Source organism: Salvia splendens, chromosome 19, assembly GCF_004379255.2.
Source record: "Salvia splendens isolate huo1 chromosome 19, SspV2, whole genome shotgun sequence".
Classification (NCBI taxonomy): domain Eukaryota; kingdom Viridiplantae; phylum Streptophyta; class Magnoliopsida; order Lamiales; family Lamiaceae; genus Salvia; species Salvia splendens.
The window spans coordinates 15,038,087-15,110,175 of NC_056050.1; the positions used below are offsets into that span (position 1 = coordinate 15,038,087).

Sequence of the window (72,089 nt, forward strand, 5' to 3'; positions counted from 1 at the left end):
TTTCTACTATTGGATTTCATTTGATTTTTCCTAAGTATATATATGTAGATTTCATTTATAACTAATGTATCTCACTCTCTCTAACTTTCTTCTTATGTAGGAAAGAAAATCTCTATGTAGGGAACATGGGTGATACATCGGGCTTCCTTGGAAAATACTACAACCATCGAACTGGTTATTCGACACTCGCACATTTCTCCCCAATTGATTTAGATTAGGATTCGATAAATTGGTATCAGTAGACTTTTTCGAACTTCCGATGGATATGTCGGACATTAACAACTTTTATTTTGGATTTATTCTGTAAATATTCATCGAAAATAATTGCTAAATAACGCACAAAAGTTATAAGTTGCCTTGAAAAAAAAATCTCAATATTAGCTGCACCGTGCTTTTATTTGATCTCGATAAAACTCCTTATAAAATTTTGGGTTGTTACAACAACAATTACAAATTTACAATTCACTAAAGATGTAGAAGATATGAATTAGGAACACAAACAAAAAAATGAAAAACTCAATATTATGAAATTATGAATGCTTAAAATAAGAACTTACTTGCAAACGTTCTGCCTCCCGTCGGGAAACCTCATCCAAAACTTCTCGACGACTAGGTCGTCGGGATCTTTGAGAACGAGTACTTTGATCTTGGGCAATTCCTTTGCCCCGATCACCACCACGAGAAGAAGACATATTGCAAAGTGAAAGTAATATAGAATATGGATTATGGAAATTATGGATGGTAACTTGGTAAGCAAATAATAGAAGGGAGCACAATCACAACAATAAAGTAGTAAGTAACTTGAGAAATTAGAGAATTAGGATAGAGAATAGAGAAATTGAGATTGAGAAGAGAAATTCTCGTAAACACAAGAATGAGGCAAGTAAAAATGATGAGAGAAATGGAGTATTTATAGGTGAAAAATTGAAAGAAATAAAAAAAATCAAAATTTGAAATCGGTCGGTTTACCTCCTGAACCGGCGGTTCAATCCACGGTTTCTGCCGAAAATCGTCGGTTTCTGGTAGAAAACCGGCGGTTTCTGCCCGGTTTTCAGGCCTATACACTGCAACCTAGCTCCTGCCAACTGAAAAAGTACCTGAACCGTCGGAAACTGGCGGTTTCTGACGCAAACCGCTGAACCGTCTGCACCCCTAGCCTGAAAACCTATGACCCTAGCCGGAATTTTACCGTTTGAACCGCTGAACCGGCGGTTTCTGGTTTGTGATTTTCTTGAACCTGAACCAGCCCGCTGGAACAGCCGAACCGTTTGCCGGTTCGAACCACCGCCGCCAGTTCCGGTTCATGAACCGGCGGTTCCTAACTGCCGGTGTGTGCATGCCTAGCTAGAACTATGCTTGATCACCTAACCTCTAGCAAAAGAATCCTTTGTTTGGCTGCATACTAATATGGCCTTATAAACTGTGCTCAGCTCCCTCGTTCAAGGTGATCTTGTGATCATGTAGTCTGTGGGGTGGCATAGATTGAGGCTCATGAAAAGGATCAACAAAGTTTTCCAATAAATGTTCTAGTTCTTGCCATAATTGCCATGTTGCAAATTGTGATATGAAAAAAGAAAACTCATTCTCTAGCAGTCACCTTAATCTTATCTCTCTTGAGAATATAGAGAGGCGGTTAATTAATGTATTTAAAGTTGAAAATGCGTCCTTAAGAATTACTTTGACTCGTTAATAAGTGAGACCTTTTTTATCCTTTCTCAATCTTGACATCTTGGTAATACTCCCTCCCTCCGTCCCCCGAAGTAAGTTTGTCCCAATTTACCATTTTTGTCCGTCCCACAAAGTTAAAAAACACTCCTCAATATCCTCAATATGAGACCCTTATTCTACTGCACACTTCCATTTAATATAAAGTCAAACAATTTCTTAAAATACATGTCAGATTAAATTGGGAGAAACTTTCGAGGACGGGGGAGTAAACTGACTAGCGGCGTTAGAATTTTTAAGAATAAGATTTAGTAATCATTGACTAGAGGCATTATGATTATTAAGTAAACTTTGGTCAATTAGAACTAGTTCCAATAGATACTTATCCAGAACTAGAAAATTATTTATAAAATAAATTAGTTAAATTAAACTAGCAACAAGTTTAATTAATTACCGGATAGTGTATCAGTGGCGGAGGGAGGTGGGGTCAACCGACTCCACCGCCGCACTCAGAATACTGCCGGAAAACTTATCCCAACTGCCCCCGACCCAACGGCGTCCGAAACTCTGCCCTGTGATTCATCTTTATTCCTCAAGCAGTTTCTTTTTATTCTTTTATTACTACTACTCCACTATTTTGTATTTGGGCTTTCGGTTTTGGCCTTTTAGTTTATTAGTTAAAAAGATATATACTCCTACGTCCGCTATTAGAAGTCTCATTTCTTAGCAACACGAGTCTTAAGAAAAGTGAGTAAAAAGAAGTTAATGGATAAGGATCACAGTTGTGTATATTAGTTTTAAATGAAATGTGAGCGGAATGAGTTGGTTGAAGGTCGGATCATATTACTCCATCCGTCCCAAGATATTAGCCTCGTACACCACTAAACAACATCTCATATCTTGTGCCAAAAGAAGTGAGTCTAATATCTTGGGACGGAGGGAGTACCATTTATGGTAAAGTGATCTGGGGCTTCTATTCGCAGACAGACTAAAATGGAAAAACGTGACTCTTATACGCGGACGGAGGGAGTACTATCCTATTTAAATAGTTTTACATTTATCATTTATCAATACATTTTTATAAATAAGAGTTCTCAGTTTATACCTTATCATAATTTTAATTAGAAAAAATTTATAGTTAGAGACTAAAATTAAGAGTTTTGAGGAGCAGAGGCAGAGGCAGAGGCTTTGCAAGACAAATTTTGGTACCAACATTACAGTTTTTAATCATCTATTAATCATGTTTTATCATTTTATTTTTTAACATTTATTTTGTAGTAATAATAAATTTCTTCCCTAATTTTAATAGATATAACAATTATCTTTACTTTTGATTATCGATTCTAATTACCTTTTGTTTTAGATTAAATGAATAGATATTTTTTGAAATAACTCCGAATTTTCATCAGTTCTTCTAGTGTTAATATTGACCAAGAACCAAAATGACTAAATTGGTCTTACTTTCGAAGAAGATGGTTAAAACGATGAAAGATATGGTTTTTTCATTAATTTTTTTATTAAATCGATCTTACTATTACCAGTAACGACAAAATCTATTAAAAGAGTGTTTTTTATAATGAAATTTGTCAAGTCCGAACTGCAATTAAGATGGGAGATGGTTGGTTGAACGACAACTTGATAGTATACAGTAAAAGGGATATGTTCGCAACTATTTCTAATGAAATAATTTGAGTCTAGTTTAAAATATGGAATTATTGATACTCGTAGAAGCTAACTATTATGCGATAGACATATCTCATTTGTAATGTATTTTTATTAATATAACTATCTATATGTATATGTATATATAATATTCAAATATTATTATATTTATTTGATCTACGATTTTAATTCTTCGATCCGCCATTGATATTAAATATGGGGAAATATAAATAGAAAGGTTGTCCAAATTATTTGTAATTTGAGATTCAGTTGGGAGATCAATATGGAATACAATAGATGATACAATTCATCTGAGCTCAGATTAAATTGAGACTTAATTTAATCAATATTAGCTCAACGAGTAAGCACAATTTCAAGCAGAGATGCCCAAGATTCGTAAACCAGCCGTTACGGTTTTAGAAAATCGTGAACTAAAATCGGCTCGTGAGCATATTTGGCGATTCTCGTTCGTAAACCACTAGTTCTGGTTCGGAACCACCGGTTTTTTGATGGTTATAATTGTTACTTTATTATTTTATTTTACTTCTTGTTATAAAATCTCATAATATAACAAATGCAAAATAAATTCTTTAGAAAAATGCATTCTTATTTCTTTGTAACTTACATACTGAAGGGGTTTGCTGCGGAAGCGTGCGTTCTAACGGATCACATAAAAACTGATCTATTTAGCATATTATTTAGATAAACTCTATTCGCATAATTCTCACATGTATCATCCTCACAACTTGAATTTAAACATGCTTTAGCACAAATAATCCCTAAAACATGCTTGCTACGGAGTTAGTTAATTTACCTCGTTGATTCACTTAAGAATCGAAGATGGCTTGCGTCTTCTCCACGTGAAGATCTTGAGTACTCGACCTCGGATCTTCTGACTGGTATCCCGGACTGTAATCTGATATTTGTGTGGGCAAATCTCACCAGAATACTAGGACTTAAATAAAGAAGACAGAATCCTGCTTACGGAATGAGAGCAAAAATCGTTCTTCTCCTTGGAATAGGGGGGGACGAAAATTGTAAAATAAAACAAGTGTTTTTCTGTCTCCTTTATTCTCCTACTTATATTAAGTCACATATTGGGCCCAGTCAGGGATCTAAGGAAGAATTTGGGTATGACCTCCCCCAATTAGCTTTTTACTAATTAAATTGAACACACAATTTAATATGAGCTTATATTGGAATATTACAATCAGCCACTAAAGAAGTAATATTGCACTGCCCATCCAAATCCGAAATTACAAGTATTCTGAGTTTCCATTTGATTGTCATTTATTTCCCGCGCTTAAGATAGAAACATCCATTAATTAATCAATGTCTGCTATGGACTTAATTAATTAACATATTATAAACTCCAAGAGTGGACTTAGGAAGAAACGCTTATTTATTATTCGTAGAGTAATCAAACTCCAACTAGCTAGGTTCTGAATAATAAAACCTTGTTTCGAGCTCCTCTTGTGAATGTTATCAAACGAGACTCACCTCGCTCACGATTCAATATAATAGCAATCCTAGCACCGCTAGATATTAATCGCCACTACCCAAGATACCAGGATCGTTGGGTTACGAAAAACCCACACCTATTGGTAAGTCAAAGTAGTAGATAATCAATATCGTATGCTCAATGCTAACGTACATTGATTAAGAAATTAATTATCAAGACCTCGTCTTTCAGTAGATAGTATAAAGACTTGTCTTGCCGTTTAGATCCAATTCAGTGCTATACCACACCAACGTCATCTTATTTTAATAAGGCTTAGAAATAATCGGACTGACATTGCAACCTTTCACGATAGGTAGTCTAGGCCTATCTAGGTTGTGAAATTCTTATTTTTCTTTGTTCAGAACTGACCGTGTTACCTTAAAGTGGACGACGCCCACAACCGGTCTACTAAAACAAAGACTTAGACTTTGTTACGTTCGCTTTTACATTTAAATATGCAATAAACATCCATTAAATGTAAAACATAATAACATTATGACAAAATTAATCTGTTGCATTCATTGGAAAAGAATATATAGAGTTTTACAGTATTCAATCACTCGAAAGGTGATTTCTAGTATACAAAACCCTAACACATACTCCATCTGTCCCATAAAAATATGGGCAATGGATATGGCACGAGAAATGAGATAAAATTGATAAAGTAGGAGAGATGATGAGAATGTTATGGTAAAATAAGAGAGAGGAGGAGAATGTCAGTTAAAGTAGTGTTAGTGGATAGTGAGACCTACATTATTAAATTAATATAACTTTCCAAAAATGAAATTCACATATTTTATTGGGAGGGACGAAAATAGAAAGTGCACATATTTTTATGAGACGGGGAGAGTATTAATTTTGAGTTTAAATAATTCATTAAAATGTGTATTCATTTATTAATTGCATAAAATTATTTATTTCAAAAATTACACTTCTACTCAGTCTTTTTGAATCAACCTAATGGATAATCCAACAAACAATATATGGTTAGAGTTAAAAATTTATAATTGATAAATATAAGAATAATTTGTAAATTTAGAGCATTCACAGTGGATGACTGATCACCCGGGGCCATCACAGGCCTGGAGATCGGCCACCATTGCAGAGAATGGGCCTAAGATCCGCCATTTCTCGCCTCCTCCAAAGGGTCGTTGGATCTTGCATGACCGACGGAAAGGGGCCGATGGTCGGCCTATCATTGTGGTGATAGGGTTGATCATCAAGCATTACCTTTTTTAAAAAAAAATTATTTATTCCATATTTTCTACTCTCTCCGTCTCATGTTACTCGCACTTTTCATTTTATGCCGTAAATTTGGGATTGATTTTTAGTGTGATTAAATTGAATTTTAAGTGTAATGAGACATTATTTAATAAAAGAGCTCTTTAACTTAAACTAACATATTAATTAAATGCATTAATTCTAACTTAAACTATAAATAATTTAAGACGTTTGTGACGAGCCGAAAAGCAACAGTGCAAGTAACATGGGACGGAGGGAGTACTATAAATACCTCATCTCATTATTTCCATTTCCCACACCAACATCTTTTATCTTCTCTCATATACTCTGATTTTTCTACCTTTTCAAAAATATCAATTTTGCTTCTTGTTGTATTTTTTTTTCTAATATTGTAATATAATGAAGATTTGCGTGTTATATTATTTTGGTATTTTAATTTAATTTATTTGATAACATATTAAATATAATGTGCATAAAAATTAATACTATAAAATAGTAATAATGTAGAAATGAGATTCAGTTGGGGAATAGGCCCATAGAATAGGCCATTCTATTGCAGGAAAATAGACTCTATAGGCCCTACCACGGGGAATGTAGTCCTAAGTAAAACCTAAAATCATACTGCATCACAAACTTACTTCCGAAGTTAAAACGAAAAAAGTAAAATCTTTGGAAAGTCAGTTTCTCAGTTTCAACTTCAATCTTCATCAACTACGCAATGGCCGCAACGCGTCTCGCAGGTGTCCTTTATCTCGTCCCTCCGAGACGAGACGGGTGCGGGACGCGTTGCAGCGTCCCGTCTCGTCCCCAGCCCGCCGAGACGCCCGTCCCTCCTAGACGGCGCGCAAGCTGTCTCGCCACGCGCTTGCGGGACGTGGCGCGCTCCGGCGCCATGCGTGACGCCCACTCGCCGACCCGTGAGTGGGCTTCGTTACGAAGACGCAATAAATTATTTTTTTAAAATCGAATTTAATAAAAAAATTAAAAATTAAAAATTAAAAACGGTCATATGACCGTTTTTTTTACTCTATAAATACTCTTATTTCATCCTCATTACACATAAACACACATCTATTCTTCTCAAATTACCTCCATTTCCTCTCCAATTTTCATCTCAAATCATCTCTTTTATTCTTCTACCAAAGTTAATACATTCATGGATCCATTTGAGCAAATGCGTCGAATAATGGAAGAATCACTTGAAGAAGATCGACGTAGGGAGGCGGAGGAAGTTGCGCTGCCCCAAAGACGATCCCGGACTTACATCCATCGTAACCGGGAGGAAGCCACCGCAAGGTTAGTACGCGACTACTTCTGTGATAACCCGGTATGGGGAGATACCTACTTTCGTTGCCGTTTCCGCAAGCAGCGACCGCTATTTCTCCACATCGCAAATACATTAGCAGCCCGGGAAGAGTTTTCCAAGAAGAGTTCGACGCCGTTGGCCGTCCCAGGCACACGACGCTGCAGAAATGTACTGCAGCAATCCGTCAGCTTGCGACTGGACAAACGGTGATTTATTCGACAAATACCTCCACATTGGAGAAAGCACTAGGAGAATGTGCTTGATGAACTTCTGCAAAGGCGTCCGGGCAGCCTTCAGCCCTTCACCGACGAATTTCTCCGGAAGGCAAGGACGGCAGATTGTCAGTTTCTGCTCCACCTTCACGAAGAAGTGCACCGATTCCCCGGAATGCTTGGCAGCGTCGATTGCATGCATTGGCAATGGAAGAATTTCCCTATGGCGTGGAGGGGGTCATACACGAGCGGCCATAAAGGCACCCACCCACCGTTATACTCGAGGTCGTTGCCGACTACCGGCTATAGATTTGGCATGCGTACTTCGGGGTCCCCAGATCGAACAACGACGTCAACGTGCTCAACCAATCCGACCTCTTCGCTGAAGTTTTTGATGGTAAAGCACCGGCCATCAATTTCATCGCTAACAACCGGCGTTATAAAATGAGGGGTACTATCTTGCCGACGGCATCTACCCGAAGTGGCCAACCTTCGTGAAGACGTTCAACAGGCCGGTGAACGAAAAACAGGTTCTTTTTGCGCAGAAGCAGGAGGCTGCTCGCAAGGATGTGGAGAGGGCGTTCGGGTTTCTCCAAGCGCGCTTCAACATTATCAAACCCCCGTCTCGTACGTGGTTCATGGAGAGTATGGTCGACATCATGTATACGTGCATAATCTTGCACAACATGATTGTCGCCGACAAAGGATCTGAGGCGAGAAATTGGTTCGACCCTAAAACCCCCGGAAGCTCTATCGCAAGTAGTCCGCCTCGCAGTGGATTGCATCCGTCCTTGCAAGATCGGTTGTCTATTCGGGCAAGGACACGTGATTCTACCGCCCACGCCCAACTCCAAGTTGATCTAATGAAGCACATTTGGGCAAAATTTGGCGGAAGAAATTAAATTATGTATTTTTCATTTTATTAGGATTTTTAATTATGTTTTTTTTAATTTTTTAAGAATTTTAAGTTGTAATTTTATTTTATTTAATGAAATGTGTTTTTATTAATTGAACTTGTTGGAAATAAAAATAAAAAATGAAATTGAATGAATAGTAAGTTAAGAGATGGTTAAGAAACGGATAAGAGATGGAGGGTTGCAGGTTCTGTCTCTTAGTTAAGAGATAGATTGAAAAGTACAGTGAGGCCCATAAATAGTTTAGGGATGAGACGGTTGAGAGACGGATAAGAGACAGCGTTACAGATGGCCTGAAATCCTCCAAATCAGAGACGACGACGACGACGAAATCACCATCATTTACTCGACGCCGCCGTCATTAATCAAGTCCGGCGCCACGAAATCCGACGCTATCTCCGTCGAAACCTAACGCCTCACCCCCAAAATCCCCATCGACCTCGACGACGTCGTCGAAGTCTCCGCCTCCTCCTTCACTAATCGCAAGAGCCGCTTCTACAGAGGCGAATCGTCCAATTCCAAGCCCCGCGTCTCCTTCACCTGCGAGAAGCCGATCAGCGACTCGTTCTAGATCCACGGATGCAACCACCGCTACGGCACGCAATGCGTTTCCAATTACGTCGCGGCGCGGCTGCAGGAGAGCATCACGGCGGTCGGCTGCCCCGTCCCCGGCTGCGCCGGCTTCCTGGAGCCGCAGCACTGACGCACGATTCTTCCTGGGGAGACGCGCTGATTTTGGGGGCGGAGAGGTTTTACTATCCTTACAAGGAGTGTTCGGCTCTGTTGATTGCCGATGGGAGTGAGAATGTGGTGCAATCGGAATGCCGGCGGCTGTTCTGTGTGCAGTGCAAGGTGGCGTGGCACGCCGGGATTAAATGCGATGAGTTTCAGAGGCTGAAGAAGGATGAGAGAAGCAATGAGGATTTGAAGCTTATGAAACTTGCAAAGGATAGTAAGTGGATTCGGTGCCCTAGCTGTCGAATTTTTGTCTCCAGGTCTGTAGGTTGCCGTGATATGCGCTGCAGGTTTGCTTTTTTTAGCTTCTCTCTTGAGCTTGCATACATACATTAAGTAAGGGTGTCCACTATAAGGCGGACACCCAAATAGCTCCGCCCCAGTTTTTATCCATAGCCCCAGTTTTTTTGTCCACAGTCCCAAATTTTTGTTTACGCCACTATGGTGGACACCAATAGCCGTAAAATTTTATAATCAATTTTTATTTCAATGTTTCAAGCAATTATGAATAAATTTATCGAACTATACGTAATTAGAAGAAAACGACTATACGTGAAGAAATTAAAATTAAACACTAAATTTTCGTCGTATTAAATTACAGGAAAAATTATACAACGAAAATTTTATCTAGTGTAAATCACAAAGGTGTTCACACTGCGCCGCTAGTGCGCACCGACGTGGTCTCGTTGGATGGTCCGCCGATGAGTAATCGCACGAGGGATCGCAGCCTCCGCCTCCTCCGCCAAGCGCGCCGCATCCTCCTGGGCGGTCTGGTGTTGCACCTGTTGAATCAGAGCATTCCACGTGTCTTTCCACAAATTGTCCATTTCTGACCACAAATTCTAGTCAGAGAAATTTTGAGTGATGAAGAGTTGGAATGGTGTGAAAATAATGAATGGAATGGAGTGTATTTATAGGTGAATTAAATTGAATTAAAAAAAATCGCCGACTACCGCCGCGTCGGGCACCGCTCCACTATAGCAGCCCGCCTATTCGTCGTGTCTGCCCCGGAGTAGGCGCGTCATCGCCCCAAACTCGCCGCATGCCCGTCCGCCGCCTACCGCCCCCATTTTCCTCGTCCGGCCCGGGGGCGGACGTCACCTCCACTATAGACAGCCCCGGGACCGCCCCGCCGGGGCTATAGGCGCGGCGGTCCCATAGTGGACACTCTAATACTCCATCCGGTTACAACCGGCTTCTTTTCTATTTTGGCAGACATATAACGGTGTTTAGTGAATTTAATTATTAATTTAATGTATTAGTATTGCTCTCCAACCCGAATACAATTTTTGTTTTAGTATAGTTATAATTCTATATTGGTTTATGTAAGTCTTGGTTTCTCTTATTACAAAGTTAAGGTAATGTTGTTATGTTTTTATTTTTAGGTGTGGAATTAGTTTTTGCTACGATTGTGGAGCTCAGAAGGGTGTAGCTTATCACAGCTGTAGAATGCGGTATTAATTGTGCTTTCCGCTATGTTGATAGACTATGTCATCCATTATTGCTCCAAATATGTAATTAAACTGTTTGATTGGAGATATCGCATTCAATTACTTTTCATTCAAAGTTTTTGTTATGGTATGAACGATGAAACTATATTTGAAGCTACATCTTCGTTGATAATTGTGTAGTCTTTCCTAAAGGCTCTTTATTACTCCTCCTATCATTGAAAAAATGTCTCATTTTTCTATTTCAAGGTATATGCGATTTAAAATTTTATTTACTTTTTTTTCTATTTTAAGTAAATGAACCCTCCATTCAACTAAATTATTACGATCCTATTCTGTTACAAAACTAATACTCTCTTCATTCCACAAGAATATGCATTCTTTCTTTTTTAGTCCGTTCTACAAAAACATGCACTTTCCTCTTTGCTTTTTATTGAGGTGAGACTCATTCTCCACTAAGAGCATCTCCAAGGGCACTGGCGGAGCCAGCATAGAACAAGGGGGTACCACTGTACCCCCAAATAATTGTCTATGTAATATTATTATAGAGATAAATATTAAAAGAAGCAGTAGTGGCGCAGTGGTTGGTGGGGTGCTTTGTCTAGTAAGAGGCCTGAGTTCGATTTCTTTTGATGATTCTATCCTCCCTATTTTGTGTACTTCTTACAATAGTAGTTATTACTACTATATTCAAAGAGTTTAGGATTGGCTTTTTTTTTAGTAGTTTTTATATATAAATTTATTTTATCTTGTTTATATTTTAATGTATTATTTTTAATATGGTATATGTTTATTTATCGTAAAATTCGTACCCCCAATTTAAAAAGTCTGGATTCGCCACTGTCCAAGGGGAGACATAAAGTTGGGTAACTACCATGTTTACCTTTTTTGCATGAAAAATCATTCTCCAATGGAGAGGTATTTGAGAAGGTATTATACATTTTCCCATTTTGAAGAGGTATCTTTACCTCTCCATCAATGGAGAGGTATTTGCCTTATTTTCATGAAAAATCATTCTCCAATGGAAAAGGTATTTGAGAAGGTATTACACTTTATACTTTTTAATGTATTTTGTAGTATTATTTTATTTTTAAAAAATTATTTACCTTTCTATATACCTTTTTCCTTTTTTAAAGGGTATATTTCACTTTTTGAGAAGGTAAATAAATGATATACCTCTTTCATTTACCTTTCCTTGTTGAAGATGCTCTAACAATACTTTAATTACTTTTTCTTTCTATCTCTCTTACTTTTTTAATTGTGCATGGAAACTCGTGCTTAACTCAAAGTGCATATTCTTATGGGACGACGATAGTACTATAGTAAGGAGGGAGTATGACTTAAAAGAAAAGAAACATCAATACGATGCTGCACAATTTTGCCATTCTATGCTAAACTGTCTCATTCTATATACGCTAGTATTAACACATGTGCTATGCACGGGACATAAGACTTTAAAATAATGAATACAAAATATAATAAATATATAGAAAATAAAAATTCAAAGCAATGTGAAGATTTTAAAAAATAGAAATGTACTTATCTTGTCCCACTTTAAATGAAGAATTTACTACTCCCTGATAAATGAAACATTTCAAATTTGGCAAAACAAATATAAAAGTGCGAGTAACATGGACGGAGGGATTACAATTTTAATTTATGATTTAAGTTGAGTAAAAACAATAAAATTAATGACAAAGAGAAGATTTGTGACTAATGTTCAAAGAGTATGATTTAATTAGAATAAGATATGCAAATAAAGAAAATATGTGTGAGTAAAGATCAAAGAGTAAAAATCAGATAATTGGAATATGAAATATACAATAACAATATATTAGATAAATAAAAAATATTAATTAGAACACTATAAAATATCTAATACAAATAGAGCAATCATATTTTAATGGCATACTACAACACTATCAATACAGATTGATAAAAAATAAGAAACATTATCATTACGAAGACTTTTAAGAAATTGTGTTAAATGAATTAAATGAAAATAAAATAGATAAGATAGAGGAATAAATTAGGAGAGATAAAAAGAGTAAATTAAGTGATAAAATAAAGTAAGAGTGATTATACGTTATTTTTCAAAAAAAAAAGAAAATGATTCACTCAATTCAGTTGTGACATCCCCAAAAGGAATACGACTCAACTTAGTTCGGACAGATGTATGTACTTCAATCGGCTTTTAATAAGAAAGGGTGTTGGACGTAGTTTTGGAAATCATTTCCTTAGTTAACCTAAATAAATGGAAGGCAAACTAAACTCTCTAGCACAATTCCAATTTTAACCCAAATATAAGACAAATTAATATATAAATTTAATAACTTAATTAAAAAAATTAATTTGAAAATACATATGAAGTATTTTGAAAATATATATGAAGTACTTCCTCTGTTCCATAGAAGTGGAGGCGTTTCTTTTCGACACACAATTTAAAAAAAAATTGTTAAGTGAGTTAAGTAAAGAAGAGTAAAGTAGGATTGAAAAAGGTAGAGTGATGAAGACAGAATAAAGTAAGCGAGGGTAAAATAAGTGAGAAGATATGTGTTGAATTTAACTAAAAGGGAAATGACTCCACTATTATGCAATGTACCAAAATGGCAAAATGACTCTTGGAACGGATGGAGTATTATATTATACTAAGTCCAACAAATTAATAGTCTTGATTAAAACCTAAATTTTATGACACAATAATACTAATATACACCGAATTTAGGACTAGATTCTGTTAAAAAGAAAATCAATTATAAATTTTTTCAAAAATCCAACAAAATAAAAACCCAATAATAATTACAATAAACAAATAATTACAATAAACCCTACAAACGCCATGGAAAGTTGTGCCTCCCTCTTCTCTGTCTCTCTCCCATTCCTCCACACTCTCTCTATCTCTCTCTCTCGTTGTCTTGCCTCGCCACCTTGGTTTTTTTAGGGCCTTATACTCATTATGCATGGCAGGGACGGATCCAGGAATTTATATGAAGAGGGGCAAAAATATATATACAAAATTTAAGAGATTTAAGAGGGGCAATTAGTGAGAAATTAAAACAAATATATTTTACATGTATAGTTTATGCATATGTGATGAAATTTGAGGTGGGGCATTTGCCCATGCTAACTAGTAGCTAGATCCGTCCCTGATGCATGGCATTGAATATTCGGGTATTCACCTTATTAATATCTCAAGATGGGGTCTGCCCTCTCGTTGCCTTGCCTTGCCACCTTCCACTCTCTGCCAATCGACGCCACCACTCCCACTTCCGTGCTCGCCGGGTTTCCTTCCACCTCGCTTAACTGTCCGTTTGGCCGGCCATGGTGTCGCCGGATGGCTCTTGTAGTGCCTACACCGTCGCTGCTGCCTCCGTCTCTTCCGCCACCGCTGCTGCTGCCTTTGTCCGTTCCGCCACCGCCGCTGCTGCCTTTTTCCGTCCGTGCATCTCCGGCGCCGATCTTATCCCCGGTGAAGTATGTTTTTCATGTTTCAGGATATGAAATTTAAAACTAATATCTAGTTATTCAAGCAAAAGCACCCCCTGTGCTGCAATCAGAAAATTAGAAAATTAGTCCACGATACCTAAAAGAAGATTCAATTAATGGTAGTGCACTATTTAAAAGTGTTTCAAAACTTCTTCAAGAAGCTAGCATTTTATTGTACCATTATTTGTCTAATTATTTTTTCCTTCAAAAATTAATTAATTATTTATTTTCATTTTTATGTCTGTAAATATTTTGGAAGACCTAAAATAAAGTAGGGAAATAAAAGACACTCCATCTTTTTATTTTCCCTCCCAAAAACACATCAATGTCTTTTCACACAATTGACCCTTTATATTAGTATAGAAGTATAGATTTCAATATCCACTAACAAGTTGAGTCATCATTCTCTCAATAAATAAAGAGTAAAGGTCAATTTTGGTCTTAAACATATGACCAAAATATGAATTTGGTCCAAAACATTACTTTTTGAAAAACATGTCCTTAACAAATAAAATCCTAGTCGGAGTAGTGGTCCTTTTTTTACGGTTTCGTTAAAAAACTAATGGTCATAGCACTGTGCAATTAGCGTTGACCGTTAGTTTTTTTACGGAACTATAAAAAACAGGACTACTTCGGTGAGATTTTCATTTGTTATGGACCCGTTTTTCAAAAAGTTGGGTCAAATTCGTATTTTGGTCATATGTTTAGGACAAAAATTGACCTTTACTCATAATAAATAAATAGAAAAGGTATGCGTTGCAGTACTCTCTCTGTTCCGCAGTAGTTTAGTCATTTTTTTATTTTTTGACATTTCATCATAGTAGAGTCATTTCTCTATTTAACCAAAAATAACATTTTTTCTCTCACTTACTTTATTCACTCTTTTATTTTATTCTCTCTACTTTTTTCTCCGTCCTACTTTATTATTTCCTCACTTAATATATTTAATATCTATTTCTTAATCTTCGTGCCGAAAAGAAGTGACTCTGCTACTATAGAACGGAGGGACTAGTACAGCTTTCACAACTAATTAGCATCTTATACATCTTTTATTATTAAGTGCTTATAACTAAAAATTTTCAATAAAATACTTCCTTAGTCTCAAAAATATATATGTGCACTTTTCATTTTCGTGCGTTCTATAAAATATGAGCATTTCTATTTGTAGAAAGTTGTGCCCAACTGATTACTCATATATATAAACTTATTTGCAATTTATATTACTATGATCCACAATTACAACACTAATATAATGTAGGTCTCATTATCCACTAACACTGCTTTTAATCACCCTTCTCCTCATTTATTTTACTTTACCATTGTACATTAATTATATTGTCGTTTCAAATGCACAAACTTTTTTATGGAATGAAGAAAGTAATTTCAATTTTAGATAAGGTAAATGTTGGGATATCGATTCAATTCGAAAGTCATGGATTGACTTTAATAACCCATGAATTTGATAGAGTTAAAAGTGAAAATTTATATTCCAAAAAAAATCATAACTCGAATATCTCTAGAGTTAATAGTTTAATAAGATTGACCTAAATTTAACCCGAACCACAAAACATTGACCCGAATTGAGTTAATTCACATTATTCAATTTTCAATTTTAATTAGTTTTCAAACATCTCAAATTTAGTCGAATAATCCTTTTTTTTTCAAGTATACGTGAAATATATTTTAAATTATTATTTGAAACTATACTTATTATTTTATTTTACTCTTATAACAATTATATACTCCATCCAATAAAAATATAGAAATTTAGAACAACACGAGAATGATGGGTTGTTAAAATAGTTTTAGTAGATAATCGGACCCACATTATTATTAGTGTTTAATGATGAGTCATATAAGTTGTAAATAAATTGATGTATATGAGTAATGAGTTGCGGAGAACTTTCCATAAATTGAAATGTGCTATTTTTATGGGACGAATAAAAATGGAAAGTGCCCATATTTTTATAGGATGGATGAGGTATTTTATATACTCCTCCCGTCCACAAAAAAATAGTCTTATATGTGGACGACGCGAGTTTTAATGAAAAATTGGTAAAGTAGAAGAGAATTAAGAAAAAGTAGATAAATTAAGAGATACGTGGAGAAAAAGTAGATAAATTATGGGAGAGAGGAGAAAAATGGATAAAGTATGAGAGATAAACTTTCCATTTTTAGAAATGATACTATTTTTGGTGGATATCCAAAAATAACAAAATGATACTATTTTTCTCGACGGATGGTGTAATGTTTTCAAAAAACTGTACTTTTATATCTTTACGAATTACTCCACATACTAAGTACTCTCTCCGTTCTACTCAAGATGTTCAAATTCTTGAGTGTCACGAGATTTTAGGAGGAGTTGTTAAGTCGAATAAGTAGAGAGAAAAAAGTAGTTGAATATTTTAATGAGGGGAGAGGAGATAGAGATTTATTTATTCTAAATATAGAAAGTGGATATATTGAGTGAGACAAACTAAAAAGATAGACATTTTGAATGAGACGAAGGAAGAAATTTTAAATTAAAAAATATTTACTCCCTCCGTCCCTAATAATTTGTCACCATTGACCTGGCCACAGGTTTTAAGAAGTGTAATAGAAAGTGAGTTTGAAAGAATAGTAGCATGTGGGTCCTACTTTTGTGTATTAGTTTTATAATAAAATGTGAGTGAGAATGAGTTAGTGGAATATGAGATCCACTATAAAAAATGGTAAGAGTAAAATAAGATAAATTTTTAGGGACGAACGAAAATGGAAATAAGTAACAAATTTTAGGAACGAATGAAGTATATAATTCAAAATACGCTAGTTGATCGTGGGAACAATACACAAATTTTGAGGCTTGAATTTTAGCTATTTTTTTATAGTTATTGTGATATGTATGTAATTGCGATATATTTAAATGTGTTTTCGATTTATATTTATAGTATGTATAATACTCCCTCCGTCCCATAATAGATGGCATAAGATTTTAGGTGATGTTGTTTTGTATGTTAGGTGGAGAGAGAAAATAGTATATTTATATTAATGTAAGAGGAAGCTTTTTCCAAAAAAGGAAATGTGACATCTTTTGTAGGATAAACTAAAAATGAAAGTGTGACATCTATTATGAGACAGAGGGAGTATATTTTAAAAAGTTGTGTAATTCTTTTGAATATAAAGTATATTTAATATATAAATATATTAATAAGAAAATTTGTATAATTATTTAATTTACATAAATTATTGATAAAATATTATAGAATTAATATGTAATTTAATTTAGTATGTGTAACGACCCGCTAAGCCGATATTATTAAAAACAATATTATTAGCTTGATTACCTATATAAGTGACCTTTATGCGATTAAATCCGAATTGCGATAGATCGTCGTTGATGTTTCTAACGTCAGCCAAGTATATAAAAATATATATATATATGTATAATAAAAGAATCAAGTCCCATAATCAAAATTTTAATGGCCGATACATCCAACAAAAGTCCAACAAAATTTAATCTATACATCCTGCGTTCTACGAAAATCAGGTACTTCAACGTGGACAGCCACGAACTTGAACCGATTATACCTACACCAAATTAAATGAACAAGTGAACAAATACTCAAATAATTAATTTAATAAACAAATAAAATAAAAAAATTAAAAAAAAAGAATAGATTTTTTTTTCAGACAGAGCATTAAATGCTGCATTTAATTAGAGATAGGAATGTCAGGCAACTTGCTTACACTGTCCCTTCCATCTCTTCCATAAATCTCTCTCCCTCCTCCCTAAATCTCTCCCACATCTCAACCAAATCTTCTTCCTCTATAATTTTTGCTGCCATTCGTTTCTCTGGTCTCTGCAACAAAACAAGAATTATTCTTTAATTTCCTACTCAAGGTAATCTTGCAAACTTCCTTTATGTTATACGTTTTTTTAAAATCAACTCATTCGATCTTCTTCCGGCAGAAATCGAGAACCAAATTCGAGAGAGGGAGCTATTGATAATTCTCTCAAAATCCGTTGAAGGTATACTCCCCCCAATTTCAAGTTTCAATCAATACCCTCGATGCATCATGATAGGATTACAAGAACATAGGATCTCAATACCATAGCTACTGCCCAACTCACAATAAAACCAAAGAGTTAGATTTAACTGATCACAACTAGACAAAGTTCTTAATCATCAAAATATTGCGTAACTCGACATAAATCGAGTGAGAAGGGAAAAAGGGGGTGAAGACTTAGCTTAGGAAGGGGAGCAGTCCGGCGACGGCAGAATCCCGGAAACTCCGCGGGGTAGCTACGGGCCGCAGCTGAGAGAGAGAGGGAGGCGACGCCTCCTCTCCACCGCCGACTTCGCCGAAAGGGGGAAACACTCGCCGGAGGGCGTTCGACGGAGGGAGCGAGCGCGAGCTCCAGTGCATGTTGTGGCTGCCTCGTGAAGGAGAAACGGCGAATGGCGCGGGACGACGACGGACTCCAAGATTGCTGTCGAGGGGGCAGCGTTTCGCCGGAGAAGAGAGAGGAGCGGCTGGAAGCGTCATTCCTTCACGAGTCAAGGAATTCCAGATCTGAAAAACCGGAGGGAACTCGACGGAAGTGGAGAGAAACGCTCCGGTCGTGAATTCGCCGGAGAACAGAGATATCGAGAGAGATGAGATGGCGCAGTTCTGGAGTGATAGAGGGAGAAGTTGGGGGTCTTGATGGAGAAGATAACCGGCTGATTTCCGTCAGTGAACACTGGGGATTTGGTTTGGGATTCTTAGATTGGGGGAGAATGAAATTGAGGAATGGGATTAGAGAGAGGGAGAGAGAGACCGATGGGGTGATTTACTTGGGAGATTTATTGGGCAAGGGATTTGTTTGTTGGGCCACTAATTTAATTAGAGTTGGGTAAATTTTTATTTTTTTTGGCCCAAAGACTATGGGCTAGTCTGTGGATTTTACAGCTAGGCTAGAATAATTAATTATTGGGTTAAGATTTATCATTGAGCAAGAAGAGCCGTTGGACCGGATGGAATTAATTTCTAAGGGATTTTGGACTGAAGAATAAAATGGTTAAGAAAGGTAAAATAATTAGTTGCGATCTGAATTGTTATAATTTTGCGTAAAATTTGTAGTAGTGTATGGAATATCACTTTAGTCGGAGCTTGGAATAGCGAAAGAAGGAGTACTAAATGATAATATATGCTTTTTAGAAATTTTCTTAAGGATAAGTGAAAATAAAAGACATTAATTAGGAGGCATGCATTCCTATTAAAGTTTAAGAATTTCTTGAAGTCTAATTAGTATATATTGTGATATTTTCAAAAGAGTACGTTCGCAAGTAAAGTCGGAACGAAAGATTCAAGTTAAGAGGACTAAACGATCAAGGTGAGCTTTCCTATACTAAAAATACAAATCGTATTTTATGAAAACACAAACACATGTTCGTGATTCTTAAAGATGTTGTCTTGCCATAAATGTTTTTGTATGATGCCTATCTGTTTGGCTAAGGCCAAAGGAATTGTGAATGATGATATAAGTCGAATTCGGGTCCCAGTGAGGGTGGTGTCCCCGCTCGGATTAGTGTACACAAGCTACCTCTGACATGTTGGGCAGAGCAGGTGACCGAGGAAGGTGGCCACCTTCCCGGCACAAGAATACCTCTGACATGATGGTCAGGGAAGGTGACCTTGCGAGAACACCATCTCGACGGCACAATATGATCAGATATGGCTAAGTACAGGAAAAAGGGACTGCAGTCCAATGTGAATATTTTTAGTAAGCTCGGGTCTTTTCAATAGTACCGCGAGTAAATTATTTAATTTGGTGAATTTGTGAATTTTTATTAATGTGGGAAGTCCGTCGTGATGTACTTGGGGATGTCCGCCACTGTGCAGTGGGAAGTCCTTATGACATGACAGTACAGTAGGAAGTCCTTATGACGTGGCAGGAGGTGTTTTGAGATGTCCGCGGGGATGTCCGCCGGGACATCCGCATCACTATTGATGTCGATGCCCTTTGGTATAAATGGAACCCTAAAATAGCCCGAAAACAAGTCACGCTTAGAGCATCTCCAATGGCGGACGTCCGGTCGGACATCCGCGACGGGCGACCGGGACGTCCGCCATTGTGGCGTGGCAAGTCGGATACGGACGTCCCGTAAGGACGTCGGATGTCCTCGGACGTGCGGGCGACGGGCGGGCGGACGCCCGCCATTGTGGCGTGGGTTGGACGTCCGGTATTTAATTTTTTTTTAAAAAAAAAACTCTATATATACGACTCGTTGAACTTCATTTCATTCGCACCACTTGTGTTAACAAGTTTCTCTCTTCTTTTACTACAAATTTCATTTCTACTTAATCGAGAACGACATGAACTCCCCCGCCAAGAGCGAGTCGCAGACTCCGGCGTTTCCCGCCGAATTGGAGGGAAACTCTAGCGGAAATGCGACAACGGTTCCGGCAATGTCGGGGATGGGTGGAATGGGTAGGATGGGTGGTATGGGTGGTATGGGTGGGATGGGTGGGATGAGTGGTATGATGTCCCCTTACTGCAATATGTACAATTGGATGGGTGGGATGAGTGGTATGGGTGGTATGATGCCCAGGGCAGCGGAGATGGGGGGCATGACCCCAAATATGATGGGGATGGGTGGGATGATGCTGGGGATGATGTCGGGGATGATGCAGACCATGCCTGGGGGAGGGGGTGGCAGGGGGCCTGAACCACTAGCAGACGATGTCTATCGGCCGGTTATCGATATGTTGTCTACTGATACCCCCTCCAGTTTTGTTCCGCAGACTCAGTTTACCGGCGTGGAAACTTTCTCTTTTGAGGAGTTGGGGCTATCTCCAGTCAGGGAGACTCCCGATGATGTGGGGACAGCGGCAAGGGGCAAGGGCAATGGCCGTGGCAGGGGCAAGGGCAAGGGGAAAGCCACGGGCTCTTCCTCACGAACGGTGGCTGAGGAGGAGGATGATGAGGAGACGGGAAAGAGGACGGTCTGGAGCGTGTGGGAAAACGTCGCGCTTTCGAAGGCTTGGGTTTCAATAGTCGAGGATCCCTATGTCGGTGCTAACCAGCATATTGACAGACTGTGGCATCGCGTCGCTAATGCCTACCTCACACACAAACAGGCTGGGGCGAAGTGTCGCGTTCCCGAACAATGCCGGAAACAGTGGGAGCGGTTGAGGCCTAAGCTTAGTCGATTTGCCGGCCTCTACCAAAACAATCTCCGCCAGGCAACCAGCGGTATGTCCGAGGAGGATGTGAAGAACCATGCCCTGGCTCAGTACCCCGACAGATCTTTGAAGTTCAAAGATTTCGACCAGTGGGAGTCCTATCTCGTGGTGAAGGATTCCCAAAAGTTTTGTGGGGGTGTCGAATCGGGCTGGCAGAAGCGGACGAAGATCAACGCTTCCGGTGAATACAGCAGTAGTGTTGGTTCGCACGAGCTCCCAGAAGCCGAGGAAGTGTCCCGGCTACCTCAATCAGACTCCCGCCGGCGTCGTCGCCCGATTGGGCAAAAGGCTGCGCTGCGTATAGGTGGCATAGCATGACAGATCATGTGTACAAAAGGATGTTGAAGGATGCCACCCATTGGAGATGATGGCGCCGAGATTAGCGGCGGGGATGACGGGGGCGGCACGGGCGACGGTGAAGGTGGCACGGGCGACGCCTAGGGCGGCACGGACGACGAGGAGTGAGCCGAGTCAAAAATTTTATTATGTAATTTTTCTTTTTTATTATGTAATTTTTTTTCTTATTTTTATGTATTTTTTTTAATGAAGCATTTGCAATTTTCCCGTATTCCGTGTCAAAATTATAATTCCGTTACGTATATTTGTGAATTTGTGATTTTTTTTATTGCGGGAAGTCCTAGTAGAAAGGGCGATGGGAAGGGCGGATTGTGAAGGGGATGTCCTAGTGACGTGACTGAGATGAGAAGTCCGAGTGGGACATCCGCCCACCGGAGATGCTCTTACCTATTTAATATTTAATGCCCTGGCCATATGTATCGTTCAATATACTCGCAATTGAGACAAAAGGTTAAATCTTTGAAAAGTTACCCTCTCACTTTCTACTTCAATCTTCATCAACTACGCAATGGCGACTCAAATCCTCCGAATCAGAGACGACGACGACGACGACGAAATCACCATCATCTACTCGACGCCGCCGTCGTTAATCAAGTCCGGCGCCACAAAATCGGACGCTATTTCAGTGGAAACCTACCGCCCCACCCCCAAAATCACCATCGACCTCGACGACGTCGTCGAAGTCCCCGCGTCCTCCTTCACCAAGCGCAAAAGCAGACGCTTCTACAGAGGCGAATCGTCCAACTCTAAGCCCCGCCTCTCCTTCTCCTGCGAAATCTGCGCCTGCGAGAAGCCGATCAGCGACTCGTTCCGCATCCTCGGCTGCGACCACTCCTACTGCACGCAATGCGTCTCCAATTACGTCGCGGCGCGGCTGCAGGAGAGCATCACCGCCATCGGCTGCCCCGTCCCCGGCTGCGCGGGATTCCTGGAGCCGCAGCACTGCCGCACGATTCTGCCACGGGAGGTTTTCGATCGGTGGGGAGACGCGCTGTGTGAGGCGCTGATTTTGGGGGCGGAGAGGTTTTACTGTCCGTACAAGGAGTGTTCGGCTCTTCTGATTGCAGATGGGAGTGAGAATGTGGTGCAATCGGAATGCCCTGAGTGCCGGAGGCTGTTCTGTGCGCCGTGCAAGGTGGCGTGGCATGCGGGCATCAAATGCGATGAGTTTCAGAAGCTGAAGAAGGATGAGAGAAGCAATGAGGATTTGAAGCTTATGAAACTTGCAAAGGATAGTAAGTGGATTCGGTGCCCTAGCTGCCGAATTTATATCTCCAAGTCTGAAGGCTGCCTATACATGCGTTGCAGGTTTGTTTACTTTTTTTCTTTTTTTCTCGGATTTAGGTGTTTAAGAAATTGTTTGAAAAAGTTAGTGAAACGTAAGGTTTGTATACTGTTAATTTTATTATAGAATAGAATTATAGAATGAGGTCCCCTCTACTAAATGTAAGGTTTTGGCGGATGGTGATGATGGTATGAATCCACTTGATACTTAATGTCATCTAGTTAGTGAAACTGGCTTTTACTTTATTTTTTTTTTTTATTCCAAAATACAGAACTAGACTCGCGTGTAGAGTATGGTCGATAAATATGACATAATTGATAGATTCTCAAGGGTGCATGCTGTAGTGCTGGGTTGTTATATAAGTCTTGTCTTGGCTTCACTTATATGTATAGATTGCGATGCTGTTATGTTTTTGTTGTTAGGTGTGGAATGGCGTTTTGTTACAATTGTGGAGCTAAGATGGACGTACATCTTCACTACTGCACAAAATGCAAGCACTGAGAATCTCAGGGGTTGGGTTGATTGAGGTAATGAGTTGTGCATATTTTGATGAGAGGAGGCTTGGGCTGTTGTGTTAAAGACATGAGACCATATTTTGCTTTTCAGTAGTTTTTCATGATTCTAGTTTAGTGGATTGCCATTAACAACATAATCCACATCAAAATCTTTCTTTATTTATGAATCTTTTCTTTTTAGCACTTTCACTAATTATTATCACAAGATGCACCAAGTTCGATTTCCTTAATTCTGCTATTGAGGTGTTGTTGCATTACTAAGAACATGTTTGCCAATTCAAAGAAAGAGAAGCAGAGAAATTGTATTTTCATTTTATCTTTATTTTTACTATTCAACTTGTTGACTGTTTAATTATTCTAGAAATTACAGTTTAACTCCTCAAAATGGCATCGCCGTCTCATATTTCCATTTCCCGCAAACGAGATAAATTTGAAACAATATTAGTACAGAATTTAAAGCTTGGGTGAAATTACTAATCACACTACAGGTTGGATAAGTCAACTACAGTAATGATATCAAAATATTATAATCCCAAAAAGAATCATGACATTATTATAAAGTAACAGAATGTTACAAAATCTCCATGCACAGGTATGGACTTACTTGATACTGCTCCGAATTAATAACATAACTCTAGATGTGATATTGCAGTTAAATATTTCTAAAAATGTTTAAATTCCAGGTTTCAAAAATCGGTTAGTAAAGGTCTCGAGTACATTCTGCGTTACATAAGATCATCGAGTTGAGCCTGCAAGTCATGCATTGAAACCATATTAACATTTTGCATGTCTTCAGCAGAATACTCAGCCTTGAGCAAATTTAGCACTTGAGTATGCGCTTCGACAATATTGGTCCTGTAAATTGGAGGCAACAACTTTCACAAAGCTTGAAAATGAGGATGACTCGTACACTCTCTTGAAATGTGAAGAAGAGTATCTCTACCTGATTGGTTTGAAAAGTATAGAGCGTGTGGTGGGGTTCTGGAGATAAAGCTTCATTTTACCCGTAACTCCTGGCAGCTCTTGTTGAATAGCAGATCCAACCTGTTTTTAAAGGAATCCAGTATGTACCCAGCAGAGCACATTGTGTTATACACCTTCAACAAATTAACCACGTTGTTGCTTTCAAAGACAGCAGTGAAGTTTGCATATATACCTTCTGAACCAGTTCGGCTATTTTCTCTGGAGTTGCAAAAGCCTGATCTTTGAGTGGCTTACTAATGGAAGACTCCGGGTTGTGACTGCCCGAAGATAGTGCAACTTTGACTGCAGTGACCTTCAGGGATAAATGATACAGTGTTAGGACTATGCCAGAATCTTGTACAGTGGAATTGTATTGTACAGAGTGAGCCAAAAATGGGTAAATCCAAATATGTATTATTATGCCCAAAGCAAGTTCTTTTCCTAAACATGCAGAGAATTGAATCTCTGCATACCTCTAAGTTACCATCACTATATTTTCAGAAATCAGCCATTCAACTGTTCAGTAAGCTCAAAACAAAATAAGACTAAGTTTACTGATTAATAGTAATAGAAACAAAAAGATTCAATATGAAAAACCTTGGTGACAAAAGACAACATAGGGTCCACAACCAGCTTGGTCACCGACATAATAAACTCCTCACAAGTAGCTTTGAGGTTTTTCTCCAATTCCTGCATGTGAAGCAAAACAAAACTCTATTTAAATGGTGAAAAACTTTTACGCACAAACTGACAGATTTCTGTTTCTAATGTATAATGAACAATTTATACTACTGCTCTGTGTAATTTAGCAGAAATTAGAAATGACATGGTGTCAGAATTTTTATTTACCAAATCTAGACAGATGGAACATATGAGAAATCATCTATATCAACTTAAGAGTGGTGGTGAATGAGAGTACAAATTTTAACAAATTTTATTTTACCTTCTTGGCATCTATTTGACTTTCCAAAACTCGGGGAGAGAGAGTTCTGGCCAGGGACGTCGACCTTGACCAGTCAAATAGCGAGGCCTGACCCCTAAGAATCCGTCTCAAATGCTCCTAGAAAATGAATTGAAGAAGGTGATCATTCCACCGCAAAGTAAAATATAAACCAATTTTTGCAGTCTCATTCATACTAATCACTGAATAATGTGAACATTGAGATTCCTTCTATCATGTACCATGGCAGATGCCAACATCCTTCAAAGTTCAAACTAAAGTAGTGCATATCTCCTGATTTCAGACAATTTCTGAATCGCCAATTCTGAACGACTTTTATGATAGAACACTCTTAACAATCTTTCCAATTTTATCAAAGTTTTTAGACTATAACTTAAGCAAATTCTTATTACATTTGAAAGAGTTAGTATTGATCTTTTTAAGCAGATCCAATAGTTCAGCAGACCGCAGCAGTCACTAGCCTTTTTTCCCATACAGATGTGATTTCTCAATACCTTAATGTACCAGGTTGACAAATTAGAACACAAGTGATAAAAACTCATGATTTGAACTTATCATAATACTACATATACGTATTTTCATAGAAGAACTTAAATACTAGTGTTAAAGAAGTATTAATGCAAGACTAATGTGCCTGCGGAATAAGTTTAATCAACAGAGAAATCATAAATGGTCAATGTGCAAAAACAGACTTTATCCATGTTAAGAGACTCACTTATAGATAAATCAGAGAAAACAAAACACTCTCCAATGCAGATCAGCTTAAACCATCTGTTTCTATATGTTATAAAACAACCAGCATCAGTGGGAATCAGTACCAGCAAATGAGAGAAGTCAAGCTCCTTGTGTGTGACTGAGAATTCAATATCAAATGGGGCAATCTGCAAACAGAATACGAGTATAAGATAATAATAATAATAATAATAATAATAATAATAATAATAATAATAATAATAATAATAATGAATTAAACTACAATCACCATTCTAGTTACAATCAAACATAAATTACTACCTGCTCTCTAAGTATAAGAAGATACTTTATGAGGAATAATTGCCCATCCATTGCAGATGACCTTTTTGCAATTTGTTTGCTAGCTTTCTGCCAGATCAGATATAGCAGGAGTTGCCAAAAGGTAAATACATTTAAAAAGAGAGAAATGACATCAAATAGAGTGAAATGTCAGATAACATCATGGTCGGAAACTAGTATAGAAGCTTAGGTTAAATACATCTATTAATGATAAGTAGAAGTGCCAAAAAGATCTACACCAAGTAATTTTCATAGATAAATCTCAATTTAGTCATGCATGAGATGCTTCTTGTAGAAAATCTTAAGGTGAGGTCTTCTCCTTGAACCACTCACCTGAATGGATGATGCACAGACTTCTACAGCTTCCTGGTATAAATAAACAGATAAATTAAAAGTGAAAGAAGTGAGTAGCCAAAAAATTTATCTCTAGCTGTCTGAAGATAGACAAGAACTAATACCTGTGCCAAACCAGTAAAAACTGCTGGTTCTAGGCATCTGTATAGTTTGGACAGACAAGATATAGTTTTCTCAAGCGGAGGGTACCAAGTTCTTGAAACATCTGAGCTTTGAGCACTCTGCAGACAAGAGGAACATATTACTAATCTCTGATACTCTGACAAATGCATGATATATAAGAAAAGCAAGCTAAATGAGCTAGAAAAAAGGAAAAGGAATGGTTGGCATACATGTTTGAAATGATAAACACACTAACAGAGCAAATTAGAGACCAAGAGCCAAATAAAGGTTCGCGCATTCTCAAAATAAAAGAACACATGGTAACTGAACCACGAGAAAGGTTGAGTAGAAGATAGTAAAGTCAACAAAAGGAATGAGATAAACAATAACAAGTAATTAAACACTTACAGATGATGTTTCTGACTTTGTCTCGGCTGATTGCTCCAACTTAGAGGGATAATCTAGGTCTTCATCCATAGGAAGGTAGTTTGCGATCTAAATGGAAAACATACATGTTACTTTGATCGAAGTTAATTACTGTAGACGGTATCTTAAATGTTGAGGTTATTTCAACTTGTATTGGTCAATCTTTCTTTCATCTAGAGTAATTCTTTATTCAAGTGAAAGGTCAATTCTAGGACTAGAAAAGGATGGTCATTTTCACTTTAAAATTTAGTTTACCTTCTATATTCGGACATAGTTATTCCTGATTCCATAAGGAATCAGTACTTTTAACATTTTACCCACTCCTCTTCCTCCTCTTCTTGCATCCTAGTCCTAAAGTACTCAAATTCGTAACACAAACTTTCTATTTAAGAACTTCAACAGTTCAACTAAATGGGTGAAATCTCAAAAATGAAAATCATGGCTTTATTTGTTCTCAATGAGTGCTGCAAAGTGACTCTGCTCACTAGAATGAAATTCCAGACTGGAGGATGCTTTTGCTTACATAGTAATTAGTACATACATAACGAAAACTATCCCAATATTTAACGCATCAAAGCTCGTCAGAAACTGAATGTCTCAACTAGGATCTACAGAGATATAAACTACCTATCATTCAAACAAAAAAAAAGTAATGTTCTCTTCGAATTTCTTTAGAAAGAGAGACATAAATTGTTTGTGTCCCCTTTAATCTTGATTCACTATACCCTCATTTTTCTCCATACAATAACAGAATGGTGAACAGAAATAAAAGAATGTATATCCAAAATATTAGAAAATGAAAGAACATGTGTAAGAGCATGATAAAAAGATATAGGTCACACAGTCCGATTAATTCTTAGGATGCAGTAGTTACCTCATCATGGATGTGGGTTCTAGCACGAAAAGTCAAACGCTCATGAACATCTGCCAAAATCCTCTCCAGTGTTGGTCGCAATCCTGCTAGTGATTCACCTCGTCTACTTACTTGTTCTGCTAGGACTTCAACTTTGAGAATATCAACAAGTTCGCAAAGAATATCAAGGTTTGCTTCGTGAATGAGTTTTGGACGTAAAGTATCATATAAGTAGGTACACCTGTCATATAAATAGAATTCTGAATAAACAAAATATTAGAAAAGAAACAAGTGTAATGACATGCTACTGTGACTGGTGCATCTATGGCCAGCAAAGATCAGAAGTTATTATCAGATAAGGATTATGTTTATCTACATGGCAGATGGTGAGAATTATGTAGAGTACATGTGGATATTTTACATAGCAGATATATGAAAACTTGTTTTCTGTTTAACTCGCGAATGAAGAAAATATATGACTAATTGACATTAAGGTTCAAAGACTTACAGTGGATCGATTAGAGGAGCCAAACTTGAAACATCCTCCGATGATGAAGGGAAGAAATGATCAAAAAGCTGATGCTCAAGTTGACATACCTGCAGTTCCATTTCTCTTCATAATCATTGAGCCATAATATCAAATATCTGACATAATGTGTTATGATGAAAAAAATCCCAAGGAACAATCAACACATATAGGACAGGCCCATAGCAACAGATTCCATTGTACAAGCACAAACCAATCAATGATGTTTTGCATTTATTGAAATTTCAAACAACGAAAAAACTCAGAAATGTGACCGTTTTGAAATAAAATCTATATTTTCAAAAGAAGTCATTTGGTCACCATCTTCAGCTTTGAATTGCTGAGAAAGTGATGAATCAGAAACAATGGATCCTAATAGATTTCAGTAGGGGCCAACATGTTACTTTGACCATAAATGCCACATACAAACTCAACCACAGATAACCAGCTTTTTATGCAGCATTTCCTTGTGTTCTTTATTACAGTCACAGAAAAAGTTGTGAACCCAGTTTGAACTTTGAAAAGGTTCCCAATAAAACCAAATTAGTCTGTTCTTATTTTTAGGTATTGTCATCCTATATCAAGCTTCAATAAAACAGTACACGGCAGCAAACACATTCCTATATGGCCTGAAACTGTAAAACCTTGAGTTGTGGCGGATCGACAAGTAAGTGAGGTCAAATAACATTATCAAGCCCCAAATGTCATAACTTAAAAATTAAATAGAAGAAAACAGGAAGTTTTATGTTTGATCCCACGTATTGAAACTACCATCCAACTTCTACAAAGATTTCTAATTACCGCCCAACTTCCACAATTTCTCTGAAACAAAACAAACCAGTACAAGTTTACAACTAAATTATCAAGGCAACCTGCATGAGGTATGCACAACCAGATCTAGTCAATGATGGCAAAGCTTCTTTTTTTGCAAATTCAGAAATTCGTTGCTGAACAATGCCCCGAACCTGGAGCCACCAAAAAAAATGGAAACAATAACAATCTTGTATAATAGAGGAAAAGAAAAGTGATATAGAAAAATAATTAACTAGAGTGGATGTGAAGGCCAGGTGCAAGGATCTAATTCCACTCACCAGTAAAAGCCTTTGTTCACAGTAAATCTTGTGGCATTCCATGAGCATCTGGACATATTCCTTTCTTGGTTTTCTACTTTCAATTTCCTCCAATACTGGCTTAAGCTGAAATTTTCACTTCTTTTAGTCTTTGAAATTAATATCATCCTAACATTTTTTGCAATTAATACAAGTACAGAACAATGTTATCAATCTCGTATGGCGGCTTATGGCGGTTTGCCTAAAAACCGCCACAGGGATATGGCGTATTAGTATGGCGGATATGGAGGTCAAAAATTAAATAAATAAAATAATACTTATATATTTATATATAATTCAAAAATTAAAAAATATTAAAAATATAACATCTAAAACACTTTAAACAATTAATAAAGCATAATATACCACTCTAACAACCATGTTTCTTGCATAATGTCATATTCCTAAATGCAGTACACACGCAATGTTGTCAAATGTCGGATATGGCGGTGCTATGGCAGGGACATGGTGCTATGGCGTTTCCACCACCGAACGCCAGGCCATAGCGCCATGGCGCCGCCATATCCGCTATTTGATAACATTGGTACAGAAAGGTGTCGAAATGAAAAAAAAGGCATGACAGTCTACATTCCTAACCTCATTTGCTGCCGCTTTGAACCGAACATATATTATAGACGCCTCCACACCCTCAGAGACAGATGCTTTGTCACCAGAGCTGCTTTTGATTGCAGCCTGGACCTACAGTGAACAATAAAATTGTAACGGATACATCCATTGTCCACGTTACAGAACTAGAGACACCAAAACCATAGCAATGCGCCGAAAGTTTACCTGAGCAGAAGTGTTTTTTAGAACAGAGAGTACGTGAGAACGAATCATCCCTAGAGCACGAGACTGTGAAGTTCAGAAAACAGTTGCATATATTAGAGGCTAGAAGTCCACACAAAGCGTAGTCAAGGCCAGAACTAGCTATCCCATATAACAGTTCCCCTTGTGCAGCACTAGATGTCATTCTTAGTTCATACCTGAAGTTGTCGAAACTTGACTAAGTAAACATTGCACTCAGCATACTGTGGGTTGTTTTCAACATACCTACACATCAACAAAAGTATTTTATAATTGAATAAAAAATTGGGGTACTAATATTAAAATTCAACACAGTAGCAGCTCTGTCGAACTCCAGCATTATTCTGTCCTATTTCAGTATTCATATGTCATATGACCACATTATGCATAGAGTGATATATAATAATATAACTCAATTGGTAAATCTGACCTGTGTGATATATAATATAAGTAGTAATCAAGCAGATACCAACTGCAATAAATAAGTCTGCTGCATTAATAGTCACTTACGATATGCAGTCGTCAAGTCTTTTGAGCAAAGGGAGGAAATTCTCATGTGCTACATTCATGCTTGGTGCATAGAAACTGGTTGCAACCTGCATAGAGGTGGCATTGCCAACCCTGAAAAATAAGTCTCTCGTGCCATGATTGCAGACTTATTTTAAGCAGACATAGCTAAGGTAAAAAATACTCAATTTGATGACTAAAGCAAAAGCAAAAGCAAACTAGGAAGGATATGATCAAATGTACTTTAGCTACTCATAACGATTGGGTGTATAGCTCCACTTTCAGGTGTAACGGGAACTTTTCAAAAATATTTCATCAAGGAATGAAGATTTTGGCTCATAATGGATTACCCACAGGAAACTGATCATGGCAAGGTAACCCCACATTTATTTATCTAAACAAGGAAGGTGGTCCATTAGAATACACCATATGGATCATTCTCACAGATGATTTCAACCTGAAGTTTAAGATCACAATCTCCGCACTTAGCTTATATCAATCTCTCACCCGCTCGTAATGAAACATCACTGTATACTACGACCAAACATATGTCAAACTGCATTAACATGAAAGACTCGGGCAAAATAAAATAACCATTGAAATGATGGTATATGAACAGACAATTCATATTTGTGGCCTATTCTGGAGGAGAACATGATTTTTTGTATTATCTGTAGAAATGTTGTAGAGAGTCTTACAGATAAAAATTGGGTTTGGTAGGTTCACAAATAATTCATAAAGTTGGGTTGAAAATGATGAATGATCAAAATACTAAATATCAAATGGGATGTTAGTCCGCTCAACAGTCAACAGAAAGACCAGTTTCTGATTATATACATTGAAACTTAAACAAGTAATACCTATTAAATATAATGTGAGATGGAGAGTTAAGTGATGCAGGACACAGAACCATAAGATCTCATGATTCGTGCATGCTTCAAAGATTTGGTAACACTATGGTTAATGGCAGAATTAGGAAAGTTAAATTGCTTTAATGTTCTACAAAATCAAATATATATAGAACTATACTCCCTCTGTCCCACTCTAAGTGACACATTTTCCTTTTTGGGATGTTCCCACTCTAAATGACACATTTCTTAAAATAGAAAAATATATCTCTCTCTCTCTCCTACTTTATTCACTCTCCACTTAACTCACAAAACAGCACTACATAAAATCGTGTGCCGAATTAGAACTGTTCCGGTTAGAGCGGGACGGATGGAGTAACTGATTAAAGTTCCAATCGCAAGTGTCTAAGCGAACTATAGGGTGAGTGAAACAATAGATACAAAATTATAAGCTAAGAGAATATCCTCCAGTTCTGCAGCTCTTTCCTTACTTCCCTTCCATATAATCTCAATTTTAGTTAGAATTTTTTCATTAGGGACAAGTCATCCCCAAAGAAGTAGTAACATCAAGGATTCCAGCTACATCTATAATGTTGTTCTAGATTTTAAACACACCAACCAACTCTAAACTAAACACTGCCCTACACCAGCACTAAGGATTTTTCGTAATCCTAATAAGACCGCCAATTCATTTTAAGACAGAGTGAGTCAGTGATTAACAATAAACTAGAATGAAATCCATAATTTACTATGATAGTAAGTACAAAATGCAGCATTTTCCTATCTGAAGTGCAAGAATAAGGATATTGTCAAGGACTATAACAGTACAAACAGATCATGCTTGTTGAACATGTTCATTTTTCCAGGAAAAAATCAATAGGAGTTTAGAATAGCTGAACCTGCATGTCAAAGATCATAAATCGATCCTAATTAAATTCAAACCATACATTTTCCAGCTCATCGAAGTAGTTGAGTTTAGCACGAAGTGATTCAGCAAACTCGATTAGCCTTTGCTTCTCTACTACCTGCAACATGAGTGACAAATAAACATTATAATTATACTTCCAAGTTTTCACTAGTCACCAAGCCCAGTACTTTATTTGATTTATCACCCTTTTTTAATCAATTATTTTACATGGATCAGGTTGCTAGAACTAGCATAGAGCCTGCAGGATATAATTGATGGATGGAATTCCATAAGCCTTAAAATGTTATACCTCCAAATCTTAACAACCCAAAGACACTGTTTCACTAGATCTGAGATAAACAATAATTAGAAAAGTACCAGCCGGTCACATGCATCATGTAGAGTTTTTGTCTTGGTTGCAACAGCTTGATGCTGCAGTTGTAGTTCATTAAATAATTCAAGTGTTTCATCCACCTGTATCAAGTCATCCAAGCAATCATTAGTTCATAACTGAGTTTAAACATTAAGATAGAACTTAAACACACTACGACAATAAGAAAATGGCATATTGCCTGATTGAGTATGGTGTCACATGTCTGTATTCGCTCTGTTAGAGTCCTCACATAATGCTGATATTTCTCTTCCATCTAAAGAAGAAATGAGCACATTAATTGCAACAAAAAGAATTTTCAACCAAGGGATTCACAAAAACAGTAGAAAACTAAGGTAACCTCTGATTTCATAGCTGCTTCCAGATCAGCAAACCATTTGTAGAACTGCAAGAAAGAAAATTGAACCAAAAATTAAAGTAATTCACAGAATAATCTTCAATGAGGAAAAAATGATACAAATGTACAAGCCATCCTTAATGTTCATAATAATCTAATTATAAAATAAAGTTCCAACATAAGTCCCAAATTCTTTAGGTCCCACTGGAAAAATGGAGAAGGTGCGGGAACCATCCCACAAAAAATTTCTCATCTTTTCCATTAATCTTGTGATACCTCTAAATTAAATCTGAAACAGAGTCTTTCGATAAACACTAACTTTACAGGATATACAAAATAATGCAGTCATTCTGATTAGTGATCTCACTGACAAAAATAACACTGGAAATTTACAGTATAAATGAACCGGGACTCCTATTCGTGGCTGGAGGGAGTATATGGCGAAAGAAGTAAATAAGAGCAGATATGGGAGTAGAAAAGGAACCACACATCTCCCAGAAGCAATTTCTTTAATCTGGATTTTAGATTTGCCGTAATATTTCGAACATTTTAAGGCACGACTTACAAATTTTTGGATCATGCAGATCATGCAATCAGATAGAACTCTAAAACTTTAGAAAAAACGACAGTGTGAACAACCTCATTCGTATTGACCAAAACTGCATCAATGACACCTGAATCTTCTGCAGTGCTGTGCTTTGTCGAAATAGTTAGACCATTTTCCAGTCCAGCTACTTTATCTTGTGCCTTGTGATCCCCAATAAAACAATAAATGAACAATGTTGTTCAATATGAATCTAAAAATGAACTTTAGACAAATACAATCTATTGACAAAAGCCCTACCAAATTTGGAGGAAATGGTCGTTCAGCAACAGCATGGGAGAGTGCAACAATTGCTGCCTGCTGTTGCTCAGTCAATGGAGCATTCTAATGCATTAAGAAAGTACAGCAGAGTTAGCAACAATTGAGAAACTTCATCAGAAATCATATTCTCAAGAGGACACATAAGACCAACACATACATGTACATCATATCAGATAAAAAATTGAAACAGATCCTTAAATTGTCTAAAGATGAGTGTTACTCTACTAACATAGTGTTCAAAGGATAAGTGCACTAAGTTAGGTCAATTACATTCAACTTGAATTGAAAAACTCACAAAATAACTCAATTTGATTATGACTTCAGACAAGCAAATTCTCAACTTTCTAAACGCATCGTAAAAGGGGATACATATACGGCGAGATCATATGTAGCTAATGAAGGCACTGAAGCAGCACCTGCTCTATCAACACACAACAGCTTTAAAATTGACCAAATACATAGTACTAAGCATAAGAGATCAGAAATCGAGTTGAAGAGAGGGAAAGGGCAGCAACCTGTTCCCAGGTGGAGGCGAAGTTGTAGCCTTTGGAGATTGCACCGGATTTAGCGAGACCAGCCATCCCCGCACCCACCGGCGAGGCTGCAGCCATTTTTCAATGTTCAAGCGGAAATCTCGTACCCGATTACCAACTACAGGGCCATGAAATGCGTAGTAGAATGAGATCGGGCAGGATTTCGCGATGTGGTACAGTATTGATCCAAATATGATCAAATTACGAGGGGTTAGAGATGTGGGGAAGAACAACGAACAGCAGAGTAAGCTGATTATGAATTGGACAACGAACCGAAATGTGTGTAGACGACGGTGGTGGAGTGTTGTAGATCCGGTGAAGCTCAGGGATATGGAACAATTTAACCGATACTAGTATAATTTTTCTTCAAAATTAAATTTTCTTTATTTTTTTATTCAAATTAAATTTTCTTTTTTTTCAAAATTAAATATTCTTTAAATTGAAATTGACTTGTTCATCGTACTCCCTCCGTCCCCGACTACTTGCATTTATTTCCTTTTTGGGCGTCCCAAGTTATTTGCACTCTTTCCATTTTTAGTAAAAATTATCACTTACAGCCGTAATATTTGACTTTGTCTATCACTCATTCCTTAATCTCCGTGCCGAAAAGGAAACGTTCGAGTAGTCCGGGACGGAGGGAGTATTAAAACTGCATCGTTCGAACAGAACAGAGCAATTTATCTCGAAATACACGAACTTTTATGGCTTTCTTGAATTTGCTCTTAACTTTGAAATCTACTTACTATTTCCATCAAAATTTTAAAATTTTTTTAATTTCACTAGATTTTTAAAAAATCATTTAATATTCTAAAGTTTTTTAACTAGAAATGAGTATTAATCTATATTTATAAAAATTTAATAAGAGTCTAATTTTAAAAAATATCATTTAAATAAACAAATTGTATTTTCGAATAAAATTTATGTGCAAATTTTATATAATCATATTAAATCACAAAAATAAAGCATTAAAACTCATTTGGTTGGTAAAAAATACTAACTCCGATTATGATAACTTGTCTTGATTAATCCTAGATAATGTAATAAAATGATGTTTATTAGATCAAGATATGAAAACATATGGAGTAATTATTTATGTATTTGATAATCAAAATTAAATTTAAGATAAGATGTAAAATGACTTTTATATCCGTATGAAATAATTATGATTACTAATTCAGGTTCATATTGAATTAAACTTAATTAACCATTAATCTATTTTGTTAATCATTTTATTTGATTTCATTAACATATTTAAATAAGTTAAATATATAATTAATTAAGTCAGATTAAATACATCTTTCGTCCCTTAAAAATAGAAACTATTTCTATTTTGGGCCTTCCCTAATAGAAATTTTCTAAACTTCTATTTCAGGACGTGGACGCCATAATTCACTAACACTACATTCACTATTTTTTCTCCTCTCTTACTTTATTCATTTTTCTCTTTCTCTTTTCTTACGTAACTATTTCTTCTCTTTTACTTTACAAATTGTATATTAAAACAAATATCGTTTTAAAAGTTTCTATTTTCAAAGATTGAGGTAATAGTACATGTTTTATGACAAGAGTTTTGTCGGTAAACACGTCGAAAATGGGAAAGAACCAAAATAAAAAATCCCATAACATAGCTGAGGCTGATTTTTTGCATGAAAAATGGTCACAGTGATAGGGTAACCAATGAAACACATAAATCAGGAAAAAAAAAAGCTCAAATAGGTAGATCATTTGCTCATAGCACCAAAATGTTAGCCATGATGGTCATGGAAAAGCACAACACTGCATGCACAAACCATTACCAGCGAAAATCGAAACCTTTACTCACACTTAACACACAAAACATATTCACTTAACACACAAAAAATCTTCTAAAATCATGTGTCATTATCCAAGTGTGATATCTATTACTCCCTCCATTTCATAGTATTGGAGTCATTTTGTCATTTTGGTACGTTTCATAGTAGTGGAGTCATTTTCCTTTTTAGTAAAAGTCAACACATTTCTTCTCACTTACTTTTCTCTCTCTCTTACTTTCCTCTCTTTACTTTTTCTTCTCTCCTACTTAATTATCTTTTGATTTAATACATTATCCATATTTTTTTAAATCTCTGTGTCGGAAAGAAATGTCTCCACTATTATGGAACGAAGAGAGTATGAAACACATAGAGTAATTATAATGAAATGAGATATACTTAAAGGAGAAGATAACATATTAAAACTCCATTATAAAAGGATTTAATATTATATAGAATCAAGAAGTATAGATACCAATTAAAACATAATTTATATATAAGGATATGTTGAAACAAAAATACTACATCCGTCCCACATTAAGTGTCACATTTAGTGTAGACACGAGTTTTAAGAAATGTAAAGAAAAATCGGTTGAATAAGTTAGTGGATTATGAGTCCCACTTATATATTATAATAAAGAGTAAAGGTCAAAACTGGTCCTAAACATATGTCAATTTTATGATTTTGGTCTTATACTTTATCTTTTGAATTTTTGCATCCTGAACATTTCAACTCGGTTCACAATTGGTCCTACACTAACAATTTCGTTAATTTTTAAACGGTTTTAACCCGATTTTGAGCAATTTTTAAACGATTTAAACCCGAATAGGACTGTTAAAACCATCAAAATCGGTCAAAACCGTTTAAAAATTGATGGAATTGTTAGTGTAGGACCAATTGTGATCCGAGTTGAAATGTTCAGGATGTAAAAATTCAAAAGATAAAGTATATGACTAAAATCATAAAATGAACATATGTTCAGGACCAGTTTTGACCTTTACTCTATAATAAAATATGAGCAGAATTGGTTGGTGGAATGTGAGGTCTACTTACCATTTATGATAAAAGTGAAATGTGACTCTTATTGTGGGACAGATCGAAATAGCAAAATGTGATACTTATTATGGGACGGAGGTAGTATATGTACAAAGTCCTTTTTGATTGATAATGACATAAATTTAAAGATCATATCACACCCAAGATAAGACCTCTATTATTTATTCTACCATTAGATGATGAAAGCTTCGGAAAGCTGAGCAATAAAGATTAAAATTATCAAATCACTAACGAATATACATTATGTAACCTTGGAACACAAATTCGAACGTTTCACAATTCGTACTAGAAATTTCAAATAACATGCTGTACATGTCAAGTAAAATCCAACAGAAAACATATGGTAAAATACAGCAATCCCTAATACAATCGACTGTCCCTTCTTCATCACCAATCACCATGTACACGCACCAAAGTAAAATTTTACCTACACTAAAATTTATTGCTTTCCATCAACTTAATTAGTATATAGAACACACACCCAATCACAGATTTAGTAGTCACAACTAGGTATCTTTTTACAGTTCCTTTTTTTATCTTATTGTATTTTCAAGTTTTAGTTTTAGTAGTATTAGTAATTTTTATTTTATAGGCCGGCGTCAAACGGGACGCCGGCCGAGGGCAGCCAAGAAGTGCCGCCGATAAAGTTAGCCACCGTAAATTTGGTAGCATCCGGCGTTGTAATAACATGAAACCCGGGCCAGCTGACCCTGCCGGCAGTGGCGGCGCCGGGCCCCATGTTCCCATACTCAGCAAAATACAACGTCTTGTAGGTGGAGCCACTGGAGCCCTCCCACTCGACCCATCCCCGGCGGGAGACCTCGCCGGCGATGTTGCTCTGCATCACGACGGCCCTGGAATACGCCTTCCACGGCCGCCCCAAATAAAGCCCGAAGGAGCTCTTGGAAGTGGAGAAGTCGGAGCCCACGGTGATCCTGCAGTTGTGGACGGAGAAGCCCGTGTTCTGGCCTGGGTCGGTGCGGCCGTTGGCGAGGATGGCGTTGAAGGAGGCGCCGGAGCGGGGGCGGCGGAAGATGAGGCTGCAGCTCTGGAAGACGGCCGCGGCGTTGCCGAAGATGTAGTCGATGGTTCCGCTGATGTCGCACTCGCGGTAGAACTGGCGGAGGGAGAGGGCGTAGAGGGTGTCTTGGTAGCTCGAGATGCTGCACCGGTAGAGGACGGACCGGTCCGAGGCCACCGCCAGGGCGATGGCCTGGTGCCCCTCCGGCCCCGCCGTGTTCTCGAACCCGATGTCCCGAGCTATGAATCCGTCGCCGTGCACGGCTATTCAATGGAGATGATGTTAATTCTAAATGACTATCAATTAATTAATACTCCCTCCATCCAACAATATTTGTCACTCTTATTGTGGACACGAGTTTTAAGAAATGTAAATAAAAATTAGTTGGAAAAGTTAGTGAAATATGAGATCCAATTTTTTATATTGGTTTTATAATAAAATATGAGTGAAGTGAGTTAGTGAAATGTGTGACAATTATTGTGAGACGGACTGAAATAGAAAAAAGTGATAATTATTATGAGACAGATGAAGTACTTTGGATTGCCCCAAAGCCACTCCTAACTTTTACTTTTTCATACTATAACCACTTAAAAAACAAAATGAATTTCTAAATTTAGTCTTTTCCATTCTTGCTGTTCAAATCATCCCAAAATGGGAAACTAGTAAATGTGCAAATAATATATTTCCTAAGTCCCATAAAATTTGTCACATTTTGAGATAACACAAGTTTTTAATAACACGTAAAGTGAGTTGAAAAAGTTAGCAAAATAAGTTTTATACTTCTTCCAGTCCCTAATAAAAGTCTCATTTTTAACACGGGTTTTAAAAAATTGTTTGATTTTGTAAATGAATATGGTAGAAAAGGTTAGTGGAACTTTTATATATTGATTTTATAATAAAATGTGAGTGGAATGAGTTAGTACAATGTAGGGTCCACTTGTCAAAAATAGTAAAAATGAAATGAAATTTTTAATGGAAACCGGACAAAAATGGAGAAAGGGGACATCTATTGGGTCCTGAGGGAGTAATAAAATATAAATGATAATGAGTTAGCGAAATATAAGGTCAACAAAAAAATAGTAAAAATGAAATGTAACAAATTTTGAGTGACGGACAAAAATGAAAATAAGTGAGAACCTTGATTAATAAGGATAATGATCCTACTCTATTAATAAAGCCGTGAAGACCTTGCCTAAAAACAAATAATATCATACTAATATGCATTGCCGAACCCCGATTAAAATAAAAATAAAAAAGGAAAGAGAGAGAATACTAAAAGTGGCGGAGCCCTTGAGTGAAGCCCCCTTCCCCACACTTGTCCCAGCAGTGATGATGGTAGCATATTTGCCATCGCCAATCAAGGTGATCCCATCTTTATTAGTACTAATTTTCTCATTATAAGTCCCGGCCTTGACATATATCCTTGGCCACCACCGCGTTCGCCTTCACCGCATTGCTCTGCAGCAGCTTCCTGTCCGCGGCCGACACCCACGCCGGGAAATCCCCCCCTTGGAGAAGCCTCCGCCCCTTCCGCGTCGACAACGCCGGGATGCGGTTGGCTAGGGCGAGGGAGTTGCTGGTGAGTTTGGAGAGATGGTCGATTTTGGTGTAAATCTCGGCCGCCTGCGAGTGGCCGTCTTGGATGGTGTCTCGGCAGGTTTCTTGGAAGGTGAGGGCTGCGCTCAGCCATGTTTGGATGTCGGATTTGTGGGTTTTGGGAGATTTTTTTATTAGTTCCATTGCTTGGTTCAGCCGATTCAGAGACATCTCCATGAGCTCGTGGCAATAATCTTTACATGACGGCAGATAATAATTAAACAATTAAACTGAATAAGAGGTAGATGTCATACTCGATGTTTATGTCTATTAAATGTCTCATTTTTTCTTTTTCGTCCGTCAGCCATTAAATGTCTCATTTCACTTTTACTATATTTGATAAGTGAACTCTCCATTCCACCAACTCATTCCATGCACATTTTATTATAAAACCAATATGTAAAAGTAGTCTCCACATTCCAGTAATTTTTCTACCCAATTTATGTCAAACTTACCATAAACAGAAGTTACCAAATGGAGAAGAGAAAAATCAGGAGAAAGATATGTGATTGATATGTAATTAGTATGTGATTGATATGTAATTAGTATAGATGATTCACTACCTAAATTACATTGTACAAAGCCCTATATTAAGAGGGAGGAATGACAGAAATACAAATCATCAAGCAATATTCTCTCATCAATATTGTTTTCAATATGGTATCAAGAGCGGGTGAGGACTCAGAGCAATTTCATCATTGTCCGTAAACCTTTCCCGACCCTTTGTGCCTGCAAAAAAAAAAAAAAAACAAACACAACCATGTCAGAATCAGACAAACTGGAGACTACGGGCAGCCAAGAATCGCCTGTTTTTCCCCCAGAACTCGCCGCTCAATTTGCGGAGTTCCTAAGACAAAGCTTATGCTCAATTCCGAGCAAACCAAACCCACCAACAAAGACTCATCAACCCGAGTTTTTGTGAGATATCATCGTCAAGACGAAACTGGATGGGGAGAATTACCCCCTTTGGGCCAACCTGATGGACAGGGCAATCGGGGGGAAGGGACTCACATCGCACATCGACGGAGTCACCGACCCCCCCCCCTTCGATCAGATTCGACCTACCAACAGTGGCAATAACGAGACCACACCGTCTTCAACTGGATTATCAACAATATTGAAGCCGATTTGGTCAATGAAGTATCACAATACGCGACGGCAAGGGACCTATGGGAGGGCCTCGCCGTCACGTATGGCAGTGGCACGGACCCGTTCCAAGTGTATGACTTACACAGGCAGACAAGTGTGATCAAACAAGAAGGAACAACCCTAGAAGCGCTCTGGAACAAATTACAGAGCCTGTGGATCTCAATAGATCGCCACGAACCGAATCCCATGGAGGGCGAACCTGCATCAGCAATAGAGAAGTACAACAAGATTGTACAGAAACAACGATTGTACCAATTTATCACTGCATTAGATGATAAGTTTGAAGCCATAAAGAAAGAAATCATCCGACGCGAACCCCTACCAACAGCTCGCGTCGCCTACGGCATAGTGCGCCGGGAATCGACGAATGAGCAGATCATGGGCGGAGGCAGCCACACGAAGGACGCGCAACACCCCGGAATCGGGACTGGACTAGCCGCCATGGACCGCGGCCGCCCCGGTCAGCATCAAAATGCCTCCAATCGACCGGGGATTTGAAAATCGGAAGAAGACCGGAATCGATTGATATGTTCACACTGTGGTGGAAAAAGGCACACCAAGGAGGGGTGCTTCCTCATTGTCGGGTATCCCGACTGGTGGGATGACATGAAGAAGGCACGAGCGGCGAGAATGGCAAATAGGAATAGCCGGGCGGCGATTTCGGTGGCTGACCGGGCCGCCGACGCTGGGAGAGCAGCGGGCAACAGCGGCGGCGCAACCCACGGCAGGGATTCCGATGGCGGCGACCGAACTGATAAGGACACGGCACATGTAGCAGCGGCGGCTAGATCTCTCGTGGAAGAAGGTAATGAAATACCATTTCATTTAAATCCTCCTAAAATCCATTTATTACATAGAGGACCCCACACTCTACCCCTATTACAAAAAGGGCACCTCCCCATAACTGTCTCACAAATCAGCCCCAAAACTTTACCTTTATTACTAAAAGGGCACCATCCTACACCTTCCTTACAAAACAGCCACAGCAGTTCAAAAATATTCCAAAAAACCCCCAAAACCAAGGAAAATTGCACAAAACAGCCCTACACTTTCAAAATTTCCGAATGCATAAACTCAAGGTCCCTGGTTTGCCATAATACCCCACACAACTCTTCAGGATTAGATATTATGCCCAATATTCCTTGTGAAAATAAGTTTCAGGCACTGGCTAACTCATCCGCCCTTGGAGCTTGGAAGAAGGATTCCCAGTGGATATTCGACTGTGGTGCCACGGACACAATGTCCTTTGAGGCATCCGACTTTACGAGTGTCACCACCTCCCAGACAAAATTTGTCCAAACAGCAAATGGGCATCTAATTCCAGTTCAGGGGGCAGGAACAATCAAAATCTCTCCCACTCTAGAGATCTCGAACTGTCTATATGTTCCAACTTTGGCTCACAAATTACTATCTGTTAGTCATGTAACTCGTGAATTGAAGTGTAACCTGCTGATGAAGCCAAATTTCTGTGTCTTACAGGATATCAAGACGGGGACGATAGTTGGGCATGGCACTGAACGACGGGGACTGTACTATGTGGAAAAGATGGCTCAACACGGCACTGCGATGCTGACTCACGGATCGACTGAATCACAGGGGCAACTTTGGCATCGCCGGTTAGGACATCCTTCCATAGGATATTTAAGAATGCTTTTTCCTAAGTTAGCTAGCACTCATTTCTCTTTTAAGTGTGACACTTGTTTTTTGGCGAAAAGCCACAGACATTCATATAAGTTGAACAATTCTCGTGTTAAAACTTCCTTCTCTTTGATACACTCTGATGTTTGGGGTCCTGCCCCTATTTCAGGTAGTCACGGGTTTAAATATTTCCTGTTGTTTATTGATGATTGCACACGCATGACTTGGGTTTATTTTTTGAAATCAAAATCAGAAGTTTTCGAGAAATTTACTCAATTTTATATTTTCGTGCAAACACAGTACAATAGGCAAATCCAAATACTTAGATCAGACAATGGGGGGGAATTTGTGAACACCAAAATGCAAAACTTCTTTTCTGATAAGGGATTAGTTCACCAGACCACATGTCCTCATACCCCAGAACAAAATGGGGTGGCAGAACGAAAAAATAGGAAACTCTTAGAAATGACTAGAGCACTCCTATTCGATTCAAATGTCCCAAAAACCTTCTGGCCAGAAGCCCTAGCCACATCTGTCTTCCTACTAAATCGCCTTCCCACACACATCCTGAATTTTAAAACTCCACTTGATATTTTCACAACCCAGAACCAAATACCACATCCCCTTACACTCGAACCACGTGTGTTCGGATGCACTGTCTTTGTCCACATACCTAAACAAGATCGATCCAAGCTTTCTCCGTGTTCCATTAAGTGTGTTTTCGTGGGTTACGGGAAAAACCAGAAAGGGTATAGATGCTACGACCCCAAATCTAAACGTCTCTTCGTCACCATGAATTGTGATTTTGTAGAGTCTGAATACTTTTATTCCCAACTTAGCAGTCAGGGGGAGGAAACTGTTTCTGAACCAATTAGTGACCCGCTAAGTTGGCATTCCACTCACACTCCAGATCCTATTCTAACTCCATTGCCATTACCAAGCCCTGTGACTGAAGTTGGTCCAACAGACGAAGCGAGCTGCAGTACTACCGAGCCGTCTGCAGAACCCCATGTACAACCTCACGAGTCCAGTGACACTGTCCCATATTTTTCCTCGTCTATGAATCCTGAGGTTAGTAACACTGAAAACAATACTCCTCAATATGATACTGACCATATAAGACAGGAATCTGACGAAACACCTCCAGAAAGCCCAGAAAGCAGTAGACGACCATTTGAGTTACCACCAAGAAGCACAAGGGGAATACCGCCAAGGAGATATTCGCCTGACTGGCAAGGACCAAAGACTAGATACTCTGTAGCAAATCTCATGCAGGGACATCTCACCGAAATGGCTCGGGCCTTTGAAATGGCCCTATATGAGGAAGAAGACATTCCTCGAACAGCTGAGGAGGCGATGAAGCACAAACACTGGCGAGAGGCCATGAAGAAAGAAATGGATGCATTGCTACGAAACAACACTTGGGAGAAGTGCGAGCTTCCTGAAGGCAAGAAACCAATAGGATGCCGATGGATCTTCACAATCAAGCGACGAGCAGACGGGTCAATTGAAAGATATAAAGCTCGACTAGTGGCAAAGGGGTACACTCAGACCTATGGGATTGACTATGAGGAGACATTCTCCCCAGTAGCAAAGATGAATACTGTCAGAACTCTACTCTCAGTAGCGGCATGTAAGGATTGGCCACTTCACCAATTCGATGTGACAAACGCATTTCTACATGGAGAGCTGAAGAAGAATGAAGAAGTCTACATGGATGTCCCTCCAGGATATTCTGGAATGTTTGGGAAAGGACAGGTGTGCAAGCTGAAAAAAACTCTATATGGACTGAAGCAGTCCCCCCGTGTTTGGTTTGGAAGATTTGCAAGGGCAATGCTGAAATATGGCTACACTCAGAGCCATTCGGATCATACACTATTTATTAAAAGAAATGGTGATAGAGTTGCATGTTTGATCATTTATGTCGATGACATGATCATAACAGGCAATGACAGAGAAGAAATTGAGATCTTAAAGATGAACTTGTTTCAAGAGTTTGAAATGAAGGACCTCGGGCCCTTGAAGTATTTTCTAGGAATTGAGGTATTGCGATCCAAGGAAGGAATATTCCTACGGCAGAAGAAATACATTCTTGATCTTCTAGCAGAAACTGGGCTATTGGAGTGTAAACCTTCAGACGCTCCTATGATGGTGAACCACGGACTACAGTTCGAGGAAAACGCTAAGCTGGCAGACCAAGGAGAATATCAGCGTCTTGTTGGTAAACTGATTTACCTTGCACACACACGACCTGATATTGCATATGCAGTTGGGGTTATAAGCCAATTTATGCACCGACCTCAAGAAAACCATATGGATGCTGCACTTAAGATAGTTCGCTACCTGAAAGGAACGACAGGCCACGGAGTGTTGCTAAGGAAGAATGATGATCTGGAAATAGATGGATACACTGATGCAGACTGGGCTAGTAATCCTATAGATCGAAAGTCCACTGGAGGCTATTTCACCTTTGTAGGGGGTAACTTGGTCACTTGGGAGAGCAAGAAACAAAAGGTAGTATCCTTGTCAAGTGCAGAAGCTGAGTTTAGGGGAATCAAGAGTGGATTGACAGAGATATTGTGGCTACGTCGACTGCTCACAGAGATAGGATTCACACCTACTCAGAAGAGTAAGTTGTTCTGTGACAACAAAGCGGCCATCAGCATCTCGGAAAACCCAGTCCAGCATGACAGAACCAAACATGTGGAAGTGGATCGCCATTTCATCAAGGAGAAGATTGAAAGTGGCATCATAGAGCTGCCATTCGTCCGATCAGAAGATCAGTTGGCCGACATACTTACAAAGGCTGTAAATCCAAAGGTGTTCAAAGATGTCTTGAGCAAGTTGAGTATCGGAGATGCCGTTGCTCAACTTGAGGGGGAGTGTCAAACTTACCATAAACAGAAGTTACCAAATGGAGAAGAGAAAAATCAGGAGAAAGATATGTGATTGATATGTAATTAGTATGTGATTGATATGTAATTAGTATAGATGATTCACTACCTAAATTACATTGTACAAAGCCCTATATTAAGAGGGAGGAATGACAGAAATACAAATCATCAAGCAATATTCTCTCATCACTATTGTTTTCAATAATTGACTACATAAAGTTAAATAATTTCTTAAAAAAAATAGTTGATGATGAACCAATAGATGATAAAATAAAAGAATAGGAGAAAAAATGTCATAAATAGATATAAACTATTTCTATGGAACGAACAAAAAGAAAATAAGGCATATTTCTATAAGACGGAAAGAATAGTGAAATATAATATATTTAGATTTTTTATTATTTTTTTTTCTTAAAAATGAAGAATAACTAGGTTATGAGAGCTAGCAGAGTTATTTTAGATAAATATTAGAGAATATATTTTAGGATTTCAGAAAGAGCCTCAGTGTTATTGGTGAATGGCTTTGGATGCACAAAAAGTAACAATAAGTGATTGATTTTTCGATATATGGTGTAAATGAAGGTAAATATATAAGAGGTTAAGTCCTAAAATAAAAACACAACACTTTTAGTACACAAATCATGACAACAATAATGCACACTCTTTCTTAGACAAGTCCTAAAATAAAAACACAACACTTTTAGTACACAAATCATGACAACAATAATGCACACTCCTTCTTAGACAAGTGGAGTATATAATAATATAGACTTAATTGCATGATATACATAGATCATGGACTAAATTTAAGTTTTTAACCAAGTCAAAAAATTGATTAAAAATAAATAAATTGTATTTTGCAATTTATTCACATACAATGTATCTAGTATTATACTATATATATAAATAAATAGAACCATCAGAGAGGAGGGGTTACCCATGGCAGTTTGGATGAGTTGGTAGTTGGGGGAGATGGAGTTAGAGGCAAATGATTGAATTGGAGGCATCTTGGTCTGTGAGATGGTCTCATTAACAAGAACTGACAAAAAATCAACATTTGGATCCCTTGATCCTAATCTTGTCAAAGTTTGGCCACACAATGTTGGATATCTTGTGTAACCACATTGACCCCTCACAACCTCTGCATATGCTTCATTCCCTGCCCATGACACTTGACACGAACGAACATGTTATTCCTAAAAATAATACAAGTACAACATATTTTGATGGATCCACCACTCTCCAAATGAAAGCTTGAAAAGTGTTTTTTTCCCTTTGAAAAACAAATATAGACTTGTGTGAATAAATGAATTAGTTGCTGGGCTTTTTATAGGGTGAAAGATGAGTGCATGCATGTCGATCTCGCGAATTAGTTTAGGAGTCAATTTTTATTGAGCTTGACATGCATGTCGAATCACTATGGCCTAAGCTATTTGGTTAGACTTATTCATTGATATACAAATGATAAACCAAATTTTGATACTATGTGAAAACTGAAAAGTAAAAAAAAATTTATTGATTTGCTTATTAAAATATGATTGTTGTGTAAGTACGCATTTGTTACCCACTATAATTATTTGATTAGAAAGACTATAATTATTTGATTAGAAAGTCATATATTATTGGTCAAGCCATAACAACCAATCAAATGAATTAAAGAATCAAGATGCATGCATGCGTAGCATAATATACGTGTAGCTATACAACTATATAAGGCGTACAAATATAGAAAATGTGCGTCCGAACTCTTAAGGACTTATTTGATATCACAAGTTGGAAGAAAAACAAAATAAGAAAAGAAGTCAAATTTTGTGGAATTAGTGTTTCTTTATTTCCCCTTTGATACATATAGTAGCTTGATATGTTCTTATAGCAGCTGCAGCGGTGCTCGCTGGGACAGACGTCGTCCGCGCTGCTGGCGCGGCAACGCGCTATCCGCCGCTGCGCTCTCGCCGCTGGCACGACGCTGCTCAATGCATCGAGCTCGCCCGTGCCGTTGAGCAGGCGACGTGGCGCGTTTCTATTCGCCAACGGATTATCTGTTGGATTTTTTTTTTTAAAATCGAAAATAATACCAAAAAATTTAAAATACATATTTTCAGATTCCCAAAAATATAGCGGTTTTATTACGGTTTTTTGAATTTTTATAATTTTTTTAAATCCAAAAATCATCTATAAATACACACATTCATCATCAATTTTTCACATCAAATTATCTCTCACTCATATTTTTTCATACAACTCATCTACATCTCCCTCTCTCACTCAAACCCTCTCTAAATAATTCCAAAATGGATTTCACCGATATCATTGCGGAAGTGGAGCGCGAAGAACAAGAATACTATGAACAATATCGTGCCGCCTATGAAGCCTATGTCGCCGCCACTACCCCCGCCCCTCCTCCTGGACCAACTAGATCAATACACCGCTACATCACTCGTGACCGGGAGGGAGCCAACGAAAGGCTCGTTGCCGACTATTTTTCCGACCAGCCGCAGTTTCCGGAAGATTACTTTCGGCGTCGTTTTCGCATGTCAAAACGGTTGTTTATGCTTATTGACAACACATTGTCCGCTCGTGTTGAATACTTTCAATCACGTAGAGACGCAACCGGTCGACAAAGTCTCTCGGCGTTGCAGAAGTGTAGCTATGCCATCCGACAACTTGCTACTGGGCAAACAGCTGCCCTCTTCGACGAGTATTTGCATGTTGGTGAGTCAACTGGAATCCCATGCCTCAAAAAGTTTTGCGACGGCGTTCGTTCTTCTTTCGGTGAGGAATTCCTTCGGGCACCCACCACCGAAGATTGTCAACGGTTGCTTCATCTTCACGAAACAGTCCACGGTTTTCCCGGTATCCTTGGCAGCATTGACTGCATGCATTGGAATAATATTTGGAATTATACGAGAATTAAAGTATAATTGATAAAGTAAGAGAGATGAAGAGAAATGTTGTTAAAATAGTGTTAGTGGATAGTGAGACCCATATTATTATTAGTGTTTAAGGTGGGCCCTAGTGGTATAAGTTGTAAATAAATTGATGTATATATGTAATGAGTTTCGTAGAACTTTCCATAAATGGAATTATAAGATGGACGAAAATGGAAAGTGTCTTTTATTATACTCCCACTGTCCCACAATACGAGACCTATTTCACTTTCACCGTAAATGGTAAGTAGGCCCCACATTCCACTAACTTATTTCTCTCACTTTTTATTACAAAAATAATATAAGCGGGACCCACATTCCACTAACTTATTTAACTCACTTTTCTTTACATTTCTTAAAACTCATGTCCAAACCAAATAGGACTCCTAGGAGAGGGAGTATGTGTTAGCAATTTAGTTCTATGCATGCGTAAAGATGGGGTTGCATATCTGTTTGATGTACAAGGTATAGTTATGTCCAATGCTTTGTTTATGAAGTTTGGGAGAGATTCTTAAAGAAAATCAATGTTTTTTTCCCAAATGAGACAAACTTTACTTAATCGCTCGCAGAAATCCTTGCTATAGGAGATGTTGGCCGATCAGTATCGAATGTGAATACGTCTCAGATGGTCAATAGTCCATGAATTTGATGCATCTCCTGTTGAGTCATTTTTTATTAGCTCCACAAAACCCTAACCCACTAGTGTTGATTTTATTGGCATTGATACGGATCGGAACGACCACAGAGCTACTAGCAAGCCAAAGATGTTAGGCGAGGAAGTGCTACTATCAGCCCTGATGGACCTTGCTGTGAACGGATGGAAGTCCGATCGATAAAGGTTTTTGTGCTGGATGGACGAAGTCATTAAGTGTTAATTCCATCACACTGATATTAAGATAAATCCCTATATCACGTCCAAGATTTCGTGATGGTAAAAAAACTATTTCTCTCTCGTTGGCATACTCAAAAGCGTGGGCTTCAATCTTAAGATTGATTGTGATAATGAATAATAAGAACAAATTGATAATGACCATTGTGTTTGAGACAACGTGGTGGGTTTGTGTTGTGGCTATATGTGGATGACAAAGCACGCTACATGTGTTTCAAGCCGTAACCTATATACAATGACTGTAAATGAATACTCCCTTCGTCCCATTAAATATGAAATATTTACTTTTTGGCATAGTATTTTGTGTAATGTTGTTTTGTGAGTTAATGAAAAGAGAACAAAGTAAGAGAAAATAAAAAGTAGAGATGATGATGTTTCTACTTTAAGAAACATTTAATTTTTAATGGGACGACCCCAAAAAGGAAAGCGTTTAATTTTTAATGGGACAGAGGGAGTATTTGGCAATAGATTGACGACCTTCTGAAGCTGTACCATGATGTACGATGAGATGGCAACTGGATAACGCAGGGAAAGTGAGTCAATTTGAAGAAAGTGTTGATGTCAACTCTAGAAATAATTCAAATAATAACATTGGCTCACTGAATGGGCCAGAGCAGGGCACGAGAAATAGTGACACGGGGACTCAATTGCGTAGAAAACATGTAAGAAACCTAAGGTTGTTTACAAATATGATTGTTTCCAGAGCAAGGCACGGGAAATAGTGACACGGAAGGAATGTCGAAGGCAAATAGTATATATAGTATGATCGTGTAATCGCTAGAAAGATAGATGGAAAATTGTGAACTTCTATTCCAATAGAACGCTACTATCACAAAAGTACATGGACACCAAGTCTATCTACGCTACTTTCTTTATCTTAAGTTACATAACTTAAAATGATCTAAAATGTGTGCTCTTATTATATAATTATCTTATCTATCTTCCTTAACAAAAGTGTAGCAGATAAAACCTTTAATTATTGAAGGGCTTATAGCGGTTTGGATCCCCTGCTGTGGCTCCAAGCACCTGCTGTTACATGCAACCATTTGTTTAATAATAAAATATAATATTAAAATAATATATAAAATATTAGTTTTTTTATTTTAAAAATTTGTTGTGTGTAACAGCAGCCCCTGCTGTGCTTGGAGCCACAGCAGGGGATCGTAATCTGGCTTATAGACCCCCCTAGGAGTAGCTCCACCCCAATGATAATAACTAAAACTCATGCTTTTTGTTATGTTTACTTAATATTTCTTGCACATAATTAGTATTATATATTTGGTGTCGTTCAATTGTCATGACTAATTACTTTATGATAATTCATTTATGATTAAATTGCGAGATTATTTTTGTTGTAGGGAGGTGTTTATGACTAATTATCACATGATTATCCATATGAGCTTAAGTTATGAGATCCAATTTCATGAATTAAACACAATACATATTTAATCCCGAGATATTATCTTTCAAACCGAACAACCACTTTGTATATTACACTTAGTCACAAGACCTCAAAGTAAGATAAAATAATACTCCATCCGTCCATAAAAATAGGCTATTTGGGGCACTATTTTACTGCATAATTGATAAAAATATGAGAAAAAGAGAAAAACAGATAAAATAATGCAGTGAATGATGAGATCCATAAATAATAAAGTAAAAGAAAAACAATTCAGCCTAATTTTATGAGATGGAGAAAGTATATACAACAAGAATTTAAAATCGATTGCAGCAACAAACCTGGGGTGGTCTCCCTCTCATTCTGTGACATGACTTGTCACCTCTTAATTCGTTCTTCAAATTTATTTGAATTAAAGTAAACAATTTTTGAAATTAGTATATCCAAAACTTCGTAGTACTACTTTAGTCCTCTCATGACATAGAAGATTTTTGGTAGTGTGTACTAACCTCTCATACATTACACTAGTTAAATTAGCTCAACATAATAGGATTATATGTACAATGCCGGATTAGACTTTGTAAAATTTTGTGGACTCATTATTTGTGCATAATAAGTTCGATTGATTGTTCACGGTTACATAAATTTAATTTATATTTTGTGAATATTATCTTAATCAAACACGCATCCGTCATCACGTGGGTCATTATAGTGCCTAATTATATATTCTATGGTACGTAATTTTGATGTAACGTCTCCATCCAAGTATCGATAAATTTTTAGGGATCACATTAGACATAACTATGGGTCTCCACCATTTAGGACTTTGCATGCGTTAATTTGAGTGATATTAGTATCTAATCAAAACCACTCCCCCTTCAAAACTTTACATTAAATGATTGTTTATAATGAATTATTATGTGGTGTTTGTTTAGTGCATTATCTAATGGTCCAATATGGAGTATTATATAAGTATGTGTATGTTTGTTAGATAGATAGAGAGAGAGAATTTCCACGATTTAATGTGCTCGAATTGGACGAAACAGCTAGTTGTTGATCATTATTCATAACTCATTATGTGATAATTGATTATGAAAAACGACCGAAAGACATGTTTGCAATCCTAGTCTATTATGATAACGTGTCATTAAATTGTTGGTAGTGATTTTTTTTAAATTATTATCAGGCTTGTTTATGTATTATCATACAACTGTATTATCTGACTAATTTAATTAATAATCACACATCAATTATCATTATCATATACCTTTTTCTCAATGATCGACCAAAACATCGACTGCGTGAAATGAAAAAAAGACCTCGATGGATTCAAAATATATCCAAATCGTCGTAATTAATTGTGTGTCATAACTGATAATACGAACGAGTCATCTTAATATTCTAGTGGATCATGAATAATCGCAAATCTTAATCTAAGGACTTGACGTGGCAACCACAAGTTCAAAGAATAAATGGTGTAGGCAGTAGGCTCTACTGAAATTTTGGTGGACCTTTCATATTTAGCTAGTAATAAAAGAAGAAATATTCTCTAAACAAATGTCGCACTTGGACTCCAGACATATTTTAAAAAATTAAACAAATTATTAATTAATGAAAAAAATTAAAATGTGAGTTATAATTTTAGATTTACAACAAAATATGTGTGAAAAAGATGGTAAAATGTGAAATACATTTATATAAAAATAGTAAAATTAAATAAAATATTTGATGATGGACATCCCGAAATAGAAATACGATAGACATTTTTTTATGGTGAACAAAGAGATTATCTTTTATGATATAAACTACTACATGTGCCAATACCTTTTCAAGTTTATAGTTGACTAAGATCATCTCAAATAATACTTCAAAATCCAAAATAGAGCAAGAAAATAATTTTTTATGATACTTCAAAACCCATTCCACTTTTAATTCTAACAAATAAATACCTATTTTGGATTTACACTATAACATATCCAAATTACTTTATGGGATTTTTGAGTAAAAAAAGTAAGTGAATAAAGATTATTCTAAATTTAAATTTGATATAATTGGTTAAAGTAAAATTATTTTTTAATATAACATTTACATTAAATAAGTTTGAATTAATGTAAATAGTTAAAAATTCTCTACAAGCATTATATATATATAAACGACTGGATTAAGTGCAAACTGCGAAACATTTTTGCTCCACATTTATGACAGATCAATTAAGTGTTTTATTCTTATATCAGACAAATATTGCATGGATTGAAGTCATAACAAGGAGTGGTCTTATTAAATGAGACGTTTCTTTAATAAATAGAATAAAATCGAAAAACATAGAATTTTATTATGGAACAAAAAGAAGCTGAATAAATTGATGAGATAAGATGATCATTTATATTGAGATGCTCAAATTAATAAATTTATTGAAATAAACGATGAAATACTATGAATTAAATTTGTCTTATTTTAAATAAAATAAACGAGTGGGCCCAAATTTTATATGGACCTTGTACAATCAATCGTATATCCTGCATTGGACTCAAAATCAAGAAATAATAATGAAATATTGGTATGGACAAAGTAAGAGTCACGTCTATGCTCCACGTCACTTTTTTATAATTGGTTATTGATTTAATTATACGCATCCATCCTTATTTAATTAAATTGTCACCTGTCCTTTACATGGAATAATTCAATGTTGAAACTTGAGTCAGTTTTAAGTCACCATTAGACAGCTATGATCTTGATATGGATTAATCCAATTCTCCAAAGTCAGTTTTTAAATCGTCTCTAGAATTTGGAAAAGCTTTTTGGAAATTAATCAACACTTATTTTTTGTGTAGTGCAAAATTTCAATCAGGTCCATGCAAATAGATTAATCGACGCCATTTCAAATGATTAGGCTGCTTGCCAAACTTTTATTAGAGATGCTTTACGAATTTTCTCATATTTAATGATTAAATTATGGATAGGTTTCTACTATTGAACAACCTTAACGTTTGAAATGATCAAAGATTACACTGTTTAATAAAGTGTAATCGATAATAATTTTATTGAAATAGATCTCCAACGCACTACTGGATCTATGTCACCGTCACCTATATAATACCAACATTAATGCGAAGTTTAGAGTAATATTATTGTCGAAATAATGAGATGAGATGCATGTAAGAGCGAAATATGGTAAGAGCAATTGACTGGAACAAATAGAAAAACTGAATGAAACGCATAGAATGAAAATATAACGAATTGGTTGGTGACACAATTGAAAGAAGTAAATCAACCAAAACGATTACAACGATCCAGTTAAGATTAGATTTGCTTTTGCATATATCTGAAAAATATATAATGAAATTTCTAGTTTAATATTGCCACCGGACATAGATACATGCTTTAGCATATATCTGAAAAATATAATGAAATTTCTAGCCGCCTAACATAGATACACATAGTATCGACTATCGAATTGAGTAAACATTTCATGTGTTTACTCGTTTATATTTGTGATTATTTTATAATAGCTGGTTTCAAAACTCTATGGTTCAAGAGAGAGAAATTTCAATGGATATCGACGAACAAGTGGTTGTTAAGAAGTTCGACGGATCAACTTTGCCTTTTTGAAGTGTCATTGGGGATTACCTCTATGACAAAAATCTAATAAGTCCCTAAAATTCAAATAGAAATAGATGGAACAATCAGATGCTGGATACAAAGTATGAACGAGAAAAAAAAAAATTAACCCTATCTTTTAACTTTGGTTGACAAATCCTACTCGTGCTAGTGCATATGGGGACCACGAGTGGGTTGATTGGTCAATGTGTTTGTTGAAGGTGCTGCCTTCTTAGCATGAGAAGTTCAAACATGGTAGATTACAAAAAGAAATTATATTGATTAATTGAACTTTGAAATCACAAGAATTTAGGAGACTTGAACCTTCAAGAGGTAAGAAAGGGCCCCCCGCACTCTTCATCTGGAAATACGTAAAACAAACAATTCTGGTGGTTTTCTATTATGGATGCTTAGTTACTAATTTACCCCTCAAATTTCAGTCTCCCCTTTTCTTCTGCAAACAAATTTCCGTTTCCCCGATTAAGCTCCGCCAACCCAACCACACCCCACTCTCGCCCTCGCATCGCATCGAGTACTACGATTCCTCCATTGGCACATGTTGTGTTCATAGCCATCTAAATTAAATCTTCATTTTTGCTTTCAATTCTCATTTGTATCACACGAAATACATAGTTATACCTTTCCGTTTTTTTTCCGGCAGCTTGTCCGTCTCCGAGCTTCGCCATCAACACAACGGCAGAGAATCAGCTAACCGGAGCAATTCATTGTTCCGGTCAAGCATCTGTACGCGTATTGGATTGCACATGCAGTACCTAAAAAATTGAGAAGGAATTAGCATCTGTATTTTTTCATTGGCGATGCATTAGGATGTTAAAGGGTATGTGTGGAATTCTGAAAATATTTGGAGGATTTTTTGTCCTCTTACTCAAAAAAGATGCCCTCATTTAAAATCGTGGATCTTAAAAAGGGGCAAATCATGGGTACTGAGCACAGGTATTCAATTACAAACAGGTGGGCCATACCAACTTATATCTGGCCCAGTTTTATTTCTACGATTTTATAAAAAGGGAACTGAACAACTCTTAAATATGCTAGTTATGCTTCGACGAGGTGTAGAGTGCCAATGAGATTCAATTTTTTCCAACTCTTGTGTAGAACTCACGCAAAACTCACCACCGTGCAAATTTCAAATCATTCTTTCACAGACACAATGCAAATTTAATACACATAAATTATTCAATTATTAGAGTTCAACCTTATATCTATGGTATGTTAGAATGACTTCTAAGCCACATTTCCAAGCACCGTGCGAATTTCAAATCATTCTAACAAATCAAATACTAACGATTACGTAAACACATCAAATCCTAACAACTAATCAATAAATCCTAAAATAAATCTGAAAATATTCTTGATGGCCTAATTCTCATGTCAATGTCAAAGCTCTCAAATTTGAATAGCCTTCTTATTGGAAGAAACAAATTCGGAGGCGAACTGCCATCAGTGTTTGGAAACATGAGTTTTTTGAGTCGATTCCAGATGGACGGAAATGGGCTTTCTAGAAATGTGCCTTCCAGCAACTGCACCAACTTGCTAACATTATTTATGTCAATTTAGTTTTATTCACTCCTAATCATAAAGGTTGTTCTTCATCATCAACCATTGATCTAATTTCAGGAGTCACATGTATTCAAGTTCAAACATTGATCAATGTGTCATACTTTGATTAGATGTGGACGTAAAGGAAAATTTCAAGAAAATAACGTGGCTACTTTTATTTTCTTTAAATAAATGGAATTAATCAAACAGAAAAAAAAATACAAGAAAATAAATGATATGGATCTATGTATGTTGAGATCCATTAATCCAAGAAAAACCCAAATTAGTGTTTGATCTAGAAATTTGATTTACAATTCAAAATGGAAACAAAAGGATAAAGTAGATCCAACCACAAAAATTGGATCTAAACTAGAATACATGGAAGACTAAGAAAGGAAGAACATGAAAATGAAGATAATATCATTGATGGAAAAAACATAAGGAAAACTTACTAATATTACCCATGGCTACACAATCAAGGACCCACAAACCTTGAAAACATGTGACATGAATCCCGACCATAATGTCAGCTAATTTTTTAACAACAAGAGTTATTGACATCCTATCTCTTGGATTCTCCTTTGAGCATGACACTCCAATATTTAAACCTTAGCTATAAACCCAACATTGAAACTTCCTATCTCTAATATAATTTCCATTAATCCATATGGCGAAGCATAACTTACGTATCTCTGGAGATTTAACTCCCCACCAAACATATAATTTGTTGTACTTTTATTTGTGAACATATCTAGAATGATTGATTCCAAAACTATATACATCTCCTTGCATGGAAATCATGTCTAACATGCAATATTCTACACAAAAATTAGAACATTAAGAAAAAAAAGTTAGTTTAAGGCTAAAAAGTTTCCATGCATAAAGGTTTGACGACAATTCAAGAATATACCTGGAGGGACATATCTTATAGTACCCTTGATCCCAATGGAACTTGTGTTGTTCTCATATGATGATGGAAGTGTATGTTTGAGACAAACTTGGCTTATCCAAAATTCCCAATACAAGCAACCATGTCTTGATCCAAGAGAATGTTGCTGGACTTCAAATCCCCATGGACAATAGATGATCCACCGTCAAAGTGAGGGTATTTAATCCCCTGAGCAATATCTAAGGAAATATTTTAAACTTTTGGATTATGATAAGGCACTTAAAATCTTCACCACTTTCTTCCATGTAATTGTGCAGCCATTTGTCTAGCTTGCCATTGAATTTGAAACCATGCACCAATGCTTTGAACTCATTTCATTGTAGTCCACATTATCACAAACACTTACAAGTTTCACCAAACTCCTATGTCCTAGGCACCCCAAAGCTCTACACTCTGCCATGAATCTCTTTGAGGCCCATCTGACATCAAGAATTGCTTTATATATTTTCCCAAGGCTCCCAACACCAATCACTTTGATCTCGGAGAATCCCCTTGTTGCTTTTAGGAGATTTGCATAAGAAAGCCTCAATAGTTGAAAATATGTGGTAACTAATTGGACAAGAACATGATCCCATGAGGATTACTAGAATTACAGAGCATAAACCTCCAAGAAAAAATAATGAGATCAAGATCATTATCAGAGTTGACAATATTTTTTTGGAATATTGTACTCCTTTGCATGGAGGGAGCATCAACTCTTCAATTCCACCATAAAAACCTTGGTTTCCATCCAGAGAAACTGAACATATGTTCGGCAAAATTCATCTTATCGGAACTTCTCCTTGTAGCCGATTGAAGGACAAATTGAGCTTCTGGAGCTTTAATGTCACGACAGCCCTTTCTAAGGTCAATAAATGTGGGTGGTCACGACTAATGGGACTTTGAGAACGGGGAATTATCTATGATTTCATTAAAGAGCTTGACCGAAACAATTCAATTTCCTTCAATTCACACACTCACAATGTCAGAGGGGCCTCAAAGACATTCAAGGCAGAGTGTAGAGCTTTAGGCTGCATAAGACATAGAAATTTGGTGAAACTTGACAAGTGTCTGTGATAGTGTGGACTACAAAGGAAATGAGTTTAAAGCGTGGTGTATAATTTCAAATTAAATGGGAGTCTTGTCAAATGGTTGCACAACAACATGGAAGAATGTGGTGAAGATTTTAAGTGCCTTAGCATAATCCAGAGATTTAATATTGCCTTAGATATTTCTCAGGGGATTAAATACCTTCACTTTGACGGTGGATCATCTATTGTCCATAGGAATTTGAAACCCAACATTCTCTTGGATCAAGACATGGTTGCTTGTGTTGGGAATTTTGGATTAGCCAAGTTTGTATTAAGCATACACTTCCATTATCATATTAAAACAACACAAGTTCCATTGGGATTAAGGGTACTATAGGCTATGTCTCTCCAGGTATATTCTTGAATTGTATCCAAACCATTATACATGACAACTTTTTAACCTTAAACTAACTTTTTTTTAATTAATGTTCTACTTTTTTTTGTAGAATATGGCATGTCACACTCGATTTCCATGCAAGGAGATTTATGTAGTTTTGGAATCATCCTTCTAGTGATGTTCATAATTAAAAGTCCAACAAGTGATATGTTTGGTGGGAAGTTAAATCTCCACAGACATGTGAGTTCTGCTCTGCCACAAGGATTAATGAAAATTATTGATCCACAATTAGAAATAGGAGGTTTCACTGTGGAGTTGATAGCTAAGGTTTTAAATATTGGAGTGTCATGCTCAAAGGAGAATCCAAGAAATAGGATGTCAATTACTCTTGTTGTTAAAGAATTAGTTGACACATGAGATGAGTTGTTTGAAGGGGTTGGCAGCGGAAGCGTGCATTCAAACGGATCACATAATAATTCTGATCTATTTAGCAGATTATTTAAACAAATTCTATTCGCGTAATTCTCACATGCCTCATGCTCATAACTTGAATTTAAACATGCTTTAGTGCAATTAACACCTAAAACATGTTTGCTACAAAGTAAGCCAATTTACCTCATTGATTCACTGTTAAATCGAAGTTAGCTCGCGCCTTCTCCACGTGAAGACCTTGAGTACTAAACCATGTTTGCTACGAAGTAAGCCAATCTTCTGACTGGTTCCCGGACTGTAATCTGATATCAGTGTGGGCTGATCTCACCAGAATACTAGGACTTGAATAAAGAAGACGGAAACTGCTCACGGAGGGGGACTGTAATCTGATATCAGTGTGAGCTGAAAATCGTCCTTCAACTTAAAGGAGAGGGGGATGAAATTTTGATGTCAAAAAAATGTCTCTTTTCTGTCTTTTTTATTCTCCTATTTATATTAAATCACATATTGGGTCCAGTCAGGGATCTATGGAAGAATTTGGATATGGCCTCCCCTAATTAGCTTCTTACTAATTAAATTGAACCTACAATTTAATATAAGCTTATATTGAAATATTATGAGCAGCCACTACAGAAGTAATATTGCGTTGCCCAGCCAAATCCAAAATTACAAGTATTCCGGGTTTCCATTTATTTGTCATTTATTTCCCGTGCTTAAGATAGAAACGTCCATTAATTAATTAATGACTGCTATGGACTTAATTAATTAACATATTATTAACTCCTAGAGTGGACTTAGCAAGAAAAGCTTATTTATTATTCATAGAGTAATCAAACTCCAACTAGCTAGGTTCCGAATAATAAAATCTTGTTTCGAGCTCCTATTGTGGATGTTATCAAACGAGACTCACCTCGGGCACGATCCAATATAATAGCAATCCTAGCATCGCTAGATATTAATCACCACTACCCAATATACTAGGATTCTTGGGTTGCGAAAAACTCGGAGCTTTTGGTAAGTCAAAGTAGTGCATAATCAATACCGTATGCTCAATGCTAATGTACATTGATTAAGAAATTAATTATCAAGACCTCATCTTTCAGTATATAGCATAAAGACTCGTCTTGCTGTTAGATCCAATTCAGTGCTATACCACACCAACGTCATCTTATTTTAATAAGACTAAGAAATAATCGGACTGACATTGCAACCTTTCACGATAGGTAGTCTAGGCCTATCTAGGTTGTGAAATTATTATTTTTCTTTGTTCAGAACTGACCGTGTTACCTTAAAGTGGACGACGCCCACAACCGGTCTACTAAAACAAAGACTTAGACTATGTTACGTTGCTTATACATTTAACTATGCAATAAGCATCCATTAAATGTAAAACATAACAACATTATGACAAAAATAATCTGTTTCATTCATTTGGAAAATAACATATAGAGTTTTACAGTATTCAATCACTCGAAAGGTGATTTCTAGTATAAAAACTCTAACAATCTCCCACTTATACTCAAAACAGCTTTCGAGTATACAAAATAATTGTGCACACGTCTAAAATTTTCCCACTTATACTGAAAGCGAGTTGAGGTCTTGAATGAGTCGAACTCCCATTCCTTCAACATGGCGTTTGAACGGTTTCACCGCCAATGCCTTTGTAAAAGGATCTGCCAGGTTGTTCTCTTTCGCAATCTTGACCACTTGTATGTCACCTCTCTGGTCCATATCTCTAATAATATGATACTTCCTCTCTATGTGTTTGCTTGCTTTGTGAGCTCTTGGTTCTTTCGAGTTTGCCACAGCACCAGAATTGTCACAATAAATGGTGATGCTCTTGGGCAGATTCGTAACCACACCTAAATCCATAAGGAATTTCTTGAACCATACAGCCTCTTTTGCAGCCTCTGAAGCGGCCACATACTCGGCTTCCATGGTCGAGTCCACGATGCATTCTGCTTCACACTCTTCCAAATTACGACTCCACCTCCTAAAGTGAACACATATCTAGAAGTAGATTTTCTCGAGTCATGATCAGATTAAAAATCTGAGTCAGTATATCCCAAAGGACAGAGCTCGGCTGCATTGTAAATTAGAGCATAGTCCTTAGTCCGTTTAAGGTACTTGAGTATGTTTTTTACGGCAGTCCAATGTCCTTGGCCCGGATTCGACTGATATCTTGCCACCATGCCAACAGCAAAGCAAATATCAGGCCTTGTACAAAGCATAGCATACATGAGACTTCCAACTGCCGAAGCATATGGAATCCTTCTCATCTCTTCTATCTCAGATGGCGTTTTGGGGCACATATCTTGAGATAGATGGATGCCACGTCTAAAAGGTAAGAAACCTTTCTTGGCATCTTGCATGCTAAAGCGACTAAGTACAGTATTGATGTAGGGTTCTTGAGTTAAGCACAACATCCTCTTTTCACGATTCCTAAGAACCTTGATCTCGAGGATGTGTCCTGCGTCTCCCATATCCTTCATCTCGAACTGGTTCGACAACCAAGTTCGTACTGATGACAACATCATTTTATTGTTTCCAATTAGGAGAATTTCATCTACATATAAAACTAAGAACACAACATTCCCCTTTTCAACCTTCTTATAAACGCAGCTTTCATTTGGGCACTTTTCAAATCCAAACTTATTCACAGTCTGATCGAAACACTAGTTCCATGATCTAGATGTTTGCTTGAGGCCATAAATGGCCTTCTTAAGCTTCCAAACAGTGTGCTCCTTGCCCTTCATGGCATATCCTTTGGGCTGTTCCATGTAGATGGTCTCATCAAGACTCCTGTTGAAGAACGCAGTCTTAACGTCCATCTGCCACATATCCCAATCCATGTAAGCTGCTATAGACAATAGTATCCGGATCGATTTGAGCATGACCACTAGGGAGAAGGTCTCGTCGTAATCGACACCTTCCCTTTGGGTATACCCCTTGGCCACTAGTCTTGCCTTAAAGACTTTAACTCGTCCATCGGGTCCACGTTTACGCTTGTATATCCACTTGCTCCCAATGGCAGTACAACCTTCGGGTAGGACGGACAAATCGTAGACGTCTTTGTCTATCATAGATTGTAGTTCCGAATTCATTGCTTTCACCCATTCATAATGATTGACATCTGCCCGCGCCTCTGTAATGTTCCAGGGATCTAGTATATTGCTGTCCGAGGATCCATAGATTCCCCCAAACCAATGTGTCTATCGAGCTCATGAGAGACCTTCCCAGTGCGGCGCGTCACTACAATACTTGGAGTAGAAGTTGAAATTTCGGGAATTGTTTGTACACTAGGTACGTGTTCTTAGTTAATGGAACTTGTGACAGAAGTTAGCTCGTCAAGAGCCACTTCACTGCTGGGTTTATGATTCATTATATAATCTTCCTCTAAGAATGCCGCGTGAGTAATCACAATGTGTAACATCCCAAAAAAAAAATAAAAAAAAATATTACTTTTATTTTAATATGTCGATTGGAAATTTCATTTATGAAATTTAATTGTTCCTACTTGATTGAGTTGACTATGTGGAATAAATTGTCATGAGTGATTTGGAATAAAGTGTTATTTATATTATTCAATGTGGGTGATTAATTAAGTAAATCATGCATTTTGTTCTAGCCAAATAAAGTGGCTATTTTCGGCCCCCTCCAATTATTGGAAACTATATTCTCTTTCTTGGATTTTATTAATTGTTTTGGGATATTTATCCAAATTAAATCCAATTAAATCTTGCCACATTTTATTCCCTCACCCCAATTAAATTAAGAGTTGAATAATTTCCTTGTGGAAATTTATTTAATTGTTACCTATTTTATGGGAGTATTTTCCTATAAAGAAATTACCAAATTTAAACCCTATTATTATTTAATTGAGGATTTAAATAATTTCCTTTTGCACCCTACTAATTTTCGCCCCCTCCTTTTATTTCCTACTTGGAGATTTAATTTATTTTGTTCCCTTGTTTATGGAATATACATCGTTTTATTTCCTAAATTGTGAATCTATTTATCTCCAAGTAAATACTAAATAATTTCCTTATTGAATTTCTATCCATAATTTTCGAAATACTTGTCTTCCTTTTAATTGTGGGATTTTATTTTATTGGCCTCTATTTTATTCCTCCACAATTAATTAATTAATGGGATTAAACCTAGGACTATATAATCACCTAAACTAAACCCTAGCCCCCACCTCCCTCATAAAATTTCGTGCCTCTCCTCCCCCTCTCCACATCCTCTCCAAAAACTTCCTCCACCATTGTTCTTGCTTCAATTGGAGTGGATTTTTCAAAAATTTCCGGTGAATCGTGTCAACGTTTGTTTCTACCGTTTGTTTTCTTGATTCAAGAAGGTATAACTAAGTCTTTCTTCTCATCTTCTTCATTGAAACTTCATTCTTGAATCCTACATGCATATAGAGGGTGTAGGATTGATAGATCGAAAATTTAATCGGTGGGAAAGTGTGATTTCATAAGAACTTTGATAGTTATGTGTTTTTTTTATTGAATTCATGTGAAGTTGAATCTGAATTAATTGGTGAATAATATGAGTTGTATGCAAATTGTGTATGAGGAACGTGTAAGCATGATTTGGTGTTTTCGAGCATGGAAAATCGGTGGTTGTGTTGTGGAAGTTTTAAAAACCCTATTTTCGAATTTGAACCAGAAATCTGTGATGCACGACCAGTGACTTATGATCTGTGTTCGACCCATCAAACGAACGAATTTTGCTACGAAACTTTTACTGAGTAAACTTCAAGGTGTTTTCTGTGTCTCGTGTGAATTTCAGGCCGTTTTATCGAAAAATGAAATTTTAATAAATTTTTGAAGTTGACTGCACAAATCTGCCAGAAACGTGAGTTCTCGTCATGAATGTTTCGTTTTCTGTTTGACTGACCAAATGACCTCCGATCGATGTGATTCTTGAACTATATGAAAAATTGAAGTGTCTTCTGTGTTGTGTTAAATTTTCAGCCTTTTTGGGCATCGTATAAATTTATGGTGAATTTTTCAAATGAACTGCGCAATACTGTCAGAAATTGTATGTTCCGACCAGAGAGTTCAATATATGATATGACTGACTAAATGACGTGATTTCAGTGTGAAAATTTTCATGGATGAACTTGAATGTGTCCTCTGTATTGTGACCAAAATTTAGCATCTTTTGAGGTCGGGTGAATTTATGGTGATTTTTAAAATATGGTCGCGCAGTTCTGCCAGTTTTCTGCCTTGATAAAATGACACTTATTTTCAAGTTTAAAAGTATTATATGATGTATGTATGTCCAAGGAACGTGCCTAATGATGTGATCACGGGTGATAAGTTGAAATATATTATGGTGTGTTTTTCCGTCTTTGTGACGAACTTTGGGTTGGGTTAATTGAGAAAAACGATGAGAGAGAAACAATAGGACATGCATAGTAGTATGATTTTTGTGGAAGGCTGACTTGTGTTGTCGTTGACAAGGGTGATTGTGTATTCGTGAACTCGAGGAACGAGAGTTGCCATAAGTTGGATTGTGAATTGTTAAGCGAACGAGGTGGGCTTTCTTTTCAAATCTCTTTATTTTTCCGAAAATACTATGTGGCGTTATAAGGGTGGTTTAACTTGTTATGTCATACCATGGTTTGTTTTGATTGAGATTGTGTGCCTGATGCCTAGTTCGTCTGAGTTTACTCCGTTAGGCTATATGGCTGTGTTGTGAAACGAATTCGGGTCTGAGTAGGGCCGCAAACCCTATCAGGCTGTGTACACTGGTGGGATCGTGAGCCGTCCTTGCTAGTCGGCCGGTCTCGTGGGCGAATAGTGTGGCCACACTTTCGTCGCACATGGAATGATGATTGTGATTGATGGATTGTTGAGAAAGTGGGGAGATTATTTGACTGGCCAGTCTATGAAATGTTTTTGTGTTCTCGTGGTAATTTCTTAATCTCATATAAAAACTCGAGATCACTGGTATGGATGACATAACTATATAAAATGTTTTCGGCATGAGCCCATTGAGTACAACAAGTACTCAGCCCTGCAATTTCTTTTAAAATTTTGCAGGTTGAGCAGGATGTTGCGAAGGATGTTGAGCTAGCCTTAGGACGCGTTGTGTCTTCATACATAGGCGTGATCCTTGACTCTCTTTAAACCTTATTTTCCGCTGCTATATTTTAAACTATGTCTCAAGACTTTAATCTTTTCGTACTGTGGTTGAACATGTATGGTTGTGTTAGGTTTTCACCAAGTAATTACGTTATCTTTTGAAAATGGTGTTCTCGTGAATTAAATTAAATGGTCTACTTTAGAAGTTAATTGGTTTTCTTTAAGTTATTTTCTCCGTTTTTTTCTTTTAAAAGTATTTATTATAAGCCTTTTCTAAGTGATAGTAAAATTTTAACCTTAAACTTCTTTAAACTAAAATGTCTTTCTTCCTTTAAGTTAATTAGGATTTTCTTTTAAAAACGTTATCCATGCATATCGGTCACGATCGCCGCGTTTGTGGTACCCCTAGTATGGGCGGTCGTGACACAATGACTTTATTGTCTCAGAGTATAGAATTCATAAGCTTTCGATCCTCTAGGGTACCCTATAAACACACATACCTCCGTCCTTGATCCCAACTTAGTTGGATCCTTTTCCAATACATGGGTCGGGCAACCCTAAATCTTGAGATGTGCTGGATTAGGCTTGCGCCTAGTTGAAAGAGCAGGTTTGTGTCAGGTGTCGCGTCAAGCAAAGGATAAATCCTACTAATCAGGATGGAAGTCCCAACTAAGCCTTAACCTGGTATCAATAATTCCTCAACCCACTTCTACTGACTAGTATAGTGGACGTAAGGGTCGAATCCCACAGAGATGAATGCGCTTTGGTAATTGTGGTGATATTCTGGAAGGGTTGGTTAGCTACCACGCTTGGGGTTGAGATTCTAACTAGACTGGAAATTAATGTGGTATTCTACTGACTAGGAGGTGTGAGAGATGATTGATAAGCAGCTGTGTACATGAGAGTAGGGGACATTATGTTTTAGAAATTATGTGGGAGGTACGGGGTTACTATAAAAGGCTAAACAGAATATCAGAGAAAAAGTGGTAATTAGGTGACTTGACTGACATATCTGTAGGGTACCAGCAGAAAAGGTAGAGAGAAATAAAGGACAAAAGCATAAAGTAACTAAAAAGCAAAAGTGGTCCCAAACTTAGATGTGGATGTTATCTTCTTCAACAAGAATTAGATCAGATCAACAAACCCAGAATTGTAGATAAGAAATGCAGATTAACAACTTCGAAAACACAGATCCAACAAATTAAACTCCAAATCAAAAGATTAAACTAACAAAACTGACATTACGCTTAATGGGTGACATGCAAGGTGGCAGAAATCACATAAACTAGGCTTTTACACTTAACCATTTCAGATCTAAAATCTAACAGCTATCTAAACTCATGAACTCAGATCTATCAATTCGGAATTGAAAATATGCTCGCAACACTTGAAAATTACCGTAACAACTAGATCTAAGCTATCTAGGCAGAAAGAAACAGAATCAAACAGGAAGCGATGCACAAAAACGACTTCATATCATAAAAACGTTTGGATCACAACTAAGACTTCAAAGTAAGCAAATATCGAAAATGTAACCGATCCAACGTAGGAAAACAAAGTGCGATTAACTAAGAAAGCAAATAAAGATTGTTTTGCCACTCCGGGCGATGGAACTGCTATCATTACGCAACAAACTGGCTGGAACGAAGGACGGTGGATCTTCGGCAGACTGATGGAACTCAGGTGACCATGGCTGTGGCGAGTAACAAGAAGATGTAGGACAATGTTGTAGGAACTGATCTACCGAGAGAGAATTCTAACTAAGTGTGAAGGTTTTTTCTTTCCTCTTTCCAAGTGGCTTTGTAACATCCCAAACTTTTGTGACCCTTTTTTTATGTTATTGGAATTTTGGTTTTTTTTAAAAAACATTTGATTTTATGTGATTAAGTGCTTTGCGTGAAATAAATTACCGTGGTAATTGTGGAATGATGAGCTTGAGATTTTATCGTTTTTCCAATGTGGGGAAAAGATTAATAGGATCATGCATTTATCCTTTCTCGAGTCGATTCATTGAAATATTCGGCCCTTCCTAATTATTGAAATAGTACTTCTTTTTGTGGATTTAATTAATTATTTTGGGATACTTCTCCAAATTAAATCCAAACCAAATGACCCCTAAGTAGTACTACATGAAATTCGAACTCCATTTTATTTTCCTTGGGAGTGTTCGAAAATCTCCTATAGGAGAAAGAATTATTTTTATTTGATTTAATTGGTGCTTTATTGACTCCCTTCCTTTGAATTTAATCCAATTAAATCATGTTAAAATTTATTCCTTCACCCAAAATAGATAGAGAGTTGAGATATTTCCTTGGCTATTTAGCCTAGCAATTTTCGGCCATCTCCAATAAAATTTGGAGAATATTTTATTTGTTTCCTAATTTGTGGAATCCCTATTTATTCAAATAAATTCCTTTGTCAATTTAAATGGGGGATGTGAATATTTTTCTACTACTTCCCTTCCATGTCACACGCCCCATACTATTATTTTCCTTGTGGGAATTTAAATAATTGTTACCTATTTTATGGGAGCCTCTTTCCATAAAGAATTTACCAAAATTTAAATCCTATTCTATTTAATTGGGGATTTAAATAATTTCCTTGTGCAAAGTCCTTGAAATTTTCGCCCCCACCACAATTGTTCCTACTTGGAGATTTAATTTATTTGTTTCCTTGTATTCATTATTTTTATTTCCCAAATTGTGGATTTATTTCTCTCCAAGTAAATATCAAATAATCTCTTATTAAATTTCAGCCATAATTTTCAAAAATTAGGCTTTTTATAATTGTGGGATTTTTATTCATTAGCCTATATTTTAATTCTCCATAATTTATTTATTTAATTCATTCATGGACTTAAACCTAGCAAATAAATACCAACTTATCAAACCCTAGCCCCCATTCCTTCAAAATTTCGCCCACCCCTCTCTCTCCCTCTCCCACACGGTTCTTCATCTCTCCCACTCTCCCATCTCCAAAAATCCTCCATCCAACCCTTGTTCTTGCAATCCGTTGAAGTTATCTTCGAGAACCTCCGACGAATCGCTTCATTCTACGTTTCTACCGATTCGTTTTGTCAAAGGAAGGTATATTCGCACACTTTTCCTCCTCCTTCTCTTTTGAACCATGTTTTGAGTCCTACATGCATGTAGAGAGTGTAGGTTTGATAGATCGCAAGTTTTAACGGGAGGGAAATTGTGTGTTCGTAAGAACTTGTTTGATTTTTGCATTGTTGGTTGAAATCATGGGTGTTGGATCGAAATATTTGTGAATGATATGTGTTTGTATGCAAATATGTGAATGAGGAACGTGTGAGCATGAATGTGTGTTCTCGAGCATGAAGAATCGGTGTTTTGTTGTGGATGTTTTAAAAACCCTATTTTCGAATTTGAACCAGAAATCTGTGATGCACGACCAGTGACTTATGATCTGTGTTCGACCCATCAAATGAACGAATTTTGCTACGAAATTTTTACTGAGTAAACTTTAAGGTGTTTTCTGTGTCTCGTGTGAATTTCAGCCTGTTTTATCGAAAAATGAAATTTTAATAAATTTTTGAAGTTGACTGCGCAAATCTGCCAGAAACGTTTGTTCTCGCCAGGAATGTTTCGTTTTCTGTTTTACTGACCAAATGACCTCCGATCGATGTGATTTTTAAACTATGTGAAAATTTGAAGTGTCTTCTGTGTTGTGTTAAATTTTCAGCCGTTTTGGGCATCGTATGAATTTATGGTGAATTTTTCAAATGAACTGCGCAATACTGTCAGAAATTGTATGTTCCGACCAGAGAGTTCAATATGTGATATGACTGACTGAATGACGTGATTTCGATATGAAAATTTTCATGGATGAACTTGAATGTGTCCTATGTATCGTGACCAAAATTTAGCATGTTTTGAGGTCGGGTGAATTTAAAGTGATTTTTACAAAACGTTCGCGCATTTCTGCCAGTTTTCTGCCTTGATTAAATGACACTTATTTCTCAAGTTTAAAAGTATTGTATGATGCATGTATGTCCAAGGAATGTGCTTAAATGTTGAAATCACTTGTGAGAAGTTGAAATGTGTTACGTGTGTTTTACACCTTTGAGATGCATGTTGGGTTTGGGAAATTGAGGAAAACGTTGAGAGAGAGACGATAGGACATGCATAGTAAAATAATGTTGTGTGAGGCTGACTTGTGTTTTCGTTGACAAGGGTGTTGGGTACTCGTGAACTCGAGGATCGAGAGTTGCTAAGTTGGGTTGTGAATTACTAAGAGAACGAGGTGGGCTTTCTTTTCAAACCTCTTTATTTTTCCAAAAAATATTAAGGGTGGTTTAACTGTTATGTCATGCCATGGACTGTTTTTGTTATGAGATTGTGTGCCTGATGTCTAGTTCGTATGAGTTTACTCCGTTAGGCTATATGGCTGTTTTGTGAAACGAATTCGGGTCCGAGTAGGGCCGTAAACCCTATCGGGCTGTGTACACTGGTGGGATCGTGAGCCGTCTTTGCAAGTCGGCCGGTCTCGTGGGCGAATAGTGTGGCCACACTTTCGTCGCACTGTGGTTGTGATTGTTGGATTGATGTGAAAAGTGGGGAGATTATTTGACTGGCCAGTCTATGAAACATTTTTGTTTTCTCGTGATATTTTCTTTACTACGTATAAAACTCGAGATCACTGGTATGGATGACATAACTATATAAATGTTTTCGGCATGAGCCCATTGAGTACAACAAGTACTCAGCCCTGCAATTTCTTTTAAAAATTTTACAGGTTGAGCGGGATGTTGCGGTGGATGTTGAGCTGGCTAAAGACCCTAGGATACGTTGTGTCGTCATACATAGGCGTGATCCTTGACTCTCTTAAACCTTATTTATCCGCTGCTATGTTTTAAATTGTTTCTTAAGACCTTAATCTTTATGTTTTTGTGTTTGAACATGTATGGTGGTGTTAGGATTTAAACGTGTGTTTACGTCGTCTTTTGAAAATGGTATTCTTCGGGATTTGAGTTAATGTTTGCTTTACTTTAGTTATTTAATTGTTGTGTTTTCTTAAGTCTAATTTTTCCGTTATCCTTTTTTTTAAAAAGTATTTTATCTTAGGTCTTTTCAAAAAAAAGAAATTTACCTTAAAATCTTTTAAGTAAGGTGTTCTTTTAAATTGTTGTCCATGCATGTCGGTCACGATCGCCGCGTTGTGGTACCCCTTGTTTGGGATGTCGTGACAGAGTGGTATCAGAGCTTTGTTCTTTCGCTCTAGTCCGAGAGTCTTCTTTCACTTTAAGTCTAAGTTAGCGAACCCTTATTTGACTAGAAGTGTCACGAAGGCTCAACATCCAAAGCATCACGCTCAACTGATGAAAGTAAGGTATGTTTAAATTGTTGGAAGTATGCAAGGATGATATGATATGACGTTGACAGGTTTATGCATGTGAATGTATGATGTGTGTAAATATGATGTTGTAATAGCATGATTACATGGAATACGAGTATGATTGGCGTGATAATTTAGACATGTATTGTATGTACAAATGTGATATCGAGATGGTATGAATACGTTAAGACAACAACAAATTTTCAAACCACGCGACAAACTTAACAACTTTTTCAAACAATAATACAATTTGGTGTTTTAAAAGAAAATTTTCGTCTCCACGTAGATGGTACGAACGAAACGAACCGCGCTTAAGAGCAGTCAGTATAGTGCCAGAATGCGACAAGCGATATACGATTACGACCACTATGAGAGAGAGGAAGGCAAGGCCTTGAGAGAGGTTGTTGCTCGTTTTGAGACCCTATGGCGAGATGTCTGCGGGTACCATGTAACGGCCTATGGTGGCATAAGGAGACTAATTGAGTTGATGCCCGACAATTGGGAGCCTTGGATGGAAACAACAGCCAGTCGGTTCACGTGGTACGAACCAAGAAACCAAATGATGGCCGGCGACATGAAAGGTTTTCTAAAGGCCTTAACCTGTGCTTTGATTGACTCACGTTCCGAGCGACCACCATCGACAGAGAAAGAAGAAGATGAGACCTTTTGGGAAGACAAAGATGTGATCGAGGTTAAACCAACGGCAGTAAGAGAAGCCGTACCACAAGAAGGCATGGTCCCGGGTTTCGAAGATGACTACGTGGATGTTAACACGGATGATAGTATGGATGACGAAGAAGATCTCCGTATGATTGATGAGTACCACGTAGAAGAGGAAGAGGACCCGGAAGAGGAAGAAGACCCGGAAGAGGAAGAAGACCCGGAAGAGGATATTAGCACTAGATAGATGGGTGATGTTGTTTCTTTTCCCTTAAGTTGTTAAGACGATGGAAGTAGTACCTTTTTGTTTTCCGAACGAATGCTTTTGTTTTTCCTTTCCACGTTGTTTATGGAAGTTTCCCTTTTTATATGCCTTTAAGTACTTGTGTTTTTATTGTACTGTACGCATGCATGAAAGTGGTGGTGTTTTGATAACGATGTACTCACAACGGTGCTAACCTGCGTTTTAGATCAACATGCCTCCAAGACGTAGACGTGGTCCGCGTGTGGAGAACAACGTGGGGGAACAGACAGAAGGAAGTGTCGGGAATCCACCCCCGCCTCCACCACCACCTCTACCCCAACCAAACGAAAGGGAGTACATCAAAGC

The 72,089-nt window shown here is 37.2% G+C and overlaps 3 protein-coding genes and 1 pseudogene across 4 annotated transcripts; 2 read left to right on the top strand and 2 right to left on the bottom strand.

Moving 5' to 3' along the window:
- Window positions 1-8,914: 8,914 nt before the first annotated feature.
- On the top strand, window positions 8,915-10,698 carry LOC121779069 (annotated as a pseudogene).
- An 11,410-nt stretch (window positions 10,699-22,108) lies between these two features.
- On the top strand, window positions 22,109-23,720 carry LOC121778412 (E3 ubiquitin-protein ligase RNF144A-like). The gene is made up of 2 exons (XM_042175765.1): window positions 22,109-23,045; window positions 23,445-23,720. Exons 1-2 carry the CDS (start codon window positions 22,246-22,248, stop codon window positions 23,521-23,523), a joined length of 879 nt encoding a protein of 292 aa, XP_042031699.1. The 5' UTR covers window positions 22,109-22,245; the 3' UTR covers window positions 23,524-23,720.
- Window positions 23,721-24,061: 341 nt separating this feature from the next.
- On the bottom strand, window positions 24,062-35,393 carry LOC121778396 (conserved oligomeric Golgi complex subunit 3-like). Of its 2 annotated transcripts, XM_042175746.1 has the most exons (26): window positions 35,332-35,348; window positions 35,041-35,176; window positions 34,505-34,588; window positions 34,300-34,407; window positions 33,664-33,708; window positions 33,505-33,579; window positions 33,311-33,406; window positions 32,973-33,050; window positions 31,181-31,266; window positions 30,850-30,916; window positions 30,656-30,718; window positions 30,461-30,562; window positions 29,846-29,950; window positions 29,627-29,719; window positions 28,737-28,825; window positions 28,250-28,469; window positions 27,358-27,444; window positions 26,952-27,068; window positions 26,827-26,859; window positions 26,476-26,562; window positions 26,280-26,342; window positions 25,444-25,560; window positions 25,098-25,190; window positions 24,694-24,813; window positions 24,481-24,581; window positions 24,062-24,392 (listed from the first exon to the last, which is right to left on the bottom strand). In XM_042175746.1, the coding sequence occupies exons 2-26, from the start codon at window positions 35,134-35,136 to the stop codon at window positions 24,263-24,265; spliced, it is 2,355 nt and encodes a 784-aa protein (XP_042031680.1). In that variant the 5' UTR covers window positions 35,137-35,176; window positions 35,332-35,348; the 3' UTR covers window positions 24,062-24,262. The 2 variants fall into 2 exon arrangements, with proteins under 2 accessions (XP_042031680.1, XP_042031679.1); XM_042175745.1 differs by having other exon boundaries at window positions 35,041-35,393.
- A 2,753-nt stretch (window positions 35,394-38,146) lies between these two features.
- LOC121778408 (probable pectinesterase/pectinesterase inhibitor 54) lies at window positions 38,147-47,486 on the bottom strand. Its single transcript, XM_042175758.1, is given in 4 exon segments — window positions 38,147-39,189; window positions 40,200-40,345; window positions 40,347-41,251; window positions 47,141-47,486. Coding segments are annotated over 3 exon segments (1,197 nt in total). The 5' UTR covers window positions 40,700-41,251; window positions 47,141-47,486; the 3' UTR covers window positions 38,147-38,491.
- Window positions 47,487-72,089: the final 24,603 nt, after the last annotated feature.

Bases quoted from the DNA above. Each gene is read 5' to 3' on its own strand.
- LOC121778396 (XM_042175745.1), bottom strand. From the start codon at position 35,136: ATGGCTGCAGCCTCGCCGGTGGGTGCGGGGATGGCTGGTCTCGCTAAA. The intron at 34,589-35,040 runs GTTGCTGCCCTT...TTAATGCATTAG, and splicing joins TCGCCTCCACCTGGGAACAG to AATGCTCCATTGACTGAGCA. The intron at 30,917-31,180 runs GTAAGTGACTAT...GTTGATGTGTAG, and splicing joins AGACTTGACGACTGCATATC to GTATGTTGAAAACAACCCAC.
- LOC121778412 (XM_042175765.1), top strand. From the start codon at position 22,246: ATGGCGACTCAAATCCTCCGAATCAGAGACGACGACGACGACGACGAA. The intron at 23,046-23,444 runs GTTTGTTTACTT...TTTTGTTGTTAG, and splicing joins TGCCTATACATGCGTTGCAG to GTGTGGAATGGCGTTTTGTT.